This window comes from Miscanthus floridulus, chromosome 12, assembly GCF_019320115.1.
Source record: "Miscanthus floridulus cultivar M001 chromosome 12, ASM1932011v1, whole genome shotgun sequence".
In the NCBI taxonomy this organism is placed as follows: Eukaryota; Viridiplantae; Streptophyta; class Magnoliopsida; order Poales; family Poaceae; genus Miscanthus; species Miscanthus floridulus.
Window position 1 is genome coordinate 75,719,223 of NC_089591.1, and position 70,755 is coordinate 75,789,977.

Consider the following 70,755-nt stretch of genomic DNA (forward strand, 5'->3'; position numbering starts at 1 on the left):
AAACTATAAGAGAGATATATATGTGAACAATGTTAGAACGACCATGTCGGATGAACAGATGACCAAACAACCAAAATAAACTCTGTAGATCTCGAAAAGTTATGAAACTTGTAGTTGGCAACTTTTTGATTTAAAAACATCTTGTCATGCAAAACTGCGTTTGAATTTCAAAATTTTAAAATTCAAATTTTGTAAATGACCTCAGATGGGAAAACTTCTTAAACTAAAAGTGTAGATCTCGAAAAGTTATGAAACTTTGTAGTTTACAACTTTTTTATTTGAATTCGTTTATAGCCTCAAACATGCAATTTACACTTGGCAAAAAAGCTTCTTTGCCGAGTGTTTTTTTTACACTCGGCAAATAGCTTCTTTGTCGAGTGTTTTGTTTTTGATACTCGGCAAAGAAAATTTCAAAGCACATTTTGAAACAGTAAATTAATTCAAATGAAAAAGTTTTCAACTATAAAGTTGTATAACTCATCAAGATGTACAATGTTTGTTTTGGTATTTTCTTCATACGACAAAGTGAAAATAAATTTGTTCACAAATCTAATATATCTCTCTTGTAGTTTATGAAACTACAAGAGAGAGATATAAGATTTGTGAACAATGTTAGAACGACCATGTCGGATGAACAGATGATCAAACAACCAAAATAAACTTTGTAGATCTCAAAAAGTTATGAAACTTTGTAATTGGCAACTTTTTGATTTGAAATCATCTTGTCATGCAAAATTGTGTTTGAATTTCAAAAATTTAAAATTCGAACTTTTCAAACAACCTCGGATGAAAAAACAACCAAAATAAACTCTATAGATATCGAAAAGTTATGAAACATTGTAGTTGGTAACTTTTTGATTTGAAAACATCTTGTCATGCAAAACTACGTTTGAATTTCAAAATTTTAAAATTCGAACTTTTCAAACGACCTCGGATGAAAAAACAACCAAAATAAACTCTGTAGATCTCGAAAAGTTATGAAACATTGTAGTTGACAACTTTTTGATTTGAAAACATCTTGTCATGCAAAACTGTGTTTGAATTTCAAAATTTTAAAATTCAAATTTTGTAAACGACCTCGGATGAAAAAACTTCCTAAACTAAAAGTGTAGATCTCGAAAAGTTATGAAACTTTGTAGTTTATAACTTTTTTATTTGAATTCGTTTAGGGCCTCAAACATGCAATTTATACTCAGTTTAGTATAATATATTGGGAACTAAAACGGAATCCAGACACAAATGAGAGTGTGGTGTAATGGTAGAGGAGGTACGTGCACAGCGGGAGGTCTCGGGTTCGAATCGCGTCGACTGCGTAGCCATGAAATTCACACGAAAAATATCGGAGATGGGTGGGCGCTGGCCGGTGGGGGCCTCCATCGATAAAAAAAAAATTCCATTTTTTCTGGGTAAAAATTCCCATTTTTTCGGGTTTTTTTCGGTTTCAACTTTGTCGAGTGTCGGGCACTCGGCAAAGGCTTTGCCGAGTGCCCGACAAAAAACACTAGGCAAAAACGCCTTTGCCGACGGATTTTTTACCGAGTGCAGCACTCGGCAAATTACCGAGTGCAAATTGGGCTTTGGGCACTCGACAAAGCCACTGATTCCCGTAGTGACTATCTTAGTATCTTTGTGGAATTGTGGTTAATATAGGATGGACCATTCGGCACTAGCTATAAATAGCTAGCTCGATATATGTTTTGGTGAGGCTGAAATGCGTGCAGCTGAATTCAAACAAGGGGATCGAAAACATGTGCTCGTGGTTCAATCTTGGATGAGGCCATAGCAATGCTTCAATTGTGGGTTCAATTTCTGTTTCTTATGTAAACTGAACTTAGTGAGAGTGTAAACTAAACTCGGTGGAGAGAGTTCGTAGGAGAAACTAGGTTATTTTTCTTGTCAGCCCACACGTGTTGAGTGGGAATAGATATATCTAAAAGGCCTAAAAAGTGTGAATGGTTGGTGGGGCATTATCTTTTTTTTCCTCTAACACGCACTTAGACATAAGCATGTGATTTTTTGAAAGAGAATGTCTGTTGGCATTATCTCAATATCTTTGTGGTTAAAATAGGATGGACCCTTCTATACTAGCTACAAATAGCTAGGTCGATATATATTTTTTGAACATTATTACAGTACTAGATTAGATTGGTCTATTAGCCTGTTCGTTTGGTCGTATTTGAATTATAAGTCGTGGCTTATCAGCCAACGAATAATATTTTTCTCTCACACCAAACCAACCAACAGTACTTTCAGCTATGGCTTATAAGTCAAACCAGCCCAAACGAACAGAACGATATAGCCATTTGATATCTTCCATGAAAGCACATAATAAGTGCAATACTTTTTTTAGATAATGAATAAGTGCGATAAATAGTGCCATCTTGCCCACATCCTCGAAAGAGAGAAGATGACGATGAATCAACTCAATTTTGATGAAACCAAGCAAAACCGGTTAGCAGTGTCGTTGCATTCCACTCATCCTTCCTGACTCGGGGGTTCAACATAATGTTTCCTAGGAGTATGGAGTACTAGGTATTACCTGAACCTGAACCTCTTTTTTTATTTCATTACCTAAACCCCTTGGGAAAAGGACAAAAGGTTGAATCATTCAACCGGAGCGCGGTTAATTTATCGGCTTCGCTTCTTGTCGTTTCTGTGCTAAGAGCATCTTCAAGAGTTTGCTAAAACATCTTTCTAATCTTTGTTTTTTTGGAAAGATGGGAAAAAACCCTCTCCAACAATTCTTAATATTTACTCCTAATTCTTTTAGGACTTGGAAAATTTCTCCCCCTTTCGCATAACTTTACGTGGACGAAGCCACGCTCGGAGACGCCATTCGACGTTGCGGAAGTCGCGGGCGGCGGGGTCGTAGACGACGCGGAGCTGGTCGGAGAGGCACGGTGCGACGGCGGGGTCGTCCATGGCCGTGGCGTTCCTCCACAGCCCATGGCGTAGACAGCGAGGAGGAGGACAGCGGCGTCGGCGAGGATGAGGTCGGCGCGGCGCCACTCCCTGCGGAGGTTCTGCAGGCAGGCCAGCCTTGCAGGAGGCGCACGAGTAGCAGAACTTGGCGTCCTCGTTGCTCCAGGCGGCGCAGTTGGGGTCGGCGGTGGCGCTGATAGGGCTGATCCAGTACATCGGGGTCACCAAGGTGTAGCCGCAACTCGTCGGAGGCTTGCAGCACCCCGACTGCAGAGGGGTCATCCTGTTCGGGGCCGCCGTGAACAGGTCCTGCGCCGTGTCGTACGTCCCGTTGAAGTCGGTGCAGGTGGGCGTGGCGGCCAGGCAGGCCTTGATCCGGTCCTAGCGTCCCTGCAAATCGACCACGCCATAAATCGACAGAACGTGCCAATCAAGCTTCACAGCAACATACTGTTGGAAACCAGAATCCTCATCCAAGTCCATCAAATCAAAATGCACACCTGGGACTGGGAGGCGGCGGCGGCGTGCCGCAGCGGAAGAGCAGGCGGCGGCGGCGTGGATACGCGCGGCGACGAAGAGGTTTGCATGGAAAAAAAGAAGACTACAGAAAAAAGTTAAATGGGACAAGTATTTGATTTTTAGAAGTCGAACATTAGAAACTATTGGAGATGAACTTTTTTTTCTTCTAAAACTTTTTAGGAGTCGGTAAATATAGACTTTTTAGAAGGAATATTTAGAGAATTCCAGGAGATGCTCTGAGTAAACGCGCTTTTCCGAAGCTCCGGTGACGGTCTCGCATTTTCGCGTTGGCCAACGCGGCTAAGCATCCGCGAGCCAGGCGTTCGACGCCGGCGCATCGCTCTGCTTGTGCAGGCGCGTGCAGTCGTGAGATGAACGAGTGGAAAGGAAACTGGCTGACCGGTTGGGAAATTCAAGCCAAAGACGAGGAAACGGCGATTGGCGCCTGCGCACGCGCCAGCAGGACGCGTCACGCGTCCGCGCTTCCGCCCGTTTCATTCACCACCATGTTGGCTCAGCTTGTTTGACTTATAAGTCGTACTTTTTCAGCCAACGAATAATATTTTTCTCTCACACCAAATCAGCCAACAGTACTTTCAGCCATGGTTAATCAGCCATACAAGCCCAAGCGAGGATCACATGTCAGCCACCGAGGATCGGATCATCGGATCTGATCGTCTCTTCTTCTCTTTTGGACGCTCCGAGCCTCCGATGCCGTGGACCTGTGGTTACGATATGCTACGGTTATACTACTACTACTACGGCTGTGCAGCGATTTTGCGCACAGCGGAGGAGAGACCCGCACCCCCGACCCTGACTCGCACCCTGACGGTCCCGCCGGCCCTGGCGCCGGTGCCCCCCCCTCCTCCCCATCCACCTCCTCCTTCCCCTCCTCATTCACCTCCCCTCTCCTCCCAAACCCAGGCATCGACCCGTCAGCTCCACTAACCCTGCCCCAATGGAACCCTAGCCCAACCCCGCCGCCGGCAGCGGCGCCAGCTGCCTCCCAGCCGTCGGCAGCACCGGCCACCTCCTCCCCCACCACCTCCCCTCCACTCCCGCCCCCGACGCCGACTAGTGCCTCACCGTAGCCAGGAGCCCGACGTAGCCACACTGCCACTGACGTCGAGAGCAATCGCCACGGGCGCTGTCGAGCCCACCGCCGTCGGATCCAGCGTCGGAGCGCATTCGCGGACTCCCTCTCCGTCCTCGCCGCTACCAATGACGGGCCCCGCCACCGCGGCGACCAACAGCAGCTACAGCTCCCCGTGCATGCAGGTGACGACGTCGGGCCGCACCGCCAGGGCCACCACCTCTAGCAACAGCAGCGCCGAGCCCATCGCCGCGGGCTTCAGCACTAGAGCGCCTCCGTAGACTACCTCCCAGTCCCCGTCGCCGCTAGGCCCCACCCCCTACAGCCGCTGCCTCTAGCAGCTCACTCTCACCGGCCGCGACTCCCTTCTACCCTTCAGGAGGGCGCACGAAGCACCGTCGGTGGGTGGACGACGACGACGACCACCCCACAACCTACCTGGATGCTGTTCGTCGACCGGTGAAGCCGACAACTGCGTCCCCGCCACCCGCCCAGATTCATTCAATCGTGGTCTCGAGCCATGGCGGAGCGGACGCTAGACAGCAGGGACAAGGGCGAAGCCGGAGGAAGCGTAGGTGGCCACGCCCATAGCTGGTGTGCGGCATGCCCTAATCGGCCAATGGATGGCTGCATCCCTGCTCGCCAACACCTTGGCCATCGTGGACGGGTCTCCGCTCCCACCGTCGATGGGTGGCGTGAGATTCTCCCCCGGCTGGAAAGCGCGACCTGTAGCCACCTCGATTGAGCCTCGCCCAGAGCAGCTCCCGTAAGCCCGGAGGATCCCCGCAGAGCTTCGAATAGATGTTTCAATTGCCTCTCCTACTTGCACCAAGTAGAGACTTGCCGGTTGCCACAGCATTGCCTGCGCTGTCACGAATTCTGCCACCTCGCCAGGGATTGTAAACGGCCTAGGTCTGCTACATCAAATAAGGCAAAGGGTGGTGGCCGGTCACGGCACACTGCTTGTGACCACGTCCCACCGACCTCCCAGCACGTTCCCCACGGCGCCCCAGCGGGATCAGTTGGGGCCAAGCAGGGTGCCGCGGGGGGGGGGTGCCGTAGGGGGTGATGGAGTAAGCTAGCAAGGGATGACAGCATGGATGTGCCTACGGACTACTCCAACAACGCTACTACCTCTACTGCTACACACCTTCGCATGCCAGATCCGCTTTGTGTCGGAGCTGTGCGCGAGCACTAGGCCTCCACATGGTTTGACCCAATGCTGGAGGAGCTCGCCGCCTCGCTCACCTTAGGCCGACCAGCAGAGGCGACTGCCACTCAGGAAGAGGAAGCATCGCTGGTGGACAAGTTGGCAACGGGCTCGCCTACGCTATCGCCTATGTAGGGCAGGTCACATTGTTGCAAGTGGGAGCGGTCTAGCATCGTGGATGTTTGTGGCATGTCTACAAAGCTCACCACCACGAGAGGGACAGCACGACATCGTTGAAAGGTCTTTGTTTGATTTTGGTAATTGAGTGACAACTTAGGTGGACTAATTGTGTTTATGTGAGATACGTTGTGACTTTTTTATATAAAAGCAAGAGAGAGCGCCCATGTGGACCCCACTGCCATACCAGCAAAACTACCTAGGAAATCACTTTAAATGGTAAAGGGAGGTATTTTACCCTGGTTTTAAAAGTTGAGGTAATAAGTCGTCTGATATTTGATTTTGAGAATATTTTAAAAATTCAGCGATAAATTTAGGGAGACAAACGGACATTACTCTAGTAATAATCACCGGTGATGGTGAGCATCTTCGTGAATAGGCCACCACGTCTCTAAAAAACAACTTGAAAATGTGAAAAATAAGAAACACCAACCACGGAAGTTGACTTTCATCCATTCATCCTATTTATCTCAATCGCTGATCTAGTTTTTGTCATTTGAACGGGCGTATAGCATAGAAATGCAGAATATAAAACAAACAGGTTGCCTACAAAGAACTGCAAGTAGCTACTTATAAATCAAACCGGCCGGCAGTGAAAATGTAAGCGGCATTTATAAAGTGTAATATCCAAAGATGTAGGGGTCCTCTCCTCTTACGCAATATGTTAGAAATCAAACATGACAAAGTCAAACTTTGACCCAGCTGATGTCTTCCGGATTGCTCATCGAATGTTTGGACACATGCATGGAGTATTAAATATAGACTAATTAAAAAATTAATTGCATAGTTTGCGACTAATTTGCGAGATGAATCTTTTGAGTCTAATTAGCCCATGATTTGACAATATGGTGCTACAGTAAATATGTTCTAATTATGGATTAATTAGGCTTAATAAATTCTTCTCGTGGAGTACTGACGGATTATGTAATTTATTTTTTTATTAGTATCCGAATACCCCATGTAATATCCTCCCGACACACCTCCTAAATTTTAGTCGGTGGATCAAACACCCCCTAATTCTGTTCGTACAAACATTGACAAAAATTGAAAAAAAAAAATGAAAACATGCTTCAAGGTCTTCTCTCTTATCAACGCTGGACGCGCAACGGCTGAACCCAAATCCTCAATCATCATCATGGATACAATATTCATCCACCTTCTCCTCTCGTTTATGCTACTTTGTCCCATAGCCATCGCCGCCGACGTGTCGGACACGCTCGGCAAGGGCCGGAACATCACCGACGGCGAGACGCTCGTCTCAGCCGACGGGACATTCACCTTGGGATTCTTCTCTCCCGGGGCGTCAACCAAGAGATACCTCGGCATCTGGTTCTCGGCGTCCAGTGTCGCCGTCTGCTGGGTGGCAAACGGTGACCGCCCTGTGAACGGCAACTCCGGCGTGCTGGTCGTCAGAGACACGGGAAGCCTTGTGCTGCTAGACGGCTCTGGCCAGGTCACATGGTCATCGAACTCCACCAGCTCCTCGTCATCGGCGGAACGCAGCTCCTCAACTCCGGCAACCTCGTCGTCCGCAACGGAGGCAGCAGCAGCAGCGCCATCCTGTGGCAGTCGTTCGATCACCCGTCGAACACCATGCTGTCCGGCATGAAGCTGGGCAAGAACAAGTGGACCGGCGCCGAGTGGTACCTCACGTCGTGGCGCTCAGCCGACGACCCGTCGCTGGGGGCCTACCGCCGCGCGCTGGACACCAGCGGGCTGCCCGAGCTTGTCGTGTGGCAGGGCAACGTCAGGACCTACCGCACTGGCCCGTGGAACGGCCGGTGGTTCAGCGGCGTCCCGGAGGTGTCGGCGTACAAGAATTTGATCTGGTACCAGGTGACGACAAGCCCGGCGGAGATATCCTACGGCTACACCTCCAACCCCGGCGCCGCATTGACTCGTGTCGTGCTGACCGACACCGGCATGGCCAAGCGCCTGGTGTGGGACTCGGGCGCCCGGACGTGGCAGACCTTCTTCCAGGGACCGAGGGACCTCTGCGACGCCTACGGCAAGTGCGGGGCGTTCGGGCTGTGCGACGCCGGCGCGGCGTCGACGTCGTTCTGCAGCTGCCTCACGGGGTTCAGCCCCGCGTCGCCGCCGGCGTGGTCCTTGAGGGATACCTCAGGCGGATGCAAGCGGAATGTGAAGCTGGACTGTGCCAATAATGGAAGTGGCACCACGACGACGACGACGGACGGTTTTCTGTTGGTCCACGGAGTGAAGCTTCCCGACACACGCAACGCGACGGTGGACATGAGCATCACGGTGGAGGACTGCATGGCGAGGTGCCTCGCCAACTGCTCGTGCTTGGCCTACGCCGCCGCAGATATCCGCGGTGGCGACGTCCGCAGCGGCTGCGTGATGTGGACGGATGACATCATCGACCTTCGGTACGTGGACAAAGGGCAAGATCTGTACCTGAGGCTGGCCCAGTCTGAGCTGCCGGTGGCGCCCTCGCCGCGGCGGCGGCCATTCCCTACTGCACCAGTTGTCGGTGCATCCGCAGCCGCCGTCGCTGCCGTGGTTCTTATTGTTTTGTTGGTCGTACTTGTGAGGAGGCTCCGGCAACCTATAATCCCAGGTAAAATTACTGACCCAATTGTTTGTTTTAACTTTGAACATTTCAGATTACCATAAAAGGGCAACACACCATGCTAACATATGTGTTGACTGTTGAGTTTTCCAGCTGTTCAGAGTGCCTCTTCGGGTGTACCTTCTACTGAACTACGCAGACCTCCGTTGGTCCCTTCTGTTGGACAACGTAGTCCTGTTCTCAACGTGCCTTCTGTTGAACTGTCTACTTTGAGGAGGACTACAAATGATTTCTCTGTAGACAATGTCATTGGCCGTGGAGGATTCAGCACCGTATTTGAGGTCCGTGTTCATGTTACCAAACGCTATAATGACAGAGAATACTTCCGATAGCTAGTATACTAGTATTGTTCATATGACAAGATAAATAATCAAAGCATGAGCATAGCTACAGCTTTCATCTTGAAGGACGGAACTCTAAAATATTTTCATCTTGACTGTACTATAGGAGTATTTCACACCTGCTTTGCAGTTTGCACTGGAAGTAGTGTATTTTACTGTTCTGACATTCATAGCTGACATGACTGTGCAATTACCAGGGAAATTTAACTGATGGTAGAAAGGTTGCTGTAAAGAGGATCACACAATCTTATCTTACCGATGAAGGTGGTGAAATTTTCATGAGAGAAGTGCAACTGATGTCAGAGCTCAAGCATGACAATCTTGCTCAGCTCCTTGCTTATTGCAAGGATGGAAATGAGCGGATACTAGTCTACGAGTACATGGAGAACAGGGGCTTGAACCTTTACATATTCGGTACTTGCATGCTTTCAATTTATAATGCACAGATTATTGATATCCGTATAGATGTATGATCACAATGTTCAGCTACTTCCAAGCGCTCATCTGCTCTGTGTGTGACTGACAGCGAGAGATCCCAGCCACCGTGCCCGTGCTTTGTTGAATTGGGAGCGGAGGCTGGAGATAATTGTAGGGGTTGCCAAAGGCGTTGCTTATCTGCATGGACAGGAAGTGATACACAGGGATCTGAAACCATCAAATATCCTCTTGGATGAAAATTGGAGAGCTAAGATTGCAGATTTTGGCGCTGCAAAAGTTTACGTCGATGGCCAGACGAATCCGACACTAGTACAGACAGAGTATGACTGAAACCTGACCCCCTCGGCTACGGTTTCAATTCAAGTGCAGTAGAATCACTAGGTTACATGCATATATAACACTAGCGTGGGTGGCCATGCTTCGCGTGGGAAGGAGGTGGGAAAAAAAATGAAATTTTTTTTATTGGGCGGAGATTGTTCTTTTTTCGAGGAAAAAAAAAAGAAAACTTATCGGGCGCCGGATGAACAGTAGCGCGTCGTCACTGTTGATCAACAGTGATATGCGTCTGCGAGAACCCTGATGAACAGTGCGTGACGCTGTGACACCCCTCAAATTTAAAGTCCTTACTGGCGTGGGTGCCCATGCTTCGCGTGGGAAGGAGGTGGGGAAAAAAATGGGAAATTTTTTTATCGGGCTGACACGGTTCTTTTTCGGAAAAAAAAACCCTTATCGGGCGCCGGGTGAATAGTAGCGCCCCGGTACTGTTGAACTATAGGATTCTGAGTCGGAAAAAACCTTATCGGCCGCCGGATGAACAGTAATGCGCCCTGGTACTGTTGATCTACAGGATTCTGAGTGTGTGATACGCCGATAAACAGTGCGCGACGATGTGACACCCCCTCAAATTTAAAGTTCTTGCTAGCAGGTAACCCGCGCTTCGCGCGGGAAACAGTGAACGTTAAAAAAAAGGAGCGCGGGAAACAGTGAACGCCAAAAAAAAGGTTGGTACTGTTCCTTAGCGGTCGGGTACTGTTCATCTATAGGGTCTGTGCGCGTCGGATGAACAATGATGCGCGCTGTGACACCCCTCAAATTTATAGTCTTTTATAGATATAGATTAGTGAACTTAACTATGATGTAGTTGCTTCTGTTTTCTGTTCACATCCACTGCATGCTTCTGTTTTCTGTTCTCAATGCCAATTGCCAAATCCTCAACTTACTGAACTGTTTATATTGGCAAAAGGGGATATAGGGCTCCAGAGTACACAGCGCAAGGGCCGCAGCTGACGCTGAAGTGCGACGTGTATAGCTTCGGAGTCGTCCTGATCGAGATCATCAGTGGCAAAAGGAACACTAGCACCCCAAAGCTCCTTTGTCATGTGAGCAAACAGCTAAAACACCGCGAGTTTCTGCAAGAAGATGATCCCTTTTGTCCATGAATTGAACTGCATTATTCTCTCTGCATTTCTTGCAGGCCCAGGAATCTTGGAACCAGCATAAGATCAAGGAGGACCTTCTGGATTCAGCCGTGGGCCAACCGGAGCCGGAGATCCTCCTTCAGCTGGAGAGATGCGTGCAGGTCGGCCTTCTCTGCGTGCAGCAGTCGCCCGCCGACAGGCCATCCATGGCTGAAGTAGTCGCGATGCTGACGACGAACGGCAGCAGCAGCTCGTCGCAGGCCCGTCGTCCGGACAGCAGTGCCGCCGCGTCTCCTCTCGCGACGCAGGACGCGTCTGGCGCACACGGCAACTCCATCTATCTCACGTAGACGACGTAGCAAGTCCAGGTGTGGAAATCTGACACAGGAAGGGCGCCAAACAGCAACCCCTGCACGCGGTTGCCAATTTCTGATCTCAGACTTGAATTGGATCACCGTATTGGTTAGTGATTGCTGCTACACAATTTGTAGCATTGCAGTTGCAGGAATGTGCTTGTGGTACGGTGGTAGGATTGTCCAGTGAGGCGCTACCCATCAGGGTCTAGTGTCGTACCTGAAAAATATGGTGTGTGGTGTGAGTGTGAGGTGTGTGAGTTTGTGTGCGTCCAAGTTGTACCCGATCAAAATATATATATATATATATAAATAATTGCTACTTGGTTAGTTACTTTTTTGCCTCTTCTTTTTTAATACAGAGGAAAGCCCTGCTTTTATAGAAAGAAACTTTTTTTCCTCTTCTCCCCGTGTAGCGAATTCATGTTGCTGAATTATTACGAAAGAGTTCATGGGAACTTTTATGAAAGAGTAGTATTGTACTGTACAGCAAATCAGCGGTTCTTTTCCCGTTTACATGCATGCATGTCAGTCAATCATCGACTTGTTTGCAAGTCTGCAGCGATGTGAATACAAAAAAACGTTCCATTTGCACTCTCTTGTGTCAGTGTGATGGAAGTCAAGAAAGCAAACCAGTGACTTACTCATGGCCACATGCAAATAAGCCCAAAAGTAGTGCCGGCCATACGTGCCGAATTTAATTGCAATCAATTAGAAGAATAAAGAAGAATTACTGCATTTCTTAACTTATTTTTTCTCTTTCTATTTTTCTTCTTTTTTATTTTAAGGCACGGTCGGTCATGAAAAACAAAAGAAGTGTTGGCCGGGCCACGGTTTAGAACGACCCAGCAGCATCCATTTTTACTACCGGACAAGAGTAGCCGCAATGTTACGGTCCATCGACATCCATTTAACTACCGTATAAGTTTGCTAAAAAAAATCTACCGTATAAGTGCATCCGAAGTGTGGTAAAAATGTTGCTTGGATATTAAAGAGAAATTTACAGCACCGATTTTGCCACTACTACACTCCAACAAATGTTCATATTGCATGGATGTTCAAGGTATAAAATATTATTCAACCTAGCTAAGTTAGATAACCATAGGGGTAATTTGTGGCATCCGGTTCAAGTAAGTTGCTGCATTTTGATGCTACAGCTGTACCAGATGAGAGGCATTAAAAAAAAAAGTTGCTGCATTTTAATGTCTTGCCTTTGAATTTTGCCATCCGTCGTCGTCCCCTCGCCGCTGACCACTTTCCAAACATATGTAACCTAAAGCTGCTTTCTAGATGCAGTTGTTTTTACGTAGTAGGGCCTTGTTTAGATCACCTCCAAATTCCAAGTTTTTTCACTCTCTCTCCATTACATCAATTTTTAGCAGTTTGCATGGAGCATTAAATGTAGGTAAAAAAAATAACTAATTACACAGTTTAGTTCGAAATCACGAGATGAATCTTTTGAGTTTAGTTGGTCCACGATTGGACAATATTTACCAAATAAGACGAAAGTGTTACTATTCATCAGGGTGAAATTTTTTGCAATCTAAACATGGCCTAGTTGCAATTTTCGCAGCACCTTAGATATACCTTTTTACTTTCCGCGTTTTGAAATGTGTCAGCAGCTCTGCATCGTCGACATCACACCGTGGCGCAACCGCGCGAGTGTGAACGACGTCGCCCAAGGTGGTGTGCACGACGTCAGCCCACGGCGCAGCGCGCGGGAGCGAAGGCCCAGCTCAAGAGTCCAGGGCCCAGAGTGGGCTTGACCCATTCCAGCTGGAGAAACGTGGTGTGTAAACCCTGCCTTCTAAGCACTCCTCTGTTCTAAGCTACTCTTCCGAACTATCCTATCTATTGCTTGTGCTTACAGTTACAGCATGACGCATCCCTCATGCGCCAGCCCCGACGGCGACGCGGGGCTGAACCCCTTGCTTGGCGCAGCGCCGCAGCTGCAAGAACAACGTGGACGCCGCGTTGACGTTGCACACGCCGAACGGCCCGCACCTGGAGTACGCGTCGCGCACGTCCCCTCGGCGCGCCCTAGAACGTCTTCCACGCCCGGCTGCTAGATCTGATAAGTCATGATTAAAAGTACCGTTGATTGATTTGGTGTGAGAGAAAAATACTATTCGTTGGCTGAAAAAGTACGGCTTAAGCCAAACAGGCCCAAACGCCAAACCAACAGGGCGCTGGTCCCAGACCAGGCGCGGCATTATCTATCGCGCCGTTTTCGGTCACCACGACACGCAACCTGTTCGCTTGTTGGTTTCAACCAGCCCAAACCAGCCAGCCAACAGTGTTTTTCTCTCACAATAAACCAGCACCAGCTCAAACCAGCCGAGAAACCAACCCGCGAACAGGCCGAATCTAAGAACGCCCCGGCCTTGCATGGTTGCTTGCCATAACCCATATGTGATCTCGCCCGCCGGGGTTAACCGTCAGCTGAGCCTGAGCGCCTGAGCTGATACAAACTTAGTAATAGGAAAACGATATACAGTGTGAAACTTCGGCAGCCTGAGACAGTGAGACTATCTGCCCTGAAGATCCGTGTACGTTAATTGATTCCCTGATTCAGTATTGTTGTCATCCGCAGGAAGACGAGGAGCCCTCCCAACAAAAAATGCAGCTTGCTTCGGAGACGGAATCGTAACATCACCGCTCAACATCCTGAGCACCAGGGACATGGTTGGCCTCTCAGCTGGTAACTCCTGCACGCACAGGAGACCCACCTGAATGCATCTGCAGACTTCGTCGTAAGTGTATGTGGTTCCCATGAGCGGATCGATAAGCTCTGAGACACTGCCTTCCTTCCACAGGGTCCATGCCTGGAACATACGTTGTGAAATAGATAAGGCAATTGTGGCAAGCAAAAAGTTCATGGTTATTTTCTAGTTTTGATTTGACAAGTATGGTGAGTGGAGGAGACAGTGCTATCTTACATAGCCCAATTGGTTCATTGACCATTCGTCGTCGACAAAAGAGCTGTTCCTGCGGCCACTCACAATCTCGAGGACCAGCACACCAAAACTGAAGACGTCAGATTTATCAGAGAATTTGCCCTCCATTGCATACTCCGGGGAGATGTAGCCACTGCGTTCCACAGATTTTATCGCATTAGCTTGTAGCCAGGTGATGCTATGTCTACTAGAATAAGAATTAATTTGTCTATTATCCGAATAAAGCAGTCAGATCAGAAAGGTTACAATAAAGAAGATGCAATTACTGAGCAGCACTAAACCAACTATTATAGAAGCAGGTGAATGCAATGGAACTCCCTGTTCAGCTGTATGATGTAGAGAAAAAGAGAAAAACAGCCTTACTAGGTTCCGACAATTCAGCGAGTAAGGTCTTGAAGCTGGTGTTCGCCGAAAATTCTAGCCATGCCAAAGTCCGATATCTTGGGGTTGAAATCATCATCTAGTAAAATGTTGCTTGCTTTGAGATCCCTATGAACAATTTTCAGCCTGGAATCCTGATGAAGGTACAGTAACCCTCTTCCAATTCCCTGAATAATCTTGTATCGCAATTTCCAGCCTAATACAAGTCTCTTACTTTCATCTGAAAAAAATATAGAAAGTACTAAATGTCCATAGAAAAATTCATTTCCTGGCTGACTGTATAAAGTATTCGTATAAATTCAGAACTGCAAGTGACTGAAACTTACTGAAAATAAATGAGTCAAGACTCTTGTTGGGCATGTACTCATACAACATCATCTTCTCTTCTCCATGAATACAACAACCAAAAAGCCTCACTAAGTTCCGGTGTTGCAGCTTGGATAGCACCGTCACCTCATTCTTGAACTCTTCCAATCCCTGCCCGGAGCTTTTAGATAGCCTCTTAATAGCAATCTCTTGGCCATCTGGTAGTATCCCCTGGAGATACCATCAAATATCCACTATGGTTATCCAGATGAAAAGGATTAATTAAACAAACTCAACCATATCATAACAGTTGGAGGAAGTATATGAAGTTTCCAATACTCCACCTTGAAAACTGGACCAAATCCACCTTCGCCAAGCTTTTCACTGAAATTGTTCGTTGCTGTATAAACAGTGCTGAACTCAACTAATGGTGCGCTCAAAATTGATCTTTTCACCGAATCATCTTCATATATGTTATAATCTGCAGCTGATGTTGATCTATCTTCTCCAGTAATCTGAAATAATGGTTTCCGTGTTCTCCGTGCGCCTGCAATTTGGTGAAAAGTTAACAAAGTGACAAACATACTCCTTTTTGTTTGGAGCATTCAACAAACCTACATAACAATCCATGTAAATAAAACAATGACAGTTACTTCTAAAAATCTGCGGCCATGGAAATTAGACTGATACTGAATCAAATATCAACGTGCAAGTTTCATAATCTGAGCAACAGCGGGATTTGGAAAGTCAAAACGTTAGAACGGATTGAAAAATATGCTGATAAAACGAAGAAAGCACCTTTGTCAAGAGTGTGTGAGGCTATTCATTTGTCAATTTTGGGCATAACTACATAAAAAAACAAAAAAAAGAAAGAAAGAAGAAGAAGACTGAAGAAACCATGAAGCTCAGATGCATGTAAGAATAAGGCAGAAAGCATCGTATCACCTATTTGCTTGATGATGTGCCTCTTCAGGAAACCAAACACGCAGAAATGCATGGTGCTAATCATGAAGCTAGTGCCGTACTACCAACACACGCAATAGAGGCTTTTATGCTTGGCATATTTGAATGCAGGTCAAACAGGAAATTGCATGCCTTTTGCAAGCCAAGAATCACCAAATGCTCCTCTTTTCAACAGAACCATTTGGTCAACTGGGTAATGTCACATGATGATAAAAAAAAACTGTTAGTTTGATATGATGATGGAACATGATGCTATTATAGAGGGTTTATCTTGTTTGACATCTTGGCTTAGACGACAATACGGAAGAGTTCAGTACTTGTTTATGTGATCAAATGTGACTATTGCTAGATGCCACGATCTGTAGATGCCACGACTGAACGCGTAGCTTGCTAGAGAAGTAAATAAATATTTTAATTTGTAAACAATGTCATTAGTAGGTTGGGGCAGAAGAGTCTTGATAGGGACATGCACAACAAAACAACAAGCAACAACTGAGCTGGGATGACTCCCCAATAGCCGGTTCTGGATGACCGATTCTGAAACTTTCAGACGCGGAATGTGCATACCTTGCAGCAATATAAGGACCATCACACTAACTCCATTGGCTCATATTGTCTGCAAAAGCAGAGCAGGGTGGAGCTGACACCATATTTCGGCAAACTATCCCTACATTGCCTTCACTCTTCATCCAGGCAGATCGAGGATGACATTAAAGTGTTAAACGGAACACATTTTGAGAAATTAAATTTTGTGCAAATGGTCAGAGAGAAAGAGACCGTCAGAACACGTACGTGGGCTTATAGGATAAAGTTTAGAGCTCATTTGTATCCCCTATAGGGTGTAAAAAACAAGCCCCACTAGGGGATGATGAAAACCTCCTCTCCCACCTTCCCTATAAAATAGGGAGAGGGGAAAGGTGGAGACCGGGGCTAGTTTCTCACTCTTTTTGGTTCTCTCTCTCTCCACTCCCGTATCTCTCATGTGTATTGTTCTACAGCTTCCACAATGGTGTTACACTCAGTTTCCTCTTCTAGCTCCACCACATCTTGATCCTGTACAACATTATCGCTTGGGCTAGCTTCCAACCCATTTGCTGCGGTGCCCTCCGCAGCCTGACTGTTTACATCACTCAATCTTTTAGTTTCCCTGGACAATGGCACCACCCAGCCACTTAGTTTGGCTGAACTTAACGGCAGTCCACATCAGCCACGAGCTGGTCCAAGATCTTGTTGGCTTTAGAACCAGGAAGAGGAGGTCGGGGTTGTTAATGATGGCTGACCCTCAAGCCGCTTCAATTTAAATTTGAAAACAACATGGCCTTACACTCCATTCTGCACCCAGTCATCTACAACCTTGTAAAGTCCATCGTAGGTGTAGACCTTTTTAGTATAGCTATTCTTTGACAAATGACCTCGAATAACTCAGACAGGATTATCATTGTCCCTGCTATTCTTCAATGCTAAATTTTCATGTGTTAACTGTTGAGAGGCAACGCCACCGGAATTTTTTTTAATTTTAATACTTTTTGGAAACTAATTTTAAATCTAACACGGTCGGGTTTTTTAAACTAAACACTTTTGGCCGCATCTATTGCCCTGGCGTGGCCAAATGCCTGTGCCGCGCCATGCATGGTGGCGCGACAGCGGGCTGACGTGGCGGCGACTGGAATCACTGACCGGTGACATGGCAGGGCTCTGCCGCGCCACCGATCTTGGCATGGCACTGCAGCGCCTTGATCCGTGGCGCGACAGAGCCGAATAAAACCCCCGCCGCGTCCCGCGTCCGCCAGTGGTCGAGCAGCCGCCGTTGCCCGAGCAGCGTAGCAAGGACGCGCGACCGCCGCGCCCGTGTCTGCTCGCGCCAGCCCGCCGCCGAGCACGGCACGGCCGCCGTGCCCGCACGCCGGCACGCCACCCCCTCCGGCCACGCACGGCGGCTGCCCGCCAAGGCCTGCGCCCGCGTCTCCTGGACCGGTCTAGCACGCTGCAGCGAGGTACTCCCCTAATATAGTTAATAAAGTTAGTAAAATTGTTAAAGTATAGTTAGTATAGTTAGTAAAGATAGTTAGTTTAGTTAGTATAGGTAATATAGTAAGTTAGTATAGGTAGTTTAGTTAGTACAGTTATTGAATCTAGTTATACATTGAATTTAGTCTAATTAGTTGTTGTAGTTAGCCTTGTATAGATGTTAATATTAGATTAGTTAGTATAGTTATAGTTAGAATATTTATTAATATTACTATGGACATTACATACGACGATTTCGACGACTTAATGAAGTTTCTTAAAATGCTTTTGCAGATAGATTGTTGTGTTAGAGTTTTGTACGGAGGAAATGTTAGGAGAGAAGATGGTATGTTTGAGAATATAGAAGAATAATTGAAATGGTTTGATATGGAAGAAGAATTGGAATGGTATCCTCAAACATACCATCGTCTCTCATAACACTTCCTCCATACAAAACTCTAACACAACAATCCATCTGTAAAAGCATTTCAAGAAACTTCATCAAGTCGTCGAAATCATCGTACGTAATGTCCATAGTAATATTAATACATATTCTAACTATAACTATATTAACTAATCTAATATTAACATCTATACAAGACTAACTACAACAACTAATTAGACTAAATCCAATGTATAACTAGACTCAACAACTGTACTAACTAAACTACCTAACTTTTCTACATATACTAACTTACTATATTACCTATACTAACTAAACTAACTATCTTTAGAGTTTTGTATGGAGGAAGTGTTAGGAGAGAAGATGACATGTTTGAGGATATGGAAGAAGAATTGGAATGGTTTGATGATATGGAAGAAGAATTGGAATGGTATACACAAACATACCATCTTCTCTCCTAACACTTCCTCCATACAAAACTCTAACACAACAATCCATCTGCAAAAGCATTTCAAGAAACTTCATCGAGTCGTCGAAATCGTCGTACGTAATGTCCATAGTAATATTAATATATATTTTAACTATAACTATACTAACTAATCTAATATTAACATATATACAAGGCTAACTACAACAACTAATTAGATTAAATCCAATGTATAACTAGACTCAATAATTGTATTAACTAAACTACCTAACTTTACTACCTATACTAACTTATTATATTACCTATATTAACTAAACTAATTATCTTTACTAACTATACTTTATTAACTTTATTAACTATACTAACTATATTAGGGGAGTACCTCACTGAAGTGCGCTAGATTGGGGCCGGGAGGCGCGGGCGCAGGCCTCGGCGGGCAGCCGCCGTGCGTGGCCGGAGGGGGTGGCGCGCCGGCGTGCGGGCGCGGTGGGCTGGCTGGAACGGGCGGACGCTGCCGCGGTGGCCAGGCGTCCTTGCTGCGTTGCTCAGGCAACGGCGACTGCTCGGCCACTGACGGACGCAGGACGCAGCGGGGGTTTTATTCGACTCTATCGCGCCACGGATCAGGGCGCGACAGTGCCGCGTCAAGATCGGTGGCGCGGCAGAGCTCTGCCACGTCACCGGTCAGCGATTCCGGTCGCCGCCGCGACAGTTAGTTTTAAAAAAACCGGCCATATTAGATTTAAAATTAGTTTTTAAAAAGTGTTAAAATTTTAAAAAAAAAATCCGCCACCGGTGGGCGCTGCATCAGGCAGGCGTAAGAGGATGGGCGGATGGCGACCTCGGCCCGGTATTAAAGAACACGGGTGGCCCAGCCTGTCGAGCGGACATTGGGTCCTGATTGTTCGGATAGGCCATGTCGATTTGGATCTTAAATGGGCCATAGTTTTGGTAGTTTTGGTGCGGAAATCTTCTTTGCCGAACAATCCGCGAGCGCGAGACCGCGATCAGAAAAAAATATCCGGTTTGGGTGATTGCTTGGATAAACCATATTTGTCATGTCGATTGAACGGATTGAACTGAACTGGGAGAAATTTTTGTTTATTTCTCTTTCTACTAATTCAAATTCACAGAATCACATGTATTGGTTGAAAATTGCTTTATCCATGGAAAACATTTGTGACATGAACTCGGTGTCGTTTAATTGAAGTAAGATGGATTGTTTCTATACTACGTGCAAATAGCTAACTCACTATCTACGGAATATATTTGGAAGATGGAGTGGGTTATATAATAGTTTACATTAGTATTTTACCTTTTCGGAGCATATGACTCATGCAATAAAGACGCCATCTCATCTCTTGAGCATTTATAGTGGTAATATGTTGTCTTGCTCATCACATGCTCGCAAAAGAGATAAGATGGTGATGGATCAACTCAGTTCCAATCATCAAACCGATATAAGGACACCCACAACGGTGGGTTGGTTTATCAATCACAAGAACAACCACATACTCAAAATGGTGGAGTCGATTCTTGAGCCAAAAGAGAACATGGGTCTAGCAAAAGAATAAAAAAAATCTGCACGATTCTTCTCCAACCACATATACTGTGGCAGGTGGGTGGAATCCATTTTCTATTCATCAAGATCGACTCTAAGGTATGAACCGACTCTTCTCTCTCTTCCATGATTCGCTTTCGCTAGTCGTTGGTTAGATTCTCGGAGAATCCACGTCGGACGATGTATTGCTTTATCTTTCCCACTAAAGAAGCCCTAAGATGTGATGGATGTAATCATGTAACTCAATTCCAGCAATCTGTTTAGAGCAAGGCCTTTGCCATTTGAATTCCAGTAATGAAACCAAACTATTTGAGTAGTTAGGAGCATCGTTTGATTCCGCTCGTCCAAAAGCAAACAGGTTGGCAAACATGTGTGCAGCTGAATTCAAACATGTTTTGGATGAGGCTGAATTCAAAACATGGGAGCAGCTGAATTCGAATAAGGGGATTGGAAACATGTGATCGTGGTTGAATCTTGGATGAGGCCGTAACAATGTTTGGATTGTGGGGTCAATTTCTATTTCTTATGTAAACTAAACTTGGTGAAGAGAGTGTGTAGGAGAATCTAGGTCACTTTTGTTGTAATCCACACATGTTGGGTGGGAATAGATATATTGGAAAGACTTTGAAAAGTGTGAAATGATTGGTGGGGAATGTCACTTGGCATTATCTTTCTTTCTTTTCCTAGAACACGCACTTAGGCGTGTGATTCATTGAGAGGAAAGAGAATGTCAGTTGGCACTCACTACCGGAGATCGGCTCTTTGCCGAGTGCCAGGTGGTTTGCCGAGTGTTGTTTTTCGAGCACTCGACAAAGACGCCTTTGCCGAGTGTTTTTTTGACACTCGGCAAAGAGGCTCTTTGCCGAGTGTTTTTTTTTAACACTCAGCAAAGAGACTCTTTGCCGAGTGTTTTTTTTTTTGACACTCGGCAAAGAGCTTCTTTGTCGAGTGTTATTTTTTTTTGGACACTCGGCAAAGAAAATTTCAAAGCATATTTTGAAGCAGTAAATTAATTCAAATGAAAAAGTTTTCAACTACAAAGTTGTATAACTCATCAAGATGTACAATGTTTGTTTTGGTCTTTTCTTCATATGACAAAGTGAAAGTAAATTTGTTCACAAATCTAACATATCTCTCTTATAGTTTATAAAACTATAAGAGAGATATATATGTGAACAATGTTAGAACGACCATGTCGGATGAACAGATGACCAAACAACCAAAATAAACTCTGTAGATCTCGAAAAGTTATGAAACTTTGTAGTTGGCAACTTTTTGATTTAAAAACATCTTGTCATGCAAAACTGCGTTTGAATTTCAAAATTTTAAAATTCAAATTTTGTAAATGACCTCAGATGGGAAAACTTCTTAAACTAAAAGTGTAGATCTCGAAAAGTTATGAAACTTTGTAGTTTACAACTTTTTTATTTGAATTCGTTTATAGCCTCAAACATGCAATTTACACTTGGCAAAAAAGCTTCTTTGCCGAGTGTTTTTTTTTACACTCGGCAAATAGCTTCTTTGTCGAGTGTTTTGTTTTTGATACTCGGCAAAGAAAATTTCAAAGCACATTTTGAAACAGTAAATTAATTCAAATGAAAAAGTTTTCAACTATAAAGTTGTATAACTCATCAAGATGTACAATGTTTGTTTTGGTATTTTCTTCATACGACAAAGTGAAAATAAATTTGTTCACAAATCTAATATATCTCTCTTGTAGTTTATGAAACTACAAGAGAGAGATATAAGATTTGTGAACAATGTTAGAACGACCATGTCGGATGAACAGATGATCAAACAACCAAAATAAACTTTGTAGATCTCAAAAAGTTATGAAACTTTGTAATTGGCAACTTTTTGATTTGAAATCATCTTGTCATGCAAAATTGTGTTTGAATTTCAAAAATTTAAAATTCGAACTTTTCAAACAACCTCGGATGAAAAAACAACCAAAATAAACTCTATAGATATCGAAAAGTTATGAAACATTGTAGTTGGTAACTTTTTGATTTGAAAACATCTTGTCATGCAAAACTACGTTTGAATTTCAAAATTTTAAAATTCGAACTTTTCAAACGACCTCGGATGAAAAAACAACCAAAATAAACTCTGTAGATCTCGAAAAGTTATGAAACATTGTAGTTGACAACTTTTTGATTTGAAAACATCTTGTCATGCAAAACTGTGTTTGAATTTCAAAATTTTAAAATTCAAATTTTGTAAACGACCTCGGATGAAAAAACTTCCTAAACTAAAAGTGTAGATCTCGAAAAGTTATGAAACTTTGTAGTTTATAACTTTTTTATTTGAATTCGTTTAGGGCCTCAAACATGCAATTTATACTCAGTTTAGTATAATATATTGGGAACTAAAACGGAATCCAGACACAAATGAGAGTGTGGTGTAATGGTAGAGGAGGTACGTGCACAGCGGGAGGTCTCGGGTTCGAATCGCGTCGACTGCGTAGCCATGAAATTCACACGAAAAATATCGGAGATGGGTGGGCGCTGGCCGGTGGGGGCCTCCATCGATAAAAAAAAAATTCCATTTTTTCTGGGTAAAAATTCCCATTTTTTCGGGTTTTTTTCGGTTTCAACTTTGTCGAGTGTCGGGCACTCGGCAAAGGCTTTGCCGAGTGCCCGACAAAAAACACTAGGCAAAAACGCCTTTGCCGACGGATTTTTTACCGAGTGCAGCACTCGGCAAATTACCGAGTGCAAATTGGGCTTTGGGCACTCGACAAAGCCACTGATTCCCGTAGTGACTATCTTAGTATCTTTGTGGAATTGTGGTTAATATAGGATGGACCATTCGGCACTAGCTATAAATAGCTAGCTCGATATATGTTTTGGTGAGGCTGAAATGCGTGCAGCTGAATTCAAACAAGGGGATCGAAAACATGTGCTCGTGGTTCAATCTTGGATGAGGCCATAGCAATGCTTCAATTGTGGGTTCAATTTCTGTTTCTTATGTAAACTGAACTTAGTGAGAGTGTAAACTAAACTCGGTGGAGAGAGTTCGTAGGAGAAACTAGGTTATTTTTCTTGTCAGCCCACACGTGTTGAGTGGGAATAGATATATCTAAAAGGCCTAAAAAGTGTGAAATGGTTGGTGGGGCATTATCTTTTTTTTCCTCTAACACGCACTTAGACATAAGCATGTGATTTTTTGAAAGAGAATGTCTGTTGGCATTATCTCAATATCTTTGTGGTTAAAATAGGATGGACCCTTCTATACTAGCTACAAATAGCTAGGTCGATATATATTTTTTGAACATTATTACAGTACTAGATTAGATTGGTCTATTAGCCTGTTCGTTTGGTCGTATTTGAATTATAAGTCGTGGCTTATCAGCCAACGAATAATATTTTTCTCTCACACCAAACCAACCAACAGTACTTTCAGCTATGGCTTATAAGTCAAACCAGCCCAAACGAACAGAACGATATAGCCATTTGATATCTTCCATGAAAGCACATAATAAGTGCAATACTTTTTTTAGATAATGAATAAGTGCGATAAATAGTGCCATCTTGCCACATCCTCGAAAGAGAGAAGATGACGATGAATCAACTCAATTTTGATGAAACCAAGCAAAACCGGTTAGCAGTGTCGTTGCATTCCACTCATCCTTCCTGACTCGGGGGTTCAACATAATGTTTCCTAGGAGTATGGAGTACTAGGTATTACCTGAACCTGAACCTCTTTTTTTATTTCATTACCTAAACCCCTTGGGAAAAGGACAAAAGGTTGAATCATTCAACCGGAGCGCGGTTAATTTATCGGCTTCGCTTCTTGTCGTTTCTGTGCTAAGAGCATCTTCAAGAGTTTGCTAAACATCTTTCTAATCTTTGTTTTTTTGGAAAGATGGGAAAAAACCCTCTCCAACAATTCTTAATATTTACTCCTAATCTTTTAGGACTTGGAAAATTTCTCCCCCTTTCGCATAACTTTACGTGGACGAAGCCACGCTCGGAGACGCCATTCGACGTTGCGGAAGTCGCGGGCGGCGGGGTCGTAGACGACGCGGAGCTGGTCGGAGAGGCACGGTGCGACGGCGGGGTCGTCCATGGCCGTGGCGTTCCTCCACAGCCCATGGCGTAGACAGCGAGGAGGAGGACAGCGGCGTCGGCGAGGATGAGGTCGGCGCGGCGCCACTCCCTGCGGAGGTTCTGCAGCAGGCCAGCCTTGCAGGAGGCGCACGAGTAGCAGAACTTGGCGTCCTCGTTGCTCCAGGCGGCGCAGTTGGGGTCGGCGGTGGCGCTGATAGGGCTGATCCAGTACATCGGGGTCACCAAGGTGTAGCCGCAACTCGTCGGAGGCTTGCAGCACCCCGACTGCAGAGGGGTCATCCTGTTCGGGGCCGCCGTGAACAGGTCCTGCGCCGTGTCGTACGTCCCGTTGAAGTCGGTGCAGGTGGGCGTGGCGGCCAGGCAGGCCTTGATCCGGTCCTAGCGTCCCTGCAAATCGACCACGCCATAAATCGACAGAACGTGCCAATCAAGCTTCACAGCAACATACTGTTGGAAACCAGAATCCTCATCCAAGTCCATCAAATCAAAATGCACACCTGGGACTGGGAGGCGGCGGCGGCGTGCCGCAGCGGAAGAGCAGGCGGCGGCGGCGTGGATACGCGCGGCGACGAAGAGGTTTGCATGGAAAAAAAGAAGACTACAGAAAAAAGTTAAATGGGACAAGTATTTGATTTTTTAGAAGTCGAACATTAGAAACTATTGGAGATGAACTTTTTTTTTCTTCTAAAACTTTTTTAGGAGTCGGTAAATATAGACTTTTTAGAAGGAATATTTAGAGAATTCCAGGAGATGCTCTGAGTAAACGCGCTTTTCCGAAGCTCCGGTGACGGTCTCGCATTTTCGCGTTGGCCAACGCGGCTAAGCATCCGCGAGCCAGGCGTTCGACGCCGGCGCATCGCTCTGCTTGTGCAGGCGCGTGCAGTCGTGAGATGAACGAGTGGAAAGGAAACTGGCTGACCGGTTGGGAAATTCAAGCCAAAGACGAGGAAACGGCGATTGGCGCCTGCGCACGCGCCAGCAGGACGCGTCACGCGTCCGCGCTTCCGCCCGTTTCATTCACCACCATGTTGGCTCAGCTTGTTTGACTTATAAGTCGTACTTTTTCAGCCAACGAATAATATTTTTCTCTCACACCAAATCAGCCAACAGTACTTTCAGCCATGGTTAATCAGCCATACAAGCCCAAGCGAGGATCACATGTCAGCCACCGAGGATCGGATCATCGGATCTGATCGTCTCTTCTTCTCTTTTGGACGCTCCGAGCCTCCGATGCCGTGGACCTGTGGTTACGATATGCTACGGTTATACTACTACTACTACGGCTGTGCAGCGATTTTGCGCACAGCGGAGGAGAGACCCGCACCCCCGACCCTGACTCGCACCCTGACGGTCCCGCCGGCCCTGGCGCCGGTGCCCCCCCTCCTCCCCATCCACCTCCTCCTTCCCCTCCTCATTCACCTCCCCTCTCCTCCCAAACCCAGGCATCGACCCGTCAGCTCCACTAACCCTGCCCCAATGGAACCCTAGCCCAACCCCGCCGCCGGCAGCGGCGCCAGCTGCCTCCCAGCCGTCGGCAGCACCGGCCACCTCCTCCCCCACCACCTCCCCTCCACTCCCCGCCCCCGACGCCGACTAGTGCCTCACCGTAGCCAGGAGCCCGACGTAGCCACACTGCCACTGACGTCGAGAGCAATCGCCACGGGCGCTGTCGAGCCCACCGCCGTCGGATCCAGCGTCGGAGCGCATTCGCGGACTCCCTCTCCGTCCTCGCCGCTACCAATGACGGGCCCCGCCACCGCGGCGACCAACAGCAGCTACAGCTCCCCGTGCATGCAGGTGACGACGTCGGGCCGCACCGCCAGGGCCACCACCTCTAGCAACAGCAGCGCCGAGCCCATCGCCGCGGGCTTCAGCACTAGAGCGCCTCCGTAGACTACCTCCCAGTCCCCGTCGCCGCTAGGCCCCACCCCCTACAGCCGCTGCCTCTAGCAGCTCACTCTCACCGGCCGCGACTCCCTTCTACCCTTCAGGAGGGCGCACGAAGCACCGTCGGTGGGTGGACGACGACGACGACCACCCCACAACCTACCTGGATGCTGTTCGTCGACCGGTGAAGCCGACAACTGCGTCCCCGCCACCCGCCCAGATTCATTCAATCGTGGTCTCGAGCCATGGCGGAGCGGACGCTAGACAGCAGGGACAAGGGCGAAGCCGGAGGAAGCGTAGGTGGCCACGCCCATAGCTGGTGTGCGGCATGCCTAATCGGCCAATGGATGGCTGCATCCCTGCTCGCCAACACCTTGGCCATCGTGGACGGGTCTCCGCTCCCACCGTCGATGGGTGGCGTGAGATTCTCCCCCGGCTGGAAAGCGCGACCTGTAGCCACCTCGATTGAGCCTCGCCCAGAGCAGCTCCCGTAAGCCCGGAGGATCCCCGCAGAGCTTCGAATAGATGTTTCAATTGCCTCTCCTACTTGCACCAAGTAGAGACTTGCCGGTTGCCACAGCATTGCCTGCGCTGTCACGAATTCTGCCACCTCGCCAGGGATTGTAAACGGCCTAGGTCTGCTACATCAAATAAGGCAAAGGGTGGTGGCCGGTCACGGCACACTGCTTGTGACCACGTCCCACCGACCTCCCAGCACGTTCCCCACGGCGCCCCAGCGGGATCAGTTGGGGCCAAGCAGGGTGCCGCGGGGGGGGGGTGCCGTAGGGGGTGATGGAGTAAGCTAGCAAGGGATGACAGCATGGATGTGCCTACGGACTACTCCAACAACGCTACTACCTCTACTGCTACACACCTTCGCATGCCAGATCCGCTTTGTGTCGGAGCTGTGCGCGAGCACTAGGCCTCCCACATGGTTTGACCCAATGCTGCAGAAGCTCGCCGCCTCGCTCGCCTTGGGCCGACTAGCAGGGGCGACTGCCACTCAGGAAGAGGAAGCATCGCTGGTGGACAAGTTGGCAACGGGCTCGCCTACGCTATCGCCTATGTAGGGCAGGTCACATTGTTGCAAGTGGAGCGGTCTAGCATCGTGGATGTTTGTGGCATGTCTACAAAGCTCACCACCACGAGAGGGACAGCACGACATCGTTGAAAGGTCTTTGTTTGATTTTGGTAATTGAGTGACAACTTAGGTGGACTAATTGTGTTTATGTGAGATACACAGGTGATTAGTCCACAGGTACATGTGTGTGAGCAACATATGCCATGAAGGTGAAAATGGCTTGGAGATGTTGCAAAGCTCACACATGTGATGATGAAGGAGCTTAAATACACATGAGACATGACATTGAGTCATGTGATCAAGGTGGAGAAGATCAAGACAAGACTTGGCTTGATGGACCGGTTGCAAGCGTGAAGGGCAAGTCGAAGGCTTTGGAGTGATGGACCGCGTGGCGGTGAAGCTTGAGCAAGACTTGGCGCCGATGGACGATGGCAACGGTGAAGAGCAAGTAAAGTCAAGATCGATGAACCAATATGATCACGTGATGATATGAAGTGGATCATATCATTGTTGATCGTGTTGGTGCATGTGTTGCATCGATATTGGAGGAGATGGAATAAAATGCGCAAGGCAAAGGTATAACCTAGGGTATTTCATTTCACCGATCATAGGTGTGTAGAGAAGTTTATGACCGGGTTTAGGATAGATGGCCGTACTATCAAGAGGGGCAAACTTGTTTGCATATCGGTCATCTAGTGCCACTCGAGTGATCTAACTTTGCATTGTCGCTAGGATCGAGTGGCGTGGCAAGTTGAGTGGCTAACATCCTTTGGGAAATGATTGTGAAAAGCTAACACAAATACACATGGTGGTGTATACTTGGTGATGTTGGCACATTTACAAAGGAGGTGGTGTTTGCAGGGTTGAGATGGGTTTGGGTCCCTCTCTCTCTCCCGCCGAGCTTGCTCGGCGGGATTCGGCGCTTTCGGAAAAATAGAATGCCTATTTTCTATTGCGCCGAATGCAAATTCTTGTGGTTAGCACATTGGAGCAAGGGTGAAGAAGTTAGAAGTGAAAACGAGTTGGTCGCGAAAACATTGGCGTCGGTCAACTGACCGGACGTTGGGTCTGAAAGCACCGGACGCTGGGAGCATGCGTCCGATCGAGCTGGTCGGTCGGCACAGTATCGAGGGTATTGCACCGAACGCTGTCTATGTCCGGTCAAGGTGGACCGAACGCGTCCGGTCGAAGAAATATGCCTCGGGGGGCTTACTGGAAACGACCGGACGCTGAGGATTCAGCGTCCGGTCAGTTGAAGCTGCTGTGTCCGGTCAGGTCAAGTGACCGTTGGAATCGGGACACGTGGTCGTCTGCGAGCGATCGGACGCTGGGGTCCAGCGTCCGGTCAACTCGACCGGAGCGTCCGGTCGGCTCGATTTTTGCCCAGTGAAGGGGGTAACGGCTAGTTTAGCCTTTGGGGCTATAAATAGAAGTAGCCTTCGGCCATGGCTAGGGTGGAGCACCTAAGGGGACTTAGTGTCCATGCTTGTGAGTGCTTGGGAGCCCTCCATCACATATATATTTGATAGTGATCATTCGATTGTGTGAGTGAGCGATTCTAGTGCGATTGCATCATGAGGTTGCATCGAGTGGCACTAGGTGATCGAGTTGCAAGCCGGTGGTGCTTGTTACTCTTGGAGGTTGCCACCTCCTAGACGGCTTGGTGGTGGTCTCCGTCGAAGCGCGCAAGAAGCTTGTGCGGCGCTCCGGAGAAGTGCTTGTGAGGGGCATTGTGCTCGCCCCGCGGGAGCCGCGAAGAGCAACTCTAGTAAAGCGTGTCATTGAGCTACCCTCACTTCAGGGGTAGGTTCTTGCGGCGCCCGACGTGCGGGCTTAGCGGGTGATGCTAATTAGCCGCCGAACCACCAAGTGAGCGGTCGACACAACGGGGACTAGCGTGTTGGCAAACACGTGAACCTCAGGAGAAAAATCATCGTGTCAACCTTGTTCTTCCCGTTGGTTTGCATTCCCATTACACAAGCTTGCCATTACTTTTATACATATTAAGCTTGTGTAGTTGCTCTTGTAATTAGATAGCTTGTGTAGCTTGCTAATTACCTTCTTGCTTGTGTAGCATAGAAGTAGCTCCCTTGCGTGGCTAATTTGATTTTAGTAACCTCGTTAGTCACATTGCTTAGTTTGTGTAGCTAAGTATTTGCGCTCTCTAATTAGGCATTGGTTGCCTTGTTATTGAGCATTGCTAGTGAGCATCGTTAGCTTTGTGCTTTTGCTTACTAGCATGTGTAGGAGCTCTCTTGTTGCTTAAAATACTAGTGGCATAGGTTTGTGTAACCTTGCTCTTAGAATTGTTTAGGAGAGCTCTAACTAGCCCGACATCCTTGTTGCATAATTGTTATCTTTGCAAGGTGCTAGTGAACATATATAGTGTGGTATAGTCTTGGCTAGACCGATAGTTTTAATTCTGCATTTGTATCGGTTAGCCGACGCGATTAAGTTTTAGAAAAGACTATTCACCCCCCCTCTAGTCGCCATCTCGACCCTTCAGTCGTGGATGTGAGAGGCGCGCACAAAGCCCCAGCGCCACACCCACAGGCGCGGATGTGGCCACCCCTCTAGGATCAGCTGACTCCGCCGCCAAGAGGCTAAAGCGATTCACCGAGAAGATCCTGCGTAAGGCGCCATTGCCGCTGCTGCCTCAGCCGACTGTGGAGGCACAACCAAAGCTGCCGACCCGCAGCAGGAGGATCGCCGCACAACTGCTCTCACGTGTCCCAGTTTCTAAACGAGGAGAGGTGCTGATGATGAAGCGGAGGGGATTCCTCGATGGTCAGACGAGGCTATCCACGGCAGTCGTGGACGCCTACAATAGCAGCTTTGTTGACCAGCTCAACTCCTCGCATGCTTAGGCAATGCGAGAGCTCTTTCCGGACGCACAGGGAGAGCGGCCTAGGCGCCGCGCAAGGCGGCACATCTGATCGCCGGTGATGACTAGGTAATGTGATTAGCGAGTAATAGCTTATGATCAACTTCTGCTAGGGAGGGCAGAGCCGATTGTATAACACTTTCCCCCTAGTGTGTCATGTTCGTGGCCGATTGTATAACACTTTCCCCCTAGTGTGTCATGTTCGTGGCGCGTCGTTGTAATGTTCACTATTTCTCGATCTTAATACAAGCTTTGCGCCCTGTTCGCTTGGTCTTGTTTAGCTTATATGCCGTACTTTTTCAGCCAACGAATAATATTTTTCTCTCACATCAAGTCAGCCAACAATACTTTTAGTCAACCAAACAAGCTCAAACGAACGAGACGTTGGATTTTACATGATGACCTGTGCCAACCGGTGACGGCGGTGTCTGCAACTCTGCTAGTTGAGCTCGAGGCTTTGTAGTTGCGTTGTTGTCGTCTACTACCAACAAACACTTTTAGGTAGCGTTTGTTTGGTTAGGAGGATTTGGCCATTCTAGTTTTCTGTTTGTTTTGATGAATTGAGGGATGAAATGGTATTACTGATTCTGTTGGTCCGTGTTCACTGCTGTAGCTATACCAATTACCAACTCAAATAATCTGTTGGACTAGCTATATATGACTATTTGCCATATTGTAAAATGCTTCAGGGCCTAATATTATACAAGGTTTGATGACATAAATCCGCATCATATTTTGAATGGGATGCTAGTACCACTACATAATATGTTTCTTTTTGCTGAGGAATAACACTAGAGAACATGTTAGTTAAAACAACAATACGAAGACCCCATAACCAACTTGTGAAAAAAAAGATTGAGATTGTGACTGATACCAATAATGCTACATAAATTGCAACTTCAACTAATAGTTACTCCCTCTGTTACCTCTGCCTTAGGCCAACTTCACTAATTTTGACCAGTGTTTTATGGAAAATATTAACATCTAAAATTCGGAAAATACAATATCAATACATACTTTATGAACAGCTTAATTATTACCAATTTGATGTTGTTGTATTTTGTAACTTCTGACAGCTATAATTAATGAACCATATAATTTGGGAAAGGAGGAAACAATGTAAACTTGGCAGGTTAACCAGCACAAAGGAAAATAGGAAAAAAAAAAAGTGGGAAAGTGGGAAAGCGAGGACGTGCTGCCATCAGGTGACGTGATGCGATCCAATGCCAGTGGATGCAGCAGCGCCGGAGGCGAACAATTGCCAGCACCATCGAACGACCGCAATTCGAACGGAGGTCCAGAGGTCCTTTTCTTCTTTCTCCGCTGCTTCCTTCCTCGCCGTCCTCACCTCGCCTCCGTCGGGTCTCGGGTCTCCCTATTAATACCTGCCTCTCCTCTCATCCAGGCCCAAACCCACACCCAGTTCCTGTCCTCGGGGAGCCGAATCCACACCAAAGGACGCGGGGAGGACGCCCCGATTCTTGGGATTCCAGGTAAATTCCAGGGAACCGACCGCCTCTGCTCTGTCTTCTCACGGAGGATCTTGCCTGCGGATTTCTTTCTTTCTTGGCCTTTATTTGGATGCCGTGTTCCAATTACGGTGCCCTTGCCGGTAATCGAGATCTTGCTAGGATCTCGATCCTTGCCTCGGCTCGGTGGTTGATTCTTGCACTCTACCTTTCCTCCCCGCGTACTCTGATTGCATGCCCGGATGCGCACAGGGTCAAGCCTAGCTTCCCGACTCTCCCGTCCATGGGCTTGGGATCCCCATTTTTGTTTCGTTGGCGCACAATTTCACTCGGTTGCTGCTAGTTTTGCAGACATTGTGGGAGCATTGTGGCATTGTTTTGTTTCACCGAGGAAAACTGTTGACATTGCGATCTGCGATCTCTCTACTTCCATTATTCTTTTCGAAAAAAGATCTTTCGAACAAAGTATGATTATAGAAATAGTTGCGAAAAGAATCAGTAGGTTCCGATTTCTTTATTCGCTCTAGGCTACACGCTTTTTGTATACTTTGTCATATTTTACGCTGTTTTTTGTTTCTTGTTACATGGAGTAGCATATAGTATTAAGAGACAGCAATATATAATAATGCGAATTGAGGATATTCAAAATTGGGCGAGAATAGTTTCAGGAGTAAGGAATTTTTAATAATGTTCTCTTCGTTCTAGCATATTTCCTTTTTGTAGGTGATTTTTAATAATGTTTTGTTTAGGGGAATATTTCCTGTTCCTATTGGTGATTGCTCAAATTACTTTTTGTCGCTATAGAGATACTCGGCGTGTTCGCTGGTTGGTTTCTGGGCTGACTAGTGCTGGATTGTTGTAAGAGGAAAACATTGTTGGCTGGTTGAATAAGTCTGGCTGAACCAACAAGCGAACAGGGTGACTACATCAACAATCCTATAAAATGTGGATAGCATGTTTTTTTTTCTTTAATGGTTTGAGATTTTGTAAACAAGATGGCTGTGGTGAAATAATATAGCATTACAATTAATTTTGGCCATCCTGCACCTTCTAATTTTCTTTCCACTTCTCCTGCTCCTGCGCCACATTGTTGATGATGGAGGAGCGGGGGGGATCAATTATGATTTACTCATGAAATTGTTTTTGCAGGATGGAACTACACAGAAATGGCACTAATGGTTCCTGCCACAGCTCATGCGGGCCACTGACAGACTACTACATCCCTGATTACATACTGAAGCCGGACTCTGAACGAGTCACTGTTGATAGTGTGCCATGTTGCCCTGTGGTAGTCTTCATCAATTCTAAAAGTGGTGGCCAACTGGGAAGCAGTCTGATCAAAACATACCGTGAACTTCTCAATGAAGCGCAGGTAAATAGCTAGCAGTTTATCAATGCTGTAACACCAAAAATATGCATTCCCCTACACTATACTATTGTAGTACTTCAAATCATTTTCTCATTGTTGGATCCACTCTATTTTTTTCAAAGGTTTTTGATCTCTCAGAAAAGGCTCCTGATAAGGTTCTACACAGATTATACTGCAACTTTGAAAAGCTCAAGTCTAACGGTGACCTCATTGCTACTCAAATTCAGAAGAGCTTAAGGCTAATTGTGAGAAACCTACTTTTGGATTTGTGAGTCCAATGAATTTCCGGTTAGATATGTCCTTTTATTAACCAAGGATCTTTTAAATATAGGTTGCTGGTGGTGACGGCACGGCAAGTTGGTTGCTTGGAGTAGTTAGTGATCTGAAGCTATCACATCCCCCTCCTGTTGCTACTGTGCCTCTAGGAACCGGAAACAACCTCCCTTTTTCATTTGGATGGGTACATTAACGTCTTTTGCTTATTTTGAGCATACTGAATTCCTAATTATGATTAATATTCTACATCTCTGTGTTTTATGTGCCTGGAAAATTTATGTTTTTTGTGCAAATGAAGAAATATAGTTAAATTTCTTGTTTGACTGTTAAACAAACACAATAAAACCATAAAAGCTAGCCACAAGAAACACACTATTTTTATTAATGTTTGCTAACAGAAATGTTATGCCCGAGCATCAGTCTCTGTTAAGGAACACAACTTTTCATTTTAATGTAGGAAATTGGGAAATTTGTTATTAAATTAGTATGATGTTGTTTCCATGCAATTCTGCCAGTTCAATTGCCATGTTTTTTAGGAGTTATAGGGCTTGTACCAAGTTTTACAATTCTGAAAATCAATATTGTATTTTAATCTGACTGCAGGGAAAGAAGAATCCAGCTACTGACCAAGCAGCAGTGAAATCATTCCTGGGTCAAGTAAAAGGAGCAAGAGAAATGAATATTGATAGGTATCATCTTGCTTACAAAGAACTAAAGATAATGTTTTGCTCATGACACTGCATGAGCTCGTTCGTCTATCTCATATGGCGAACTGTTTTATGCTCTTTTCCAATTATTGTTCCACTTATCTTAGCAACATTAGAACATGTCCTTATGTGTAGCGTACGAAAGAAAACACTCGGTTTAACTTTTAGTTGTATTTTTCTGTTTCAGTTGGCATATCATCATGAGGATGCGAATTCCACAGGAAGGCCCATGCGATCCTATTGCTCCCTTAGATCTTCCACATTCATTGCATGCTTTCCACCGTGTATCAGCTTGCGATTCTCTCAATTTGGTAAGAAATATCTTTCACAGATGCAACCTTTTTCCGTTACTTTTACTTATAATGTAAAGGCAGACTTTGATAGTCATGCTCTTGTTTTAAGTGCCATATGTAATATAGAGCAGCATCTTATTGACTTTCCTTTTTCAGGAGGGCTACCACACATTCCGTGGAGGATTCTGGAATTATTTTAGCTTGGGTAAGAGTTCTCTGTAGTCTGTTCATTCTACCACTTAGAATCATAAACATTTTCATCAAGAATGTTTGATGGTGTGTGGTACCTACAATACAGTAGATGCAAACTTTCGCCATTTCTAACAGGGAATTGTGATGTCCCAGTAAATCCTTATGTATTCCTGTTTGCAGTAGATACAGGAGAAGGTTAGTAACCATGATAGTCATAATTTGAACATACTGCAGGAATGGACGCACAAGTATCCTATGAATTCCACTCTGAAAGAAAGAGAAATCCAGAGAAGTTCAGACACCAGCTAAGAAATCAGGTATGCTATCTTTTTATTTATTTTTTCGAATACTACTCTTTTTTTCACTTAACTTGATGGGTCATTAGGATTTGCAAACCCCATCAGCATGGTTAGTATAATGCATTTCTTTGATGCAGGGTACATATGCTAAACTTGGATTTAAACATTCCCTAAACCATCTTTCTTCAAGGTACTGAGTCACTAATGCAGCCTGTAATGCTTCTCATTTTGATCATAATATACTTCATTTTTCTATATCAGCATGTTCAGTTTATAGTATTGAAGTATGGTGGCATTAGTTCTGTCTGTAGAAGGAACTCCTTCCACCATCACTTTAACAGTCTCTGTATTCCTTGACCTCTGATATATGACCTATACAATTTCCACTTTCAGGAACATTTCTCAACTTGCAAAGGTGAAGATCATGAAAAGACCTGGTAGCCAATGGGAAGAGCTCAAGATTCCTCGCAGGTAATATCATTGTTACCCAGCCATATCCATGTACTACTATTAATTTTCATTTTTTGCATATGAAATCCCTGCTGCTTTAATCCATATCCGACTTCCCAAACTTCCAATCGAGGTGTATTGATTATTGGTAAGAAATAAAATTATGGACTATTATAAAAACTGACAAACGTTGCCCCTCTTGTTTCAGCATTCAATCAGTTATCTGCCTCAACTTGCCAAGCTTCTCGGGAGGATTGAATCCTTGGGGAACACCTAGCTCTAGGAAAGTTCAAGACGTGAGTTTTCCTCCTTCAAACATGTTACAGACTCCATGGTTGTGTTGATGACATACTATCTGCACTTGGCAGAGATTCATAAGCTTTCATTTCATGGCAATATGCAGAGAGACCTGACTGCACCTTACGTTGATGATGGCCTTATCGAGGTTGTCGGCTTCCGCGACGCCTGGCATGGGCTCATCTTGCTGGCTCCTAATGGCCATGGAACTCGTCTAGCGCAGGTGAACTACTTACTCTGTCAGCAGTTCGGCACACACTGCACCAAACTAGGATATTGAAGATTGCTGACTCTTTTTTTTTTTGCTTTCAGGCCCACCGAATCCGTTTCGAGTTCCACAAGGGAGCAGCGGAGCACACGTTCATGAGGATCGACGGGGAGCCATGGAAGCAGCCCCTCCCCAAGGAGGACGACACCGTGGTCGTGGAGATCTCCAACCTCCGTCAAGTGGCCATGCTAGCCAACGACCCGTGCAGGTCGAAGAGCGTGAACGACCCGTCGCCCCCGTCGTGCCACAGCTACGAGGACGACGAGAGCAACAGCCTGGAGGACGAGGACGAGTGGGAGGACGGGAGGAAGAAGTTCGGCGCGGCGGCCACCTTCAAGATCCCTGACGAGGTCGACATCGCTCATCTCAGTTAGAATTTAGAAACCCATCCGGCGTTCGTGCTGAGTTGTGCATGCGGTCCGGAGTTTAGAATTCATTTCAGAGCGTTCACTGCTGCTGTTAGTGATACTGCTTTTTTTTTCACGGGGTGGAGATTTCAGAAGTTAACCACTGCTGTTAGCGAAACTGCTCATTTTGCTATCTACAGTTTATATTCTGTAAATTTCAAGTTTAACAGCCTTGTATAGGCCGGCTATATTTCACTGACTAAAAATTTCTGTGTGCATCTGTTTCTATGCCTGATTCTCAGTTGGATAATTTGAGACGTTTCCATCGTGGAAACGACTTTTGTAACGGAAGAGATTCGCAGGCACATCTGATACCGTGTTTGATCAGGATTCAGAAACAGCAGCATATCCCATAGAGGAGCAATTTTCAGTCACGTACGTAATCTGTCAGAGGCACGACAGGCAGAACGCGTCACATGTGATGTGACTTGTGAGCGAGGATAAAGATAAGATCAGCGACGCGACAAACAACACCTTCTGGAATCTGGAGTGCTCTGCGTCCGCAGCTAACACCCGCCGCTGTTTGAGATAATCCTCACGGTTCCAAGCCAAACCACGTTCCCCGCGCGCCCACCAGAAAGCAGAGAAACAGGCAGAGGCGCGTCCTGCTTGGCTCCTTCCGCTGCGGTATAAAAGGCCCCCGCGCGCCTCTCCGCACTCCACGTCAATCCACAACACAAAGTCGCAAAGCGAGCAATTGCAGGGCGATGAGCTTGAGGTACATGAGCCGTGTGGGCGCGCGGGCGGCGCAGGCTGTGCGGGAGAGCACGGGCAGGTCGGTCAAGGACAAGGCGCAGTCGTCGTCGGCGTCGATGGCGAGGAGCGGCGGCGGCAGCAGGGCGCCGGGCGCCGGGTCGGTGGAGTCGGGAAGGGCGAGCGCCGCGGCGGTGGCCAGGAGGAAGGCGGAGGAGGAGAAGCGGCGCCGCGCCGAGCAGGCGCTGCGCACCGTCATGTTCCTCTCCGTCTGGGGGCCCAACACCTAGTAGGAAGGAGTATTAGCATCGATCTTGTGTAGTGTGTGTGTGTGCGCGCTGGAGCACACTGCTATGTCAAAGATGGTCTAGCTAGACAACTAGTGCTCTTCACGGTTGTTTTGTTTGAGGTTGAAAACAAGATGTAAAATTTGTTATAGTGATCTAATATCTAAAGGCATCCATACGTTGATTCTTGGGAACATGAACAAGACTTCGTGTTGGTCTGTAGATGTTTCTACATGTGCATGTACACATCACGCAGTTTATCTTTCTACTATCTGGCTATCTGCACTTCTGCAGTGCCCATTTTCGTGCTGATATTTTTCAGAAACAAGTTTTTTTCTTGGCGTGTTGGGAAGGTTACGGCAACATTTTGATGCTGCACCCTGCAATGCGTCTCTTTGCTTGTTTCCTCGAACCGTCACCTGGTTGGCCTAGCCATCTCTGTTCGCGTGGAAATTGCAGTATGACGTGTATCTGCGCCCCCCCCCCCCCCCCCCCCCCCCCCCCCACCTCTTCAAAGTGGAGGTAGCAGCAGGCAGGGAGGTTTCCACGACGGCGTTGAAGGCCAGCCTGAGCTACAACAACGAGCAAGGCCTCTTGACTTGCTAGAAGCGCACCGGAACCGCGCCATTCGCCGGATCCGCTATCCCTCGTTGCTGACTGACGCTCCGGCAACCCCCAGAACACAGGTCACCTCATCGGGAACACTACCCTGCTGAATTGTGTATATATATCCTGCCACTAAAAGTTCCTCGCTACTGTGGCAATATTTACATCTCTTCGTGTATACAGAATTACAGATACTACACTGAACAAACACGCATATCCAACATGTTCGCTTAGTTGTATTTGGCTTATAAGACATGCTAACGAATAATATTTTTTCCTCGTACCAAACCAACCAACGCTACTTTCAGCCATGGCTTATAAACCAAAACAAGCAACAGGGCGGATCATCATCGTAGACACGTCTCTCTAACTCCGCACTCAGAAGTCAGAGCGGTGACAAAACCGTACTACATAGAGCTAGAACCCTAGCGGCCTAGCCTAGCCTAATTGGGTCCCCAGCAGACGAGGTGCATCACGTTCTCGTCCTTCTCCGCCCTCCTCCTCCTCAGCTTCTCCACCGCGACCGCCTTCTCCGCGGACACGCCGGTGAGCCCCCCACCAGCCTGTGCCTGTCCTCCCTGCGCCCGCTGGGCCGCCGCCCCCGGCTTCGCCTTCACAGCGCCAGAGATCGGCCTGCTAGGCGGCTGCCTGGCCCTCACGGCCACGGCCTGCGCCGCTCGCCACGCCATCCTGCTCGCGTACCCCAGGCTCATCGATGCGATGCTGCAAACAGAACAACCAAACCCACCACTGCTATTCTGAACCAGTGATTGTACTGCTGCTGCTGTAATAGCACGGCACTAGACGGCAGCCGTGTGAATACTGAATATATATGCGAGGTAGAGCACGGTGCGATTCAGTTCCGAAAACCGTCAGAGTGCAGCGCGGTTGTGCACACAGCACAACTGCCCGCTGTTTCGGTCCGTAACACGACATTCGTTTCCTGTGTGCGCAAATATGTGGGAGAGCATTTCTGCAGGTTCGTGGACGACACATCCGGCGGCGGCGTCAGCGGCCGGATTTTGAGCATCCGGTGGCCGAGTGAGAACAAAACGAAATGGCGACAGGGAAGCGGCCTACTGTGCTAGTAGCAAACGCTTTGATGGAAGCGGCCGCAGGGAAGGAATCTGGTGCCAGGGAGGATGGATCATGGATGGTTGCTTTGAGTTGGAGCCGGCCTGTCAGTTTCAGGGTTAGCATGTTGGCGTGCTAGTGCTAGAGGTAATTAGTGTGATGTGTGCTAGGTTAGCTTTGCTTCTTTCTGCCGCGACAGGTTTCAGCACACAGAGTCGGTCTAGCGAATTCTAGGATTGTGGTGGGTGGGGTGGACAGGGACTTCTCAGTTATCCTGTGAAATCCCCGTCCAATGAGCGACTGGAGCTGACTAGATAAGAGGTGGATTTAGAACAAAAGTGGTACACTGTCACTGTATGGGTCCACACTGCCACTACCTTCTTCTTTTTTTGGCAGGATATAACCGGAAGAACCTAAAAACAAATGTGATCATGAAAACTTACAAATGTACTCCGTAGAACAGAGAAGCTAGTAAGGCGGGACTTGGAACTTTCAAAATCCCGGCTTTGGATGCTCAGCTGGAAAGTTTCAGATTTATGTCTACAGAAATTGTAGCTAGGATTTCAAATCTCTGAAATCGCATTAGAACCTTCGGATTCCAGGTTGTTGGCTTCAATAAACGGTTCGAGGACTTCATATTTGAAATTGCAGAGTGTTGTTAAGTGACATTTTCTTTACTGTTTTCAGCATTTGACTAGGGTCTGTAAGAACTTTCAGCATTCCACCATGTCTTACACAATTCCTCGCTCTGACGAGGCAGTGGCGTGGCGGACTGGCGGTGGCGGTAGGAGGCGTGCCGGGGCATGAGCATCCAGGGAAGCAGGAGGTTTGGACCGTTATAAAAGACTATGCATCTGTATGGCACAACATTAGTTGAGTTTGAAGGGAGGGGGCTATTAAAATCTTGCTATCCCAAAGCCACATGTACATTACTCCATTTTTAATGGAGTAAATTAAAAAGAAAAATATTTGTTTTTTTAATTGGACAGTTGATGAAACCATGCCAAATTAAGCTCTTGCGCATGGTGTACATCGTGTTCATCAACTTCCTGGCGTACACACATATACATGCATGTTGGATGATTCATCCGCCCACAAGGGCTGCCCTTGTCGTTCGTAGAACAAACTAAGCAGTAACGAAACGCTAGCGCCTAATAATGTAGCTAGGCAAGGTTGCCTGACGGGCAGAGCAATCCTAGACGCTCGGGGTCAGATCAGATTGTTGCCCGGCCAGCTCTCGCCTGGGAGGCTTGGGGCTTGCATCCAGACAAGTCCTGACTGCTCGATCAGACGATCACCAGCTAGTTCGTAGCTAGTTGTTGGGACCCCAGTTGCTGAGGTACATGACCGTCCGGAGCTCCTCCTCCTGCTGCTTGGCTTTCCTCCTCGCCGCCGCGGCGCAGCCCGAGGCGCTGCTGCCGGGGCCGCCTGCGCCGCTCGCGCCTGCTGGCCTCCTTGCGCGCTGCTGCTGCTGCGCCGCCTGCCGGAACGCGTAGTTCCAGCGGCACAGGCCGGCCTGGTCCTTGAGCGCCTCCACGGTGCCCACGCTCATCGCCGCCGCCCACGACGACGCCTTCGCCTTGCCGCCCCCGCTCGGCATCTATCTCCACCCGTATGTTATGATCGGTCGAGGACTAGCTAGCTCGATTCGCCCGCCCGGCCGCTGCTTGGTTCGGTGGCTGTGTACTTGTGTTAGCGTACGTCTTGCTGTCTTGGCGAGACCGTGTCGTGCGGCCGGTGGTCTTATAGCCAGCCAAGGGGCCGAGGCGAGGGCGAGTTTGCCGGGGCTGGGAGTGGGATGGAGTGTGCCGTCGCTGCTGCGTGCGGGGCACGTGGTTTTGGGGGACACGGCCGGCCCCGCGTGTAAAACAGTGGGGGGAGCTCCTGAAAACCGGGTGCAGAGCGCGAGCGGCTGAGGACGCGCGCGGACGCCGAGGTTCAACTGCCTCGGCTGGCTGCTGGAAAATGCGGCGCGCTGCGAGTGCTGTGCCCTGTCAGCTGTCGCCTGTCGGTGTGCTAGCCACTTGTGAAGCGGCCGTGTCCAGCCAGCACACCTCGATCAGGCACCTAGCATAGCTCATGAGCTATACTTTTTCAGCGAAGAAACAACGTTTTTTCTCTCATAATAAATCAGCGAACAAAGCCTAGACGTGTGCCGCGGTTACGTCGCCCTCACGTGTACGAGAGCCGGGAGGGACTGTTTGAAGCAATGATCGATGAGATGAAACGGAGCCTGGTACTCTGCAATTCTATGTCTCACTAATCCTAATCCTAACAGGAAATCGCATCGAGAGATGTGGCAAAATTTGCAACTCACCCGACGAAGCCAGCCGTGGAACTTCTTGTTTTTCTTGTCCTGGTGAGACAAATCGGGTGTTTTTCCGTGGAGCCCTGATCCAATACCCTTTTTCTTTCTCACTCACTGAATGTCTTTCTGAATTGCGTACGTATCATATTCATCAATTCAACGATTCTCTTCACCTGCGCTTTATTGATCTGTGATCTGTCCAGTGTCCACTATATATATTTCGACATGAATCTCATGGGATCGGTTCTGAGGCAACCCGTGTGGAACTTCCTTTGCCACGCACAGAATCAGACGAGTGAAGCTGCAGGTTTTCACCACATGCTCTGCTCTGGGACAAGTGGGTAGAATCAGCCAAACTATGGGAGAGGCGGACAGAGGCAGAGGAAACCAGCGGGCTCAAGGACATGGTTTCCACGCTGCGCGGTCCCTTTCGACGTTTGCTGATGCAACAGAGACACCTGCTCTCTCTCTCTCTCTGGCCAATCCAGATTCTCTGACTTTGTGAACAAAAGTCACAGGTAACTTTCTTGCTGCCGGATGCCATTCATTTAGAATCCAACGGTGGCTGCCCATGTCAGTTCTCTCACTGCAGGCTTGTCCAGCCCAAACGTGAAACCAGCCCAAGTAAAGCCCACTTCATGGACAGGGGAGACATGCAGTTTACAGAGTTTCAGTATGCAGTCATTTTAGTGCAGAACTAAAATAGGATTCACTTGAATATTTTTAACAGTTCCATGCTAATAAATAACTTCCATCAATAGTCACCACTGCAGCATATAATTGTGTACAGTTAGCCAGAGAACTATCAAGGCTAAAAGAACCAAAATAATCTCCATTCAAGCAATCCATTAGCACACAGGTGCTCAACAATCATCCTAAAAGACGAAAATGTTCCATATGTGATAGCAGCTACTAAATCAAAGATCTAAAAAAAGATCTTGAACGGCCGAGTCAGAGAATTCGACCCTGCAAAGGCAAATGAACAGTTAGAAAAGAGAAGAGAAATATTGAGAGGTTTGTGGCAAGTGAAGCACATGATTCTGTTGAAGAATCAGATCAAGCACTTCATAATTCCCTGTCACTCGATCTAATGTAATACCCATACGAACTGGACAACATGTTCTTGTTTCAGCTAGAGGATTTTTCGTGACATGATCTCTCCTGTCTTGTGCTCGACAACCCTCCTTGGCGCACACATATCTACATGAAGTAACCCTTTTATCACATTTACTTTCATTTGTGTACCGTTTTCTGACTTCAAAACCTGCATGACCCCCATAATCTACCCAAAATGACCAAGCATCTTCCAAGTTTCTAAATTTCTGACCAATATAAGGTACCCAAATTGGAGTTGCATTCTCTCTGTATGAAAATAAATGCATGCTTATTATTGCTGCACATCTGGAAGAAAAAAAAGGGGATCGAATGTAAGCATATCTTACTTGTCGGGTTGCGCCATTGGATTTTAAGTAAAAGTTAAGGGCTCAAAGAACACTGCACAAACAATGAACGTGTACGAGTGAATTTTCAGACTTATGAACAAATAATAGTGAGATAGGGAAGATTTTTTTGCTACCCATGGAGAAGCAGTATCACAGCAAGGAAGAGGAAGATGAGACCCCGATCATCACCCAGTTTACAACTAGCCGGTAAGTGCGTCAGTCACCCTCCGCCAACCACAACACCATGCTCAGTCATGGCATGAGCCTGCGCCGCCTTCGCAAGACAACTTCGGACGACGACGACTCCGGCACAACCGGCGCGGCGAGTGGAAGAGACGCGAGCGCGAGCACAACCAGGCGCGACTACTGCGGCCAGGCGCGACGACTGTGGCGGGTGCGAGCACGACCTAGCGGCGGCGGCGGCGGCAACCAGGAAATTTCCGCGCCAAAAGCAGCCTCTGAGCCGTCGCCGTCTCTTAACCAGGAAATGGGCCTCTTACTTGGGCTGTGTTATACGTGTGGGCTGAGCAGGCTGGCAAGGGGAGAGATCAGTGTCCACCAGCCGTTGATTCATGTATGGATGGCATCGGACATGCCTAAAGTCACCTGTGACTTTTGTTCACAAAGTCAGAGAATCTGGATTGCTCTCTGACCTATGAGATGACTCGCCGTCCCTGGCCGTTATCATGAGTCATGCTGTCACTCATCTCGTAGACTCATACAGAAAATACTCCCCCGTCTCCAGCAAAGAATGCAACAACGGTTTACGGCCGGCAAAAGTAGTCATCAAGTTTTTAGTGAATATTATTCGCATTTATGAGTCCAAATTAATTTACTATAAAAATATATTTCGTAATTAATCTAATGGTATTTATTTGATATCATAAATATTAATATTATTTATCTATAATTAGTTAAACTTAATATTCTAAAACGTGACACTGTGTTATAATTGTATTCTTTCGTGGAGGGAGAGAGTACCAAATTCGCTAGTGGTGTTGCTACTGTTTCTTTAATAACGGAAACAAGTATCTGACTCCATCTTCTTTAATGAGAAATCGGACCAACTTATTATGATCCAACACTTAAGACAAACAAAGAACTTTATGACAATTTAAATTCTAGATATCGAACGACATCCGAAGGACGCAAAGAGGTTCAATACTGTAATCTCCAATTTATGAAAAGTTCTTAACATAAGCGCTTGTTGATCTTCGTACTGTTGCAAAATAGGCCTAAAATTGAAGCTAGTGTGTCTCCCTAAATACAACCTGCACATGAAATTTGGATCGCATTTGTCAATCATTGAAATAAAAGATATTGAAAGAGTGGTGTTGTTAATATAGTTTGAATTAAATAAAACTTTCTTAATTTTAACTAAGTTTAATGAAAAATGTTACTAATATTTACAAGTTCAAATAGATAAACTATAAAACTATATTTTTCATGATTAAATTTAATGCTACTTAATCAGTATTATAAATATTATTTTTTATATATTTGAATTAAATTTAAACTCGCTTGATTTCTCAAAAATAAGAAATATATATATATGCAGGGAGTAGTAGTAGTATGTTGGTGGACGGACGTCAAATTATAGCACGCCTGCGCCCCAACGACTGGTGTCACATTAGCGGTTCGTTTTTTTTTTTAGTGTCACATGCTTTAGTTTATTTGTCTTGCTAGTTGGCCTGTACCGATAAGCCAAATCACATCACCATGGGTAAATTAACCCAGAAACTCTCAGCTCTATGCGGCCCTGTTCGGCTTACCCCATATTCAGCTTGTTCGACTTCTTTTTTCAGCTAGTGTTTTTCTCTCACGACAATTTAGCCGGAACAGTGTTTTTCTCTCACAACAATTGAGTTCAAAGCATTTTATTTCCACGCCAGTACAGTAGCGTAGGAATACAGACACTTACGTTTTGGTGTCATCAAAGAAGATAATTCAGGGTTTCAGTTTTTTACTTCCTCATATTTGCCATACGCCAATCCATACTAAACCTAATGATTTAGAAGTAGAGTCAGCCAAACTGTGGGAGGCGAACAGACAAGCAAAGGAAACCAGGGGGACGTTTGCTGATGCAACGGCGCGACGCAGCAAGAGACTCACTGGGAGGATCACCTATGACTCGCCGTCACAGCCGTCCGTGGCAGTTACATGGATCATGCATCTCGTACGGAAAATATCAAATTCGCTGCTGGTGGTGGCGGTAGTGTTATACTGTACTGTTCTACTTATTATATATAGAAATTTGTAGTTGGGTGGATCTCCAATTGTGCAGTACGCCTGATTGCCTGAGTGATTGGTATTAGTGGGTTTTCTTTTATGGCTATATATCGATGGTTCTGTTGTTTGTTCATTAGCAAGTGTTTTATGGTTAAGGTTCAGTAGAAAGTTGAAACTGGCAAACTGAACTGATGTTTCAGATGTGGCCTGGGCTGAGGAATACAATCCACATGCAGATAGGCATGTTGGTTTATTTGTCTTGCTACATGGCCTCTGCTAATAAACCAAATCACATTCACATCACCATGAGACATGGTCTAACAGTAAATTATGGTGTCACCAATGAAGACATTTCAGAGTTTCAGGTTTTTTACTGACTCATATCTGCCACACGCCAATCCACCTTAAAAACCTTGTTATGAACTGAAAAAAAAAATTCTTTATTTTCATGCCACAACGAGTACTCCACTACAGTAGCGACGTAGGCGTTCAGAGTTTCAGGCACTGAAATCAAGTGGCAGAACTTTTCATCATCATCATACTAAGGCAACCAGCCTCGAGCCAGGTCTGAAGCTGAGCTCGGTTGCAGAAAGCCGAAACCAAACCGAGGCCTTAGTTGGGGCCCCAGCAGCTGAGGTACATGACGGTCCTCATGCCCTCCTCGGCCTTGTCCGCCCGCCTCCTCTCCGCCGGCGCCAGCTTCTTGGCCTGCACGAGGCTGCTGCGCACGTTGGCCTTGGCGGCCCGGTGGACGGACCGCAGCGCGTAGTTCCAGCGGCAGAGGCCCGCCTGGTCCTTGAGCGCCTCCACTGCGCCCACGCTCATCGCCACCATCCACGACGCCTTCGCTGCAGCGGCCATCTATCTCCTGGCTTCTTTGTTGGTGATTCTCGCTGTGATCAGAGTTGCTGTGTAGTGTTGAGGTGCAGAGAAGAGGTGGTGGGTGTGGGTTACCCTATATATTAATATACTCGCGGTGGCCGGGAGGAGGGGACGGGCGAAACAGGTGGCCGCGGACGTTGGTTTTCCATGATACCGGGGGCTCTCCGATCCGGCGCTCCGGTTGGTAGTGGACTAGTGGGAGCCCAGTGGCGCCCGTCCCTATCCCGTCGCCTTGTTTATTTCGCTGCGAAAGCGCGGCCTGTCTGCGGTGGCCTGTGACATTGCTCCTGAACCAGCATGTTCGCTGGCTCATAAACGATCGTAAATTTTTAGTTAGGAATATGTTTTTCTCTCACACCAAATTAGCTAGCAGTAAATAATTCACGATACGATACGGCCCCCCGAACAGGCTAGCTGATTCACCTGGCGGATCCCGAGGTACGCAGCACGTGATCAGCGCGTGCGGGCATACCCACCTCACTCGGCAGTCGGCACTCGCACGGTCGCACCGGGCGGGCAGTAGCCAGTAGCTGCCCACTGCCTCTGTGAAACGTCTCCTGCCTTTCCGTTTCCGGTTCTGATTCGCAGCGCTCACTGGCCACTGCATGGAGCTAGTAGAGTGAGGGTAGTAGTTAGTAATAAGAATTGCTTTTACCTAGTATCAAGTTAGTAGTACCAAGCTACGCTACTGATCTTTTTAATTAGGGAGCAAATCAGCTAGGCAAGTTTGAGCTAGCACATGTGCAGTCATCCTAGCTCCTTTTTTTTTTGCGATCAACAAAACGGGTCAGTACAAAGTAGTGAATACATGGTGATCCGACAAGACATATTTTAGCTCACAAGCTGCTGCATTCGAAGAAACTTCTTGCTTTCTTAGCGAGGGAAAAAGTAGTCGAGTAGTTAATTCTTTCTTAACGCGCTAGATCACATGGGGGCTTTAGGTGCAGATTGTTCCCACGTGCTAAGGAGTTTGGATTACTTAGACTTATAACTAGCATCATAACCTGTACTCCATCCGTCCCAAATTATAAATCATTTCAAAAATTTTGGAGAGTCAAAGCATCTCAAGTTTGACCAAAATTATAGAAAGAATTGCAAAGATTAATGACATCAAATAGATATACTACGAAAATATAATTAACGAAAGACCTAATAATACTTAGTTGGTACCATAAATGCTATTGTCTTATCATATAATTTTAGCCGAACTTGAGATGCTTTGACTCCCCAAGATTCTTGGAATGACTTATTATAATTTACGATGCAGGGAGTAGAAGCTAAAAATTAACCTAGTCCATCAAAACATGTAGATTAATAGATGAATTGATTTTTTTTAAATACATACCTCAACTAGTATGTTAGGTTGGCAAATGGCAAAACCTACCTAATGGGATTAGTAGGTGTCCATAAAATTGTACTTTGGAGGGCTTGCCCCCTTCCACCCACCCATTCTACCGGTATCTGTGGAATGAAATCAGGTGTAGATTGGTTTGACCATCTGTGGAATGAAATCAGGTGTAGATTGGTTTGACCACCCTAGCTGACCTCAAAAAACACTACCCTATTAAACCTAGCTAATGAGACTAAACCTAACTAATGGGATCAATGGGTATATGCAAATCTTTTAATTTGAGATGCAAACATCACTTAAAAAAGTTTAATTGGCTAAACTTTAAATGAGTTTGAATTAATAGATAGATGGTAGTACTAGAATATCCAAAAAGACCGTGATCGTAAGGGCTTGTTAGGTAGGATTCTCTCATAGCTTGACTTTGAATTAATAGATAGATGGTAGTACTAGAAAATTCAAACAGACCGTGATCATAAGGGCTTGTTCGGTAGGATTCTCTCATAGCTCCACAGAGTTGTTTTTCAGCTTCTCCTACTAAATAGGTCATGATGGAATAGTTTCTTCCTAAAACATGTTTTTCAGCTTCTCCTATACACAGTTCTTACCTTTTTTCTCCACTTCTCCTATATTTCATGTGCCTGAATTTTAAGATGATTTCAGACAACACTCTTGTACCTCTAACTAGTACAAGTAAATTGTTACTTTTTGATTTGTTATTTGTCTTTGTGTCATAACATATTAAATTTTGTTCTTATCTTCCTATAGAAAATAATTATAAATTATTAATTGTCGTTATGCCAACACAAATCAGATTGGTCGGGTTTGTGGTTTTGTGTAACGGGTTTTTTATGCTCAGTTCCAAAAATTGCAGATTGTGTTTACAGAAATTGCAATAATTGAAATATGCAATTTTAGTATAAAATGTATGCAATAACCGTCGTCTGAAAAGAAACGCCTGAATTTTAGCAAATCTCTTTTTTTTTCTATCTTCTCTAAGAAGTTGTTTTACCATTTCAGTAAAAATAAAAGAAGTTGTACCAAATGTTTTTTTAAATAACTTTAGCTTCTCTGGTAAAGTTTTATAAAATCGAAACCCAACAACTATTTCGCAGAGCTATATCTCGTTCGGATTCTGTTGAGTGCAACTGACAAGTGACGAGAGACAGGCTGTGGAAAACCATTGGCGGGCATGGCTTTTAGGTTTCCACGTCCCACGGCTGCGACGCTGCGTATCCGTTCGATTTCCCCCCGAATGATGGTACGATATACATAGACCATCCCCGTGCAACTTTGATCCGCCGAACATTTTTTGTTTTACAAACAGCTCTGGTCCAAAGATCAAAACAACTAGACCGAGACCGACCATGCAATCACCCAACACCGCGAGTGGCTGAGCCGTCGTCCCCACCCCTGCACCGGAGGGGGACGGAACGGATGGGCGGGCCGGCGGTGCGGCTGAAACAGGTGGCCGCGGGCGATGGTTTTCCTGCATACCGGCAACGAGGGCTTGCTCGGCTGAACTCGTCTCGTCCCGCGGCGCTTGCAGTTGCAGAGATAGGAACGGATGCCACTCCCCTGCCCATCCTCTGACCTCTGTACCTAGACACTGTTTGCGCGAGAGAGTGGGCACGGTCGCGCGGAACAGTGACCACCCTTCGATTTTCAATTTGTTGCTAGTAGCAGCAGCAAGTTTCAGCAAACAGGATTTGGTGCTAGTAGAGATTTCAGATTTTACTACTTCCAAATTACTAGTACAGCTGACTCGAGGTCAGCCTTCCTGCCTTTTCAGCGAAGATTTTTTTTTTAATTTTAACACTTTTAAAAAACTAATTTTAAATCTAACACCTTCGATTTTTTTAACTAACACTTTTGGCCGCGCCTATTGTCCTGGCGCGGCCAAATGCCTGTGTCGCGCCATGCATGGTGGCGCGGCACAGGGCTGACGTGGCGGCGATCAGGAGCGCTGACCGCTAATGGGGCAGGGCCTACCGCGTCACCAATCTTGGCGCGGCAGTCGTCTGGGCCAAATAAAACCCCGCGGCTAGTCATGCCAGCCCGAGAAGCCAGCCTGCCCGCCGCGCCCGCCGCCAACCCGACGGCACCTAGACGGTTTAATCGGAACGCATCGCGCTGATGGTGGGAGTTATTGTAAGTATTGTTTGACGTAAAATGAATAGTGAATTTGTTTCTATATTTTGTTAAATTTTTTCAAGGCCGAATAGAGAAATTGACAGTTTAATCGGCGGCGACGTGACCATGGATCCCGGCTTCCTCGACCCCTCGCGTAAGACGCCGGCCACCGATGTCGAGATACCCCGGAACTGCCGTTTTTGAACTAGTTTTTTGAAACGAATATGAAGCAAATAGCATAAGTTGACAAGCTGCCACATAAGTTTGACTTAAGTTTGACATAACATAACCAAATAAGCCTGCAAATTTCGGACCTCAATAACAGTTCGACCTAACAAACTAAGACCTAGGAGTGTAAGAATTTCTCGGACGCCTCTTTCTCTTCGGATTTGTTGGCAACACATTGGAAGTGTAGCCAACGTCGGTGTGGTCGCGTCGCCGGTGCGTATGGCTCGTACCTTGCAAGTATGTGATATGCACGATTTCTTAGAATTCTTTGTGATCGTTAGTTCATGTAGCCTACGTATTTAAAGAAACTACCTTTGTTAGTACCTGTGATGCTCCTTGGGTGCCAAGCGGGGCACCACCTAGCTGAGACATGCCGATCTCGTCCTGCGGCCAATCTTCCCACTCGTCGTCGTCGTCGTCGTCGTCCTTGATTGCAGGGTCCTTCCTAGTGCTATAATATGGTGGTGTACGCACTGCGGAAGTGACACCTGTCACCAGCTGAGAAGAGCCGGCTGACATCCTCAAAGAGGCTGAAGACGTACCACCCGACCGCGCTGGGAGTGGCGGTTCCTCATAAGGAGTGTCCATGCAGCTCAACTTTAGAGCTAGCTTCCTGCCGCTCTTCTTCACCTTCTGCATAAATAGACGTTAAAGTTAGCGTATTTCACAAACACATATACACTAAAGAAACAATTTCGGAATGGACTAGTTTATGTTTATCTCTAGAAAAGCCTCGAGAACGCCTGGCCCCTGCCCTCTAGACTCGTGAAGCTGGTACGCTGCTTCGTTGGACAGCCTCGACAATTGTGTCGTCTGGGTTTAGAAACACGGTTGAACAGTTTTAGTATACATAATTAATACCAAATGGGTAACAAATTATACCATTCAAGTATCTTACCACGTATCTTTGTAGCGGGGCTCTCTGTAGTTGTGTGTCCTCTCTAGTGGCAACATCATACACATCTTCGATCATATCTTTCTCCGAGTCCTCGTCAATCGCCTCCTCAGTGTACGGGGGCATGATATGTGTCCTCATAGACCTGTGAAGCCAGCGCAAGTACTCGTCAAAGGTGTGTTGGTCGTGTGGAGGACTCGCATGGACCGGCTGCCGTTCCCTAGTCTCCCACAAGTGGATGTGCGCGCTGTGTGTTACGCGTCAATCCTTAGTCTTGTACCTCTTCCTGCGGTCATACCTGCAACAAAACGATGCTAGTTGTACCACACACACCTCTAGATTGTAGCTCTGTTATTAATCGATAACACACCCGTGCAATCCTTGGTTGGTGGAGTAAAGCGGTGGTGGGCAGCATGTCATTCTTCCAAACTGTCTGCAGACCCTGATGGGCAAGTGAATCTCAACCATGTGGAAGAAAATAAGAGGGACGTTGCAGCGATACTCCTCTGAGTCGTCCCTAGTGACAGGACTGAGATAGTACTGAAGCTCCGGAGCATTCCAAGGACACCAATGCACCTGAACATTTTGTGATTGAGTTAGGCTGTGATATAGTGTAGATCGAACAAGACACATGTATGATAGTAAAGAGAGCGTAACCTGGTGCTGTGTCAGGACATTGAGACCGTCCGTGTACACCTTGTACTTACGCCTCGCATTCCCTCTAACTAACTTTGATTTCGTCCAGATAAACAGAGCTGTAGGAAGTGTATCCTGCCCGTTCCATTGCTGTATTGAACACGATAATGAATTAGCCTTTAATAAACTCATCATATGTAACCATATCAAAGAATATAATGAACACAAGTACTTACCGGTAAACCCATATTAAGGGGCCTCCCAACGGGCCATCGTTCCCAACACCAAACCTGGAGTAGGTACGAGCAACCCCCAAGTTTCGCATACCCTGAGGTGCGACGGCAAGCAACGCATAGCTGTCGATACGTCCATGCTAGGACAGCGCTGCCCTAGCTGTACGCCGCTATGTTCTCCCACGACTGGCGTAGTATGTCAAGGAAGATCTAGTTGATGGTGTTGCCCGAGGCGTCTGGAAAGAGAAAAGCACCAAGAAAGTGCCAGAGCCACACTCGAGCGAACCTGTCGATCTGAGACTCCTTAGCCTGTGGGTCCAAGTAATCAAAGCGCTCCGTGATCCAGGACGACGAAACACCAGAAATTTTCCTGAAATTTACCAAAGAAAATGAGACCCGATGGTTACAGGAAAGCAGTGCAAATATTAAATAGGCTTAAATTTCTCACTTATTTTTCTTAGAAGCCTCGTCGTCCGGTAGAAGAAAGCCAGTAAACTGAGCCACCAGCTCCCTCCAGTGATCGTTGTCAACTATCCCTGTCACTGGAAGCCCCCCAACCGAAGGACTAAAATAGCCTTCACGTCCTGCAACGTCAAGGTCATCTCGCCACAAGGTAGGTGGAACGTGTGGGTCTCAGGCCTCCACCTATTATAAGAATGGAACAACTGTTAGTTGCCCCAAATTTGTTACAAGAAAATTTACGTATAAAGAATACACTCGCACCTGTCTACAACTACGGTAAGTAGTGCTGGGTCAAGGGGCGAAAGACCATGGTTGACAACACAGACAAGCTCGAGGAAGCCGGCACACCGTATGTACGGCGCGTAACGCTCGTCCCAGTGGTGCGCCCTGGTGTGCGTGCGGGGCCTCAAAGGAGGCAAGGCCACCTCTGCGTCGTTGTCATTCAAGATGTGTGCTCGGTGCTGGTCGTCGTACTCCACCTCAAGAATGGGGTACAACGGGTGCTGCGTGAGATGGATAATCCTGTTACAAATTTATAAACAAAACGTTAGAGTACTCAAATTAACAAAATTCAAATTAACATTATGTAGCATTGCAAAGTAAAATATTCCTAATAACGTTCGAATGGAATACGATCCCTCGACCGGCTCGCTACAATCCCTAACTAAATAACTAACTATAAACTAAATAATAACCGGATCTAGCAGTGACAACCGCATCGCTACAATCCCTAACTAATTAAATAACTACAAACCAAATAATAAATACCTAATCAATCCCTAAACCCAAAATCCTTACCTAAAACCTAAAAACTACATACGTATATCACAAACTAATTCTCCTAAAACAATAATAATCATAATAACATTAAATCGAGATGGAGGTACCTTAGGAGCGGGCGGCCTTGACGCGGCGGGGTTCGTGGCGCGGTCGGCGCGGGTGCCGCGAGGGCGCGGGCAGGCACGGCCGGCGGGAGTGGCCTAGCACGGCCCGCGAGGGCGCGGGCGGGCATGGCGTGGGCACGGGCGGGCGATGGCCGGCGCCGGGGCGCGTCGGCTGGTTGGCTGGCGGCGCGGCCGGGCGAGCAGGGGTGCGTGCGGCCGGGGGCTCGGCCGCGGGGTTTTATTTGGCCCAGACGCGCCATGATCCCTGGCGCGGCACTGTCGCGCCAAGATCGGTGGCACGGCAGGCCCTGTCCCGTCAGCAGTCAGCGCTCCTGGTCGCCGCCACGTCAGCCCTGTGCCGCGCCACAATACATGGCGTGGCACATGCATTTGACCGCGCCAGGGCAATAGCCGCGGCCAAAAGTGTTAGTTTAAAAAAAATCGGAGGTGTTAAATTTAAAATTAGTTTTAAAAAATTGTTAAAATTAAAAAAAAAATCTCAGCGAACTAGTCCGTCTTTTCACTCACTGAATCGCGTGGTTAGCGGTTTGTAGGAAGGAGCACAAAGAAGAAACTACAGCCAAACTGAAACGGAGCCATGGAGGCCCACTTTGCGTAAGCACAGTTTGTCCCTGAACCTCGGAGACCATGATTAGTTTCGTTTTCGACGATGGTCACGGTTCACTACCGTGGACTGCAAAAGCTTGATGGAGAGGGACCTGAAATGGTCCTGTTCGCTTGTCTTATAACGGTACCTAAACTTTCATCTCGTTGTTTCAATTTTGTCCTCTAAGAGGTACTCCTAAACTGCTGTCACGGAAGAGTAGATCTCAGAACCTGAAATTGCCATTATGGACCGGCGACCGTTCTCCTTGAGCACATGGTGGTACGAACAACACCGAATTCTTGTTTTCAAACCAAACAGTTCAAATTCCAATGCAAATAAGAACCATTTAATATTACTCGTCTGAAGTAAAAGAACTTTTCATCATCATCTTGATCCTATTGGACCTATTTCCTATATTACAATCGCAGGAGGCAAACAACCAGGTCTCAACCCAGGCCCGGTTGCTGCCCTTCGAGCCGAGACACAGACGCACGGCTGGACACTGAAGCCTAGTTCTAGTTGGGGCCCCAGCAGCTGAGGTACATGACGGTCCTCATGCCCTCCTCGGCCTTGTCCGCCCGCCTCCTCTCCGCCGGCGCCGGCGCTAGCTTCTTGGCCTGCGCGAAGCTGGGAGCGTTGGCCTTGGCGGCCTGATGGATGGACCGCAGCGCGTAGTTCCAGCGGCAGAGGCCCGCCTGGTCCTTGAGCGCCTCCACCGCGCCCACGCTCATGGCCACCATCCACGACGCCTTCGATGCGGCCGCCATGTCCTTCTGCTACTACTCCTCGGATCTTGGGCTCTTGCCTAGAGAGTTCGGTTGGTGTGCTGATCGCTGGTGATTTGCAGTAGTGCTGTGAGGTTGTGTGATGCTGTGTTGTGGTGAGCTGGGAGGCCGCCGGGCGGGCAGGTTATATACCGGAGGGACGCCGGCCGCGAGGGGCGGGACGGCGGAAACAGGTGGCCGCGGACGCTGGTTTCCCTGGATACCGGGGCCTCCAGCCTCACTCTCCCTGCTTGTTTACGTTACGCCGCAGAGGCGCAGATCGCTTTCTCCACACCGGCCCAGTGGGTCACTTGGCTCTCTTGTCTTGTTCCGTAATGCGATAACGCATCTCTGTATCACTGAATCTAGACTGCTTGTGCTGACATTGTCCTTTCGGTTTTTACCACATGGGTTAGCTGATTAAACTAATCCGTTTCTAACGCAATCAAGCGCATGGGTTAGCTGCAGATTTTTACCACATGCTCATTGACGAGGACGAGGAGTGAATGTGAGAGCGACGTTGCGGGATTGCTGGACGCCATGGCCCATGGGACATGGTTTCCACGATACCACGGGCTATTTGCTGATGCAATTAATAATGTTTGGTTACGGAACGTACCAGACCACCAATCAAACACGTCCTTTATGCAACCGGACTTGGCTGAGCCTTAGGGATAAAAACAGATCGGATATGGACGGATATCACCGATATTATATTTATTTTCATATTTCTGTCCAGATTTAGATTCGAATACGGATAGTGTCAACTATGTCGGATAGGATACGATTGGATATCGACATCATAAATATGCGATTTAAGTATTCGGATACGGATACGGTATCAGATGTTGGATATCCGGACTCGGATACGGATAGATCTCAATCCCTATAAACGGATTCGGTTTCAAATACGATCGGAAAATATTCGTACCATTTTCATCCCTACTGAGCCTGCCTGTTTTCGCGCGCTGGACCCCACGCTGCTTCCTAAAACCTGTTTTTCAGCTTCTCCTATACATAGTTCTTAGCTTTTTTTCTACTTCACCTATATTTCAGGTGCCTGAATTTTAAGATGATTTCAGACAACACTCTTGTACCGCTAACTAGTACAAGTAAATTTGTCTTTTTTGATTTGTTATTTGTCTTTGTGTCATAACATTTTAAATTTTGTCCTTGTCTTCCTATAAAGAATAATTGTAAATTGTTAATTGTCTTTATGCCAACACAAATCAGATTTGTCGGGTTTGTGGTTTTGTGTAACGGGTTTTTATGCTCAATTTCAAAAATTACAGATTGTGTTTACAGAAATTGCAATAATTGAAATATGCAATTTTAGTATAAAATGTTTGCAATAACCGTCGCCTGAAAAGAAACGCCTGAATTTTAGAAAATCCTTTTTTCTGTCTTCTCTAAGAAGTTGTTTTACCGTAAAAATAAAAGAAGTTGTACCAAATGTTTTTTTTAAATAACTTTAGCTTCTCTGGTAAAGTTTTATAAAATCGAAACCCAACAACTATTTCGCAGAGCTATATCTCGTTCGGATTCTGTTGAGCGCAACTGACAAGTGACGGGAGACAGGCTGTGGATTGGCGGGCATGGCTTTCAGGTTTCCACGTCCACGGCTACGACACTGCTCCTAAATTTTAGTCGTTGTCTCATCGAATATTTAGATATATGCATAAAGTATTAAATATAAACTATTTACGAAACTAAATACACAAATTGAGACTAATTTATGAGATGAATTTATTATGCCTAATTAGTACTTGATTTGACAATGGTGTGCTACAGTAAAAATGTGCTAATAACGGATTAATTAGTCTTAATAAATTTGTCTCCGGAATTACTGAGAACTTTTTTTTATTAATATTCGAACGCCCCACGCAACAACTCATGTGAAATTCGATTTGGCACCTCGGTCCGTCGTCCAAACACCGACAAAATCCTCATTCGAAGGGACCACCTACCTATGCCTATGACTTGCAGCATGTTCACAGTGACTTCAAATGGTTCACACAAACGGAAAACATCGGGTTTGCAAATTGTTACGCGGTGGTGCAGTGTGTGAATCCTGAATCGTCTTTGATCGTTTCTAATTAAGGACTTTTGATCTGTCAAACTGCTGCGGCCTGCAGAGACTCTGTTGTTGTCTCCGTCTTTCTAACACAAACACACACTTATATAACCCAAAAGTCCGGACACTGAATTCGGTATTACACCACCTGGTCCAGGCTTGTCAGTTAATAAGGGCCTCCGTTGAACATGAAAATCGTGATCCCATCAGGCATCAGGCATCAGCATATGAGATGTGGTGTAGGGTAAATAGCTTGGTGCTGTCAGCTGTAATGAAAGAGGACAGTCCAGGATTTCAGATTATCATGGTTGCCATGACTGATTGCTCTGTCTAGATCTCACGGATAACTTGTTATTAACTCAAAGCTCTTCCAGATTTCAAGCCAGTACAGTGTACAGATCAAAATCAGAATAGTCACTCGATCGTACACTGTGGAAGGAATACTAATCAAGTGGCAGAACTTTTCATCATCGTCGTCGTCATATACTCTACATATCTACATTCAGGGGAGCAACCGGCAAGGTCTCAACTCTCAAGCCCAGCTCGGTCGCTGAAGAACAAGACGAACATCACCGTCGTCCAACTATGGCTATGGCTATGGCTAGTTAGGTCCCAGCAGCTGAGGTACATGACGGTCCTCATCCCCTCCTCCGCGTCCTTGCCCGCCCGCCTCTTCTCCGCCGCCGGGACCAGCTTCTTGGCCTGCGCGGCGAAGCCGCTGCGCACGTTGGCCTTGGTTGTCCGGTAGATGGATCGCAGTGCGTAGTTCCAGCGGCAGAGGCCCGCCTGGTCCTTGAGCGCCTCCACCGTGTGGAACCCAATGTTGAACTCTTAGGATTCATCTAGACGTGGTACCGAGGCTGAATTGCTTACTGGTTGAATCAAATCGAGTAGCAGTTGACTTAGGACAAGGAGGGAGAGAGAGTAGAGGGGCCATACCTTCGGGCTTGGCAGAGGAGGGAGAGGATGAAGTAGCCGTCACCGCAGCAGGTACGCAGTGCGGGTGGTGAAGTTCGGCGCAGTGGTGGCGATGCAGAGGCGACGGTGAAGTCGGTGGCGGCTTCCCGTCGCTGGCAGCACCCTTTCTTTAGATCGGTTAGGGTTTCTCTGTAGACGGGTTACGGCGGCTCAGGTCAACCTCGTTGCTTGTGCTCGGCCCTCACCTCTCTTTTATGGTGCTGTGCGACGGAGCCCACCAACTAAGGAGTGGTTGGGCGCCCTCGATCAGGGCACGGATCCAAAGGCCCAATTGACCATTGGGCTAATTGGTAGGGATCAAACTAACATTCCCCCCCTTGATCTCATCTTATTTCTTAAACTTAACTTATTTACTTTATCTTGTTCTTATTCCATCACAGACCAGTGCATAGAACGTGCCTCATCATCATGGTTTGTTGCCATTAGATTAAACAGCTACAACGCACTTGTCTATTTTAAAACAGATACTCAACTAGGCTTTTAGTATCCAGAAATCATAGGCTTTCCCAAAAACCTATGTCGACTGTGTGTTCTCTAAACGCACTAGGTGGTTAGCCTTTGGTAAGCGGATTCACAAGTACTTACTCGGTACTTATGTGCTCAATGCTTTCAAAATGATTCTAGATTTTTCTCCTTTACAACATATAACTTAGTGTCAATGTGTTTGGCAGCATAATTGACCTGTTGTCTTAGGGGTTAACTTACTTTAAATAGTTATTGTTGTTGTCTACCATTGTTAAATCCAGGTACAATTTTTCTTAACCTCCTTTTGCCTGTTCTTTAAGCCTCATGACAAGCTATACTATGGTTTGCATCACTGATGACACCACAACTGATTTTTTGAAGCTTTTTCACAATAATACTCCAACTACGAACGTTAGCAACTGTTGTGGATTTCACTACACATCTCGTCAAAACTTAATATTTGTACCCTCAACTATTTGAGAGTACTAATTCTTTCTTACTCAGCATGAGGCCTATGATACTTTGCAAAATTGCAAGACATTTTCAACTCCATTCCAATGATCTATATCTGGACTAGACTTCTACCAAAATATCCCAGATACATAAACTACGTTAGGATAAGTTCTTACTTATACTTATACACTTATCAAGCTTCCAACAGCTGAAGCATATGGAACCATGTTCATTTGATCGATTTCATATCGGTTCCCGAAACACTTAAAGTTTCCAAATCTATTACCCTTGACTATAGGAGCAGACGTAGATTTACTCGCATGCATACTTTATTTTTTAAGAATCTTTTCTATATACTCCCTCCGTCCCGTTAAGTTTGTCGCTGAAGGAATGGGCGTGCATACCAAGATGAGAGAAGAAAGGCTAGCAAATCGTACGTGTTCGACAGATTCAAGTTTTGTGCTGCAACATGCCTTCATTAAATGCTTACATCATGTCAATGCTACAGATACATTCACCATATCAAAACTAGCCACGACACTAGTACAGTAGTATTCACCGATTAAACAAATGGGCACAAATCGGCAAGCAGTGAAAAGTAGCTAGGTCTCTGTTGCTTTGCTTTCCTAGGTGTGGGCCCCTCATTAGCTAGAACGACAATCTCAGTGGGACAACAGCCGGGTGCTTCAGCGACAAACTTAACGGGACAGAGGGAGTATGTCTTTGCGATAGTCCTAATACCTCATTTTCTTCTATTTTGGTGAATTGCGATTCCTGGAATCAATGACGCTTCACCATAATCATTCACATTAAAATTTGAGGACAAAACTTCTTCTCCAATGACAAATTAACATCACTATAAATGAGTAGAATGTCATCTATTTAGAGGATATGTAAAATAAATTTTACATGTATAGAGTATTAAAACAACTAGACCGAGACCGACCATGCAATCACCCAACACCGCGAGTGGCTGAGGCGTCGTCCCCACCCCTGCACCGGAGGGGGACGGAACGGATGGGCGGGCCGGCGGTGCGGCTGAAACAGGTGGCCGCGGGCGATGGTTTTCCTGCATACCGGCAACGAGGGCTTGCTCGGCTGAACTCGTCTCGTCCCGCGGCGCTTGCAGTTGCAGTTGCAGTTGCAGAGATAGGAACGGATGCCACTCCCCTGCCCATCCTCTGACCTCTGTACCTAGACACTGTTTGCGCGAGAGAGTGGGCACGGTCGCGCGGAACAGTGACCACCCTTCGATTTTCAATTTGGTGCTAGTAGCAGCAGCAAGTTTCAGCAAACAGGATTTGGTGCTAGTAGAGATTTCAGATTTAACTACTTCCAAACTACTAGTACAGCTGACTCGAGGTCAGCCTTCCTGCCTTTTCAGCGAACTAGTCCGTCTTTTCACTCACTCAATCGCGTGGTTAGCGGTTTGTAGGAAGGAGCACAAACAAGAAACTACAGCCAAACTGAAACGGTGCCATGGAGGCCCACTTTGCGTAAGCACAGTTTGTCCCTGAACCTCGGAGACCATGATTAGTTTCGTTTTCGACGATGGTCACGGTTCACTACCGTGGACTGCAAAAGCTTGATGGAGAGGGACCTGAAATGGCCCTGTTCGCTTGTCTTATAACTGGACCTAAACTTTCAGCTCGTTGTTTCAATTTTGTCCTCTAAGAGGTACTCCTAAACCGCTGTCACGGAAGAATAGATCTCAGAACCTGAAATTGCCATTATCGACCGGCGACCGTTCTCCTTGAGCACATGGTGGTACGAACAACACCGAATTCTTGTTTTCAAACCAAACAGTTCAAATTCCAATGCAAATAAGAACCATTTAATATTACTCGTGTGAAGTAAAAGAACTTTTCATCATCATCTTGATCCTATTGGACCTATTTCCTATATTACAATCGCAGGAGGCAACCAACCAGGTCTCAACCCAGGCCCGGTTGCTGCCCTTCGAGACGAGACACAGACGCACGGCTGGACACTGAAGCCTAGTTCTAGTTGGGGCTCCAGCAGCTGAGGTACATGACGGTCCTCATGCCCTCCTCGGCCTTGTCCGCCCGCCTCCTCTCCGCCGGCGCCGGCGCTAGCTTCTTGGCCTGCGCGAAGCTGGGAGCGTTGGCCTTGGCGGCCTGATGGATGGACCGCAGCGCGTAGTTCCAGCGGCAGAGGCCCGCCTGGTCCTTGAGCACCTCCACCGCGCCCACGCTCATGGCCACCATCCACGACGCCTTCGATGCGGCCGCCATGTCCTTCTGCTACTACTCCTCGGATCTTGGGCTCTTGCCTAGAGAGTTCGGTTGGTGTGCTGATCGCTGGTGATTTGCAGTAGTGCTGTGAGGTTGTGTGATGCTGTGTTGTGGTGAGCTGGGAGGCCGCCGGGCGGGCAGGTTATATACCGGAGGGACGCCGGCCGCGAGGGGCGGGACGGCGGAAACAGGTGGCCGCGGACGCTGGTTTCCCTGGATACCGGGGGCTCCAACCTCACTCTCCCTGCTTGTTTACGTTACGCCGCAGAGGCGCAGATCGCTTTCTCCACACCGGCCCAGTGGGTCACTTGGCTCTCTTGTCTTGTTCCGTAATGCGATAACGCATCTCTGTATCACTGAATCTAGACTGCTTGTACTGACATTGTCCTTTCGGTTTTTACCACATGGGTTAGCTGATTAAACTAATCCGTTTCTAACGCAATCAAGCGCATGGGTTAGCTGCAGATTTTTACCACATGCTCATTGACGAGGACGAGGACGAGGACGAGGAGTGAATGTGAGAGCGACGTTGCGGGATTGCTGGACGCCATGGGACATGGTTTCCAGGATACCACGGGTTATTTGCTGATGCAATTAATAATGTTTGGTTACGGAACGTACCAGACCACGTCCTTTATGCAACCGGACTTGCCTGCGCTATAGATGGCCATGCAGCTCGCGGGCTCACGGCCCGGCCTATGGCCCGGCGTTTTGGCCCGGCCCGAGAACGGCACGGCACGGTGGCCACCGGGCCCAGGCCGGCCCGGCCCGAGCGACCAGGATGGGCTTGGGCCGCCACCCTGGCCCGTGGCACGGCACGGGCACGGGCACGACTCGGTCCAAAGAGGCGGCCCGATGGCGGCCCGGTGCCCCCACGGCCCATTGGCTGGCCTAGCCCAACAAGCCACCTCCCCTGGCTCCCCCAGTCCCTCTCTTGATATAAAATGCAGGTGTCGCTGCCCCTAACCCTAACCCTAGCTTCACATTCCAAACGCCTCGTCGCCGAGTCGCTGACCGCTCTCCGCTCTCGCCTCGCGTCTGGTGCCTCGACACCTCGTCCTCGATCTGTCGCAGCCGTTCGCCTGGTGCTCGCCGGCCCTGCTCCGGTGACCTCGCCGCCGGTCCTGCACCTCGCCTCCCCCCTCCTTTCCCTCTTCTCCTTCTCCTCCCTCATTTCCCTCCTCTCCTCCTCCGGTGTACCATACGCCCCTAACCCTAACCCTAGCTTCACATTCCAAATCGCCTCGCCGCTGAGTCGCTGACCGCTCTCCGCTCTCGCCTCGCGTCTGGTGCCTTGACGCCTCGTCCTCGATCTGTCGCCGCCGTTCGCCTGGTGCTCACCGGCCCTGCTCCAGTGACCTCGCCGCCGGTCCTGCACCTTGCCTCCCTCCCTCCTTTCCCTCTTCTCCTTCTCCTCCCTCCTTTCCCTCCTCTCCTCCTCCGGTGTACCATACTACCATGTGAGTGGCTTGTGCCTATCAGTCGTTCCGCTGCCGCTCGCCGTCGTTCTAACCAGTGTCTCTCTCCTCTGGTTCGGTCTTGGGCTCTTGGCTGGCTCCCTGCCCCTGGCCTCTTCTCCAGCACTAGGCTCCGGTGGCATAGGTGAGTCAAAACCCTAACCCTAGATCTGTCTCTCTCTTTCACTCACTGTCACTCTCTTGTCTCTGTTCTTGTAAGTTCTAAATTTGTAATCTTCTTCTTCATCTTCTTCGTAGGTTGGTGCCAGACGCCGTGTCGTCCTCCTCTGGAGGCGCCATGGCAAGCCCACCAGTGTCAAAGCGCCCCTGTCCACCGTCGAGGGGCGGTGCTGGAGCTAGAGCCAGGGGCCGAGGCCGAGCCGGCCGGCCGTCCCCCTCCCCCCTCCCTCGGCCTCAGATTGGGAGGTTCTGGAAGTGGAGAACGACGACGACATCCGTGAGGATGCAGCCGGGCTGTTCGGCATCGATCTCGGTGACGGTGATGGCACCCATCCGATTGATCTTGGTGCCGGTGACGACGACTGTGGGGTGGCAGCCTCCACTGACACTCATGGTACCTCATCGACTGGTGGTGGTGGTAAGCTCATATCTGCTGTTTGGGAGGATTTCACTGAGATTAAGGAAAATAACATACGAGTAGCTGCTATCTATAAAATGTGTGGCAAGAGGTATACTGCTAGATCTACTGCTGGCACTGGTCATTTGAAAAGGCACCAGAAATCTTGCAAGGCTAAACATGATAACGATAAGAGGGTCCAGTCTAGGCTTGCTCTGAATGCTGATGGTTTGCATAACTGGGTGTATGACCCTGCTATTGCTCGTATTGAGTTGTGTCGGTTGATTGCTAGGCTGGACCTTCCATTAGGCATAGGTGAGACACAGGCCTGGGAGGATTACATTAAGCGTGCTCATAACCCTAGATTTGAGAAGGTTTCTAGACATGCCACTACTAGAGATATGGGTAAATTGTTTGCTGAGCAACGTTCTATGCTTATGAATTCTTTGTTTCCTGCTTGCTCATCTGTGTCATTGACATCTGACATTTGGTCTTGTAATGCTAAGGAGGACTATATTTCTGTTGTTGCTCATTATGTTAGTGCTGATTGGGAGTTACAGAAAAAAGTTATAGGTTTTAGGCTAATTGAGGTGTCACATTCTGGTGAAAACATTACTGAGAAGATATCTGTTGTGGTTGAGGAGTTTGGGTTGATTGATAAGATCTTTGCTGTCACTTTAGACAATGCTTCAGCTAATTCTAAGGCTTATGATATCTTGCAACATGTCTTGTTTGGTTACTTGGGTTCTTATCCCGCACCTACACATGATGATCCTCACAAGGTCAAGTATTTACTTGTGCATCAGCGTTGTGCCTGTCATATCATTAATCTCATTATCAAATCTGACTTGAAGAGGTTGAAACCTTTTACTGAAGATTTCAGAACTGCAATAAACTTTTTGAATTCCTCTAATCAAAGAATTGCATTATTCAAAAAATACTGTATTGCTCAGGGTATAAGGCCTAGAAAGTTTGGATTGGATATGGATGTTAGATGGAATTCCACCTATTTAATGCTTAAGCATTTGCTACCATACAAAGAAGTATTTTCTGTGTGGCTTAACTCTAATTATGGTTCAGAATTGTTGACTGCACAGCATTGGTATGTTGCTGAACAGATAATGGTGTTCCTGGAACTCTTTTATGATTCTACTGTTGTTCTGTCTGGTGTTTACTATCCCACAGCTCCACTTGTTTTGCATCATATCCTTGACATTGCTGAGCATCTGCATAAAGCTAAAACAGATCAGAATTTTAGAATGATTGCTTATCCTATAAAGCTTAAATTTCTTAAATATTGGGAGAAAATTCCACTGCTCTATTCATATGCATTCATTCTTGATCCTAGAGCTAAGATCAAAGGATTCTTTAATGTGCTTGAATTGCTTGCTCAACATACTGGATCCGGTTATAGTTTATACTATGGTGATGTCAAAGCTGAATTGTACAGATTGTTTTACAAGTATGAGCAGAAATTTGGTGGGGCGGCTAGGACTCAAAGGGTTTCACAGCATTCAGCTCATTGTGGTAAGAGAAAGGAGGAATGGGGAAGGATCTTTGGAGGTCCTGGTGCTTCCCCTGGCTCTGGTTGTTCCCCCTCATCTTCATCTACTCCATCTAGTTCGGGTGCCACTAGTGAGCTCTCAGCTTACTTGGACAGTGACCCTGTCATATGTTATGAGGAATCCTTTGACATACTGCTCTGGTGGCGTGACCACAAGCTAACCTATCCAATCCTATCTATTATGGCTCGAGATATCATGTCTGTTCCTGTATCTAGTGTCTCTTTTGAGTCTTGTTTCAGCTGTACAGCTAGGATACTCGAAGACCGATGGCGGCGCTTGTTGCCAGAGCATGTGGAGATGCTCACCTGCATGAAGGACTGGGAGCAAGTAGTAAGAAGAGAACAGCATGCACCTGAGGATGTGGACCTAGAGGAGGCATTCAAGAACCTCTTCCTTGATGGTGAAGGCGAAGCCAGTGGCAGCGGCGGTGCTGCTGGTGCTGTATAGAAGAAGTGAAGAACCTCTCCTCTCGCTCTTAGGTACTCAACTCAAATCTATAACTATAAGTACCAGCCTATTTACATTAATGGCAAAACAATAACATGAATTATGTATAATTTTGCAGGTACTTTTGGACTTCTTTTGTTGTGCTGGATACAACAAGTGAAGAAGAACTGGAGAGAGGAGAGCCTGAGAGGTACTGACTGTCTATCTCAACTAAATACTATGACTCAATCAACTCAATACTTTTGGACTGATTGGATTCTTCTATTTTTGTAGGTACTTTTGGAGTTTTGGTCTTTTACTGGTGGCTGGTGCTGTGCTGGACTGTTGGTCTGCTGTGCTGTGCTGTGAAGCTGTGTGAGTGACTGAGTGTGGACTGTGATTCTGTCATTCTATTTCTGTGAACTTTGCCATAGTCATTCTATGAACTTTGCCACAACTGTTGGCTTTTGTAATAACACATTAAGACTAAGACTTTGAGCTGGCTGCACTTTTTTTTCTTTTTAGGGTTTTTCAGCTTCTCCTGTACATAGTTCTTAGCTTTTTTTCCACTTCACCTATAATTCAGGTGTCTGAATTTTAAGATAATTTCAGGCAACACTCTTGTACCGCTAACTAGTACAAGTAAATTGTTACTTTTTGATTTGTCTTTGTGGCATAACATATTAAATTTTGCCCTTGTCTTCCTATAGAAAATAATTGTAAATTGTTAATTATCTGTATGCCAACACAAATCAGATTTGTCGGGTTTGTGGTTTTATGTAACGGGGTTTTTATGCTCAGTTCCAAAAATTACAGATTGTGTTTACAGAAATTGCAATAATTGAAATATGCAATTTTAGTATAAAATGTTTGCAATAAACGTCGCCTGAAAAAGAAACGCCTGAATTTTAACAAATCCCTTTTTTCTAACTTCTCTAAGAAGTTGTTTTACCGTAAAAATAAAAGAAGTTGTACCAAATGTTTTTTTAAAATAACTTTAGCTTCTTCGGTAAAGTTTTATAAAATCAAAACCCAACAACTATTTCGCAGAGCTATATCTCGTTCGGATTATGTTGAGTGCAACTATGAAAGGTCTTAATATGGCTAGTGGGGGGTGAATAGCCTATTTAAAAATCTACAAATCAACTAGAGCAATTTGATTAGTATGACAAATAGCGAAATGCAAACTTGCTCTAGCTCTACAAGGGTTGCAAGCCACCTATCCAACAATTCTAGTTATAATAATTACTAGGCACATAACTTGCAATGTTACTTCTCACTAAGAGCTCTTAATTTTGCTACTCTAAAGAGCTTCACTAGATGAACTTAAAATAACAAAGCAAGCTCTCAATTCTAATTACACTAAAGAGCTTGCCACAACTAGTTTGCAAGAATATAAATGAGTGAGTAGGGTGATTATACCGCCGTGTAGAGGAGTGGACCAATCATAAGATGAATACTAAATCAATCACCGGGAGAATACCAAAGGGCAAGAGATAACCAATTTTTCTGCCGAGGTTCACGTACTTGTCGGCATGCTAGTCCCCGTTGTGTCGACCAACACTTGGTGGTTTGGTGGCTAAGAGGTATTGCACGAACCTCGTCCATACAATTGGACACCGCAAGAACCTATCCACAAGTGAGGTAACTCAATGACACGAGCAATCCACTAGAGTTACCTTTCGGCTCTCCACCGAGGAAGGCACAAGACCCCTAACAATCACCACGATCGGAGCCAGAGACAGTCACCAACCTTCGCTCAACGATGCTCGCTGCTCCAAGCCGTTTAGGTGGCGGCAACCACCAAGAGTAACAAGTGAATCACATAGCGAAACACGAATGTCAAGTGCCACTAAATACAATCACTCAAGCAATGTGCTTGGATTCTCTTCCAATCTCACAATGATGATGAAACAATGATGGAGATGAGTGGAAGAGCTTTGGCTAAGCTCACAAGATTGCTATGTCAATGCAAATGGCCAAGAGAGTGAGCTTGAGCCAGCCATATGGCTTAAATAGAAGCCCCCATGAAATAGAGCCATTATACCCCTTCACTAGGCACAATACGGGGTGACTGGACGCTCCGGTCAGATCGACCAGACACAGGACCCCAGCGTCTGGTCGCCCGATGCTTGCCACGTGTCATCGGCTTCAAACGCCGATCGCCTGATCTCAACGGTCAAGTGATGACCGGACGCGTCTGTTAGAAACTGATCGGACACAGGACCCCAGCGTCTGGTCATTTACAGTAAGGTTCTGAACGCGCAATTTCACGACTGGACGCGTCCGGTCATGCTCGATCAGACTCACCCAGCGTCCGATCACTCAATGTTTCCTCTGTGCGCCACCACGTCAGCGTATGTCAGCATTGATCGGACATGGACCCTGAGCGTCCGGTCATTCTTCACGCCAGCGTCCGGTCACAAGACCAAGATGCGTGCTCACTGCTTTTACTGACCGGACGCAGGACGCCAGCATCCGGTCCCTGCGCCACCAGCGTCCGGTCACTCTGTGAACCCCTGTCTTTTCTATATAGGGCGCCGGTGGCAGCATCGGACTGTCCGCACTCTACGGACGGACACTCCGCTGGTGAAGTTTCTAACTCTTGCTCAAATGTGCCAACCACCAAGTGTATCACCTTATGCATATGTGTTAGCATATTTTCACAAATACTTTCAAGGGTGTTAGCACTCCACTAGATCCTAAATGCATATGCAATGAGTTAGAGCATCTAGTGTCACTTTGATAACCACATTTCAATACGAGTTTCACCCCTCTTAATAGTACGGCTATCTAAACTAAATATGATCACACTCGCTAAGTGTCTTGATCACCGAAACAAAATGGTTCCTACTATTTATACCTTTGCCTTGAGCCTTTTATTTTTCTCTTTCTTCTTTTCCAAGTTCAAGTATTTGATCATCACTATGCCATCACCATCGTCATGATCTTTGCCATTGCTTCGCCACTTGGAGTAGTGCTACCTATCTCATAATTACTTTGATAAACTAGGTTAGCACTTAGGGTTTCATCAATTAACCAAAATCAAACTAGAGCTTTCAAACTGACAATTGACGGGAGACAGGCTGTTGAAAACCATTGGCGGGCATGGCTTTTAGGTTTCCACGTCTATGGCTATGACATTCCTCCTAAATTTTAGTCGTTGTCTCATCAAATATTTGGATATATGTATAGAGTATTAAATAGAAACTATTTATAAAACTAAATACATAGATTGAGGCTAATTTGTGAGACGAATTTATTAAGCCCAATTATTACATGATTTGACAATGCTGTGCTACAGTAAAATATGCTAATGATGAATTAATTAGTCTTAATAATTTTGTCTTCTGGATTATTGAGGACTTCTGTAATTTATTATTATTATTATCCGAATACATATTTTTTTATTAGTATTCAAACACACCATGTGACACCACAGGTTCATACCTCAGTCCGTCGTCTAAACACCGACAAAATCCTCATTCGAAGGGACTACCTACCTATGCCTATGACTTGCAGCATGTTCACAGTGACTTCAAATGGTTCACACAAACGGAAAACATTGGGTTTGCAAATTGTTACGCAGTGGTGCAGTGTGTGAATCCTGAATTGTCTTTGATCGTTTCTAATTATAAGGACTATGCATCCGTCAAACTGCTGCAGCCTACAGAGACTCTGCTGTTGTCTCTGTCTTTCTAACACAAACACACACTTATATAACCCAAAAGTTCGGAAACTGAATTCGGTACTACACCACCTGGTCCAGGCTTGTCAGTTAATAAGGGCCTCCGTTGAACATGAAAACCGTGATCCCATCAGGCATGAAGCATCAACATATGAGATGTGGTGTAGTGTAAATAGCTCGGTGCTGTCAGCTGTAATGAAAGAGGATAGTGTACAGATCAGAATCAGAATAGTCACTCGATCGTACACTGTGGAAGGAATACTCATCAAGTGGCAGAACTTTTCATCATCGTCGTCGTCATATACTCTACATATCTACATTCAGGGGAGCAACCGGCAAGGTCTCAACTCTCAAGCCTAGCTCGGTCGCTGAAGAACAAGACGAACATCACCGTCGTCCAACTATGGATATGGCTAGTTAGGTCCCCAGCAGCTGAGGTACATGACGGTCCTCATCCCCTCCTTCGCGGCCTTTTCCGCCCGCCTCTTCTCCGCCGCCGGGGCCAGCTTCTTGGCCTGCACGGCGAAGCTGCTGCGTACGTTGGCCTTGGCTGTCCTATGGATGGATCGCAGCACGTAGTTCCAGCGGTAGAGGCCCGCCTGGTCCTTGAGCGCCTCCACCGTGTGGAACCCAATGTTGAACTCTTAGGATTCATCTAGGTGTGGTACTGAGGGAGAATTGCTTACTTGTTGAATCAAATCGAGTAGCAGTTGACTTGGGATAAGGAGGGAGAGAGAGTAGAGGGGCCATACCTTTGAGCTTGGCAGGGGATGGAGAGGAGGAAGTAGCCACCACCGCATCAGGTACGCAGTGCAGGTGGTGAAGTCCGACGCAGTGGTGGCGATGCAGAGGCAACGATGAAGTCGGTGGCGGCTTTCTGTCGCTGGCAGCACCCTCTCTTTAGATCGGTTAGGGTTTCTCTGTAGGCGGGTTGCGGTGGTTCAGATCAACCTCGTTGCTTGTGCCCACCCCCTACCTCTCTTTCATGATGCTGTGCGATGGAGGGCCACCAACCAAGGAGCGGTTGGGCGCCCCCGATCAGGACGCGGATCCAAGGGCCCAATTGGCCGTGGAGATCAAACTTAACATTCTCTCCCTTGATCTCACCTTATTCCTTAAACTTAACTTGCTTATTTTATCTTGTTCTTATTCCATCATAGATCAGTGCATAGAGCGTGCCTCATCGTCACGGTCTATTGCCATTAGATTAAACAGCTACAACGCACCTCTCTATTTTGAAACAGGTACTCAACTGGGCCCTTAGTATCTAGAAATCATAGACTTTCCCATAAACCCATGTCGACTATGTGTTCTCTGAATGCACTGGGTGGTTAGCCTTTGGTAAGCGGATCCACAAGTACTTACTCGGTACTTATGTGCTCGATGCTTTCAAAATAATTCTGGATTTTTCTCCTTTACAACATATAACTTTGTGTCAATGTGTTTGGCAGCACATTTGACCTTTTGTCTTAGGAGTTAACTTACTTTAAATAGTTATTGCTGTTGTCTACCATTGTTAAATCCAGGTACAATTTTCCTTAACCTCCTTTTACCTATTCCTTAACCCTCATGACAAGCTATACTATGGTATGCATCACTGATGACACCATAACTGTTTCTTTGGAGCTTTTCCACAACAATACTATAACTGTAAGTGTTAGCAACTGCTGTGGATTTCACTACATATCTCATTAAAATTTAACATTTGTACCCTCAACTATTTGAGAGTACTTATTCTTTCTTACTCAGCATGAGGCCTATGATACTTTACAAAATGGCAAGACATTTTCAACTCCATTTCAGTTATCTATATCTGGACTGGACTTCTGTCAAAATATCCCGGATACATAAACTACGTCAGGGTAAGTTCTTACTTGTACTTGTACACTCATCAAGCTTCCAACAGCTGAAGCATATGGAACCATGTTCATTTGATCGATTTCATATCGGTTCCCAGAACACTTAAAGTTTCCAAATCTGTTACCCTTGACTACAGGAGCAGGCATAGGTTTACTCGCATGCATACTTTATTTGTTTAGAATCTTTCCTAAGTATGCCTTTGCGATAGTCCTAATACTTCATTTTCTTCTATCTCGATGAATTTCGATTCCTAGAACCAATAACGCTTCACCATGATCATTCACATTGAAACTTGAGGACAAAACTTCTTCTCCAATGACAGATTAACATCACTACAAATGAGTAGAATGTCATCTACATCTATTCACAGGATGTGGAAAATGAATTTTACATTCTTGATCCACGCATAAACACTATTGTCCATCTCATTTTCTTTAAAACCCAAACTTTAGTATAAAATGTATGTAATAACCGTCACCTGAAAAGAAACGCCTAAATTTTAGCAAATCCCTTTTTTCTATCTTCTCTAAGAAGTTGTTTTATCGTAAAAATAAAAGAAGTTGTACCAAATGTTTTTTAAAAATAACTTTAGCTTCTCCGGTAAAGTTTTATAAAATTGAAACCCAACAACTATTTCACAGAGCTATATCTCGTTCGGATTATGTTGAGTGCAACTGACAATTGACGGGAGACAGGCTATGGAAAACCATTGGCGGGCATGACTTTTAGGTTTCCACGTCCACGGCTACGACGTTCCTCCTAAATTTTAGTCGCTGTCTCATCGAATATTTGGATATTTGTATAGAGTATTAAATAGAAACTATTTACAAAACTAAGTACATAGATTGAGACTAATTTGTGAGACGAATTTATTAAGCCCAATTATTACATGATTTGACAATGCTGTGCTTCAGTAAAATATGCTAATGATGAATTAATTAGTCTTAATAATTTTGTCTCCTGGATTATTGAGGACTTCTGTAATTTATTATTATTATTATCCGAATACATATTTTTTTTATTAGTATTCAAACACACCATGTGACACCACAGGTTCATACCTCAGTCCGTCGTCCAAACACCGACAAAATCCTCATTCGAAGGGACCACCTACCTATGCCTATGACTTGCAGCATGTTCACAGTGACTTCAAATGGTTCACACAAACGGAAAACATGGGGTTTCCAAATTGTTACGCGGTGGAGCAGTGTGTGAATTCTAAATC

At 46.5% G+C, this 70,755-nt stretch overlaps 6 protein-coding genes and 2 pseudogenes across 7 annotated transcripts; 3 read left to right on the forward strand and 5 right to left on the reverse strand.

The window, feature by feature from the left end:
• The first annotated feature begins 7,053 nt into the window (after positions 1-7,053).
• Positions 7,054-11,344, forward strand: LOC136498319 (G-type lectin S-receptor-like serine/threonine-protein kinase At4g27290; annotated as a pseudogene).
• Positions 11,345-13,592: 2,248 nt separating this feature from the next.
• On the reverse strand, positions 13,593-15,766 carry LOC136495235 (G-type lectin S-receptor-like serine/threonine-protein kinase At1g11410; annotated as a pseudogene).
• Positions 15,767-31,185: 15,419 nt separating this feature from the next.
• LOC136497651 (diacylglycerol kinase 1-like) lies at positions 31,186-36,250 on the forward strand. Of its 2 annotated transcripts, none has more exons than XM_066493491.1 (14): positions 31,186-31,289; positions 31,400-31,487; positions 32,613-32,835; positions 32,955-33,077; positions 33,164-33,292; positions 33,712-33,797; positions 34,003-34,126; positions 34,265-34,313; positions 34,535-34,617; positions 34,737-34,789; positions 34,993-35,070; positions 35,258-35,345; positions 35,453-35,569; positions 35,659-36,250. In XM_066493491.1, the coding sequence occupies exons 1-14, from the start codon at positions 31,208-31,210 to the stop codon at positions 35,986-35,988; spliced, it is 1,653 nt and encodes a 550-aa protein (XP_066349588.1). In that variant the 5' UTR covers positions 31,186-31,207; the 3' UTR covers positions 35,989-36,250. The 2 variants fall into 2 exon arrangements, with proteins under 2 accessions (XP_066349588.1, XP_066349589.1); XM_066493492.1 differs by having other exon boundaries at positions 31,215-31,297.
• Positions 36,251-36,622: 372 nt separating this feature from the next.
• LOC136497653 (uncharacterized) lies at positions 36,623-37,219 on the forward strand. Its single transcript, XM_066493493.1, has one exon. It carries the CDS (start codon positions 36,729-36,731, stop codon positions 37,002-37,004), a length of 276 nt encoding a protein of 91 aa, XP_066349590.1. The 5' UTR covers positions 36,623-36,728; the 3' UTR covers positions 37,005-37,219.
• Positions 37,220-39,554: 2,335 nt separating this feature from the next.
• LOC136498026 (uncharacterized) lies at positions 39,555-40,383 on the reverse strand. Its single transcript, XM_066493959.1, has one exon. The coding sequence runs from the start codon at positions 40,279-40,281 to the stop codon at positions 39,994-39,996; it is 288 nt and encodes a 95-aa protein (XP_066350056.1). The 5' UTR covers positions 40,282-40,383; the 3' UTR covers positions 39,555-39,993.
• A 4,605-nt stretch (positions 40,384-44,988) lies between these two features.
• LOC136498292 (uncharacterized) lies at positions 44,989-45,599 on the reverse strand. The gene has a single exon (XM_066494239.1). The coding sequence runs from the start codon at positions 45,519-45,521 to the stop codon at positions 45,273-45,275; it is 249 nt and encodes an 82-aa protein (XP_066350336.1). The 5' UTR covers positions 45,522-45,599; the 3' UTR covers positions 44,989-45,272.
• Positions 45,600-53,264: 7,665 nt separating this feature from the next.
• Positions 53,265-53,922, reverse strand: LOC136498237 (uncharacterized). Its single transcript, XM_066494186.1, has one exon. It carries the CDS (start codon positions 53,733-53,735, stop codon positions 53,484-53,486), a length of 252 nt encoding a protein of 83 aa, XP_066350283.1. The 5' UTR covers positions 53,736-53,922; the 3' UTR covers positions 53,265-53,483.
• Positions 53,923-59,608: 5,686 nt separating this feature from the next.
• Positions 59,609-60,235, reverse strand: LOC136498486 (uncharacterized). Its single transcript, XM_066494409.1, has one exon. The coding sequence runs from the start codon at positions 59,955-59,957 to the stop codon at positions 59,706-59,708; it is 252 nt and encodes an 83-aa protein (XP_066350506.1). The 5' UTR covers positions 59,958-60,235; the 3' UTR covers positions 59,609-59,705.
• Between the last annotated feature and the right edge of the window lie 10,520 nt (positions 60,236-70,755).

Excerpts from the sequence above, each read along its gene's own strand:
- LOC136498026 (XM_066493959.1), bottom strand. The coding sequence starts at position 40,281 with ATGCCGAGCGGGGGCGGCAAGGCGAAGGCGTCGTCGTGGGCGGCGGCG.
- LOC136497653 (XM_066493493.1), top strand. The coding sequence starts at position 36,729 with ATGAGCTTGAGGTACATGAGCCGTGTGGGCGCGCGGGCGGCGCAGGCT.
- LOC136497651 (XM_066493491.1), top strand. The coding sequence starts at position 31,208 with ATGCGATCCAATGCCAGTGGATGCAGCAGCGCCGGAGGCGAACAATTG. Across the intron at positions 34,314-34,534 it reads CTGGAATTATTTTAGCTTGG|GAATGGACGCACAAGTATCC; the intron begins GTAAGAGTTCTC and ends AACATACTGCAG. Across the intron at positions 34,618-34,736 it reads GACACCAGCTAAGAAATCAG|GGTACATATGCTAAACTTGG; the intron begins GTATGCTATCTT and ends TCTTTGATGCAG.
- LOC136498237 (XM_066494186.1), bottom strand. The coding sequence starts at position 53,735 with ATGGCGGCCGCATCGAAGGCGTCGTGGATGGTGGCCATGAGCGTGGGC.
- LOC136498292 (XM_066494239.1), bottom strand. The coding sequence starts at position 45,521 with ATGGCCGCTGCAGCGAAGGCGTCGTGGATGGTGGCGATGAGCGTGGGC.
- LOC136498486 (XM_066494409.1), bottom strand. The coding sequence starts at position 59,957 with ATGGCGGCCGCATCGAAGGCGTCGTGGATGGTGGCCATGAGCGTGGGC.